Genomic DNA, 72,089 nt, shown 5'->3' on the forward strand with positions numbered 1-72,089 from the left:
TCTGCTATTATAGTCAGTGGTGGGGTTCAATTTTTTTAACAACTGGTTTTGTGGGCGTGGCTTAGTTGGGGTGTGGCTTGGTGGTCATGTGATTGGGTGGGCGTGGCTATCTGCATAGGGACTACAGAGGGCTGAAAAAAGTCATTTCTGACTTGTCCTCGCACTTTTGACCGGTCCTCGCACTTATGACCATCTTAACATTTATGCCCGTTGCGGCATTCTTAACAACCATGTCACTCATTTCACAACTGCTTCTCTTCATTATGGTGACAAGATAGGGCAAAAAGGTAAAATGTGAGGACAATCGTAAGTTCGAGTACTGGTCAAAAGTGTGAGGACCAGTCAAAAATAACTTTTTCAGCCCTCTGAGTAGTCCATATGCATAAAAGGATACAGCAATAGAGAGGGATGAAGGAAGGGAAGGGAAATTAGAGTAGGAGGGAGGGTAAGAGAGGGAGGAAGAGAGGAGGAGAAGGAAAAAGGAAGAGGAAGTAGGGAGGAGAAGAAGAAGGGGAGGAAGAGAAAGTAAGAAGGAAAGAAAAGAGAGAGGTGGTAGGTTTGAGGAGAAAGATTGCTGTACAATAAAAAAGATGAAAGGGAAGAAAGCCAACCCCAAACAAATATAAAGATATTAAGATAAAGAATGAATTGTTAAACTTTAAAGAATAAAAAAGAACAAATATGAATAAATAACAATAATTAGAAACACACATACAAACATACAATGTATTTTCTTTGAACAGAGTATTTGGCCGGTTCACAAATTTAAACAGTGTTTAGTCATTTCAATTAAATTTACAAGTTCTATATTTCCTTTTTGCCATATTTATTCCTCATCTATTTTTGTAAAAACCAATATTACCCTTCATCTTCATCTCTAATCTTAATCAAATTCAATTTTTCCCTTCTATTCTATATTATACCCCTTCCCATTGTCATCTATTTTTATATCCATCCTGACATTGGTTAATTATGTAATATTACAGTTGTTTAATATAAATTCAACATTTTAATATAAATCAATTAGTTATATAACTACTTTTTTGTATATTAATCAATATGAACATGAATATTCCAATTATTTCCATGCAATCCAATTTCTTACAAATCAATTAATTATATTTACCAATAATAATAAACCAAATAATTTCCCCCATATATTCCTCCAAACCACAACTTAACCATTTCTGCTTTCAACACAATATACAATTAATAGTATCTCAAGTATTACAATTCCCTAGTTAAATAGAGCTTTTTTTCTTTTGTGTTTTAAAATCTTGAAGTCTCCTCTTTTCCCCTAAATTTCCCATTGTTTGCACCTACCTTTTTTGGTGAGGAAAAAGAAAAGAAATCTGCCTGCCTAATTTTCCAACGTGCAAAGCCAACAGCCTGCTTTACTTTCTGTTTCGTTTTTCAGTATAGCTGGGGGGGGGAAATCAGCACTCTTTGCAAGCAAGCAGCAGAGCCGTGAGCAAAACAGCTAAGAGCAAATCAGCTGAGACTCGGGAGCCGATCTAAGCAAGGGCTAATTAGCCTATGCTGAAGCTCCGCGGGCCAATAAAATTACAAAAAAACACCGAACCCTTTGTTAAATTGCTGGCTCACCCACCCCTTGCCCACCACTATTTATTGGCAATAAATAGTGGTGCGGAGGTGCGGGGCAAGGGGCGCGGCGAGCCAGCAATTTAACAAAGGGTTCCGCCGAACCCCCTAGAACCGGCAGAATCCCACCACTGATTATAGTACTTCATAACTTCTGATCTGCCCATTTGCATTGGACTGGCAACATAGGGCTGATCAACATTGCCTAGTTGCCTTGTATGGTTCATCAACAGTTCATTGTCCTCTACTCTCCCTGACATACCTGCCCACCTGTATGTTTATGCTTGTGTGTTAAAAATAGTGTTTACTGGCTTGTGTCATCCTCAGGCTGGGCTACACTGTTTGCCGGATGCAATGTGAGCAAATTCCTGCATTTTGATTGGCCGCTGTGTGCCATGCAGGAACACCACTCCCCACTTCTCTTCCCACTTTCTGCTTTGCTGTCCAGCTAAAGAATTACAATGCACACACTGGGCATAGTAATCACATTTATACTGAGTTTCCTTCTTGTTTGACCAACTTATTTCTGTTGAAATGACTACCATAGGGATATAACAGTAGCACAGTGGTTATAATATTTATCTAATTTATAAAGAATTACTGTTTTAAAACTTGGGGTGAATGAAAAATGTCCTACTGCATGTTGTGACTCCGACCCCCGAGCCCGTCTTATCAGAGGGAGAAGACTCCGAAAGTGAAGGAGAGGAGTTGGCAAGGCCTCCCTCTCCAGGACCCTCCTCAGGTGTCCTCCGAAGGCCAAGAGATAGGCCAGGAGCCAGGCACTTCCGAGCAGCCGCAGTTAGACGGTGACGGAGATGAGTCTTGGCTGGATCCCCGACAACATCGGAAAGACAAGCGCGCACAGCAGAGAAGGAGGCATGCCAGAGATTAAGCTGAGTCACTGGACCACACCCCACAGGGGATAAAAGGGGGTGTGGTGGCCATTCAGGCCTTGTGACGGACAAAACTGAAAAGCTAGCAAGTCATACTGCATTTCTGGAACTTTGTTATATGCCCTCCTTGGATTTATTATGGACTGGACTTGATAACTCTTTGGCTTTGTGGACTTATTTTGGTTTATCAGACGGAGGAGAAAAACCTCCCTTTGTGAGTAAAGTTTTTGGCAGGCAGCTACTGGGTTGCTGCCAATTCTGTTATCTCAGAGGAATTCCTGATTGCTGGTTTTATTAACTCCTGGCTGACTGTTTGTGTGCGTGTGAGACGGGGACAGAACACTGCATCTGGGCCACCCTGTGTATATTGTGTACATGTGTGTACATAAACTCAGTTCTACAACTTTATAAACTTTAATTTAAGTTAATTTGAAATTCTACTAATCTTTAATTAAGCTTAAAGTTTTGCAAACTAATAAACTTCTGGGCAGTTTATTCCATTTCAGGACCTGCTACCTGAGCTTGTTGGACCTTCTGCCACAAATTTCATGTTTATTAAAGGTTTTGGAAGACTCTGTGGTGGCTGCTAGTCCACTACATCCAGTTTTATAACAAATGGATGGAATGAGATGAAATTGTCCCCATAGTCCTTAGCCACAATATCTAAAAAAAGTAGACATGGCATCTGAAATCTGGTTTGGTACCTAGAATGGATGTTTGTCTCTCCTGAACTGATTAAAAATAATCCTGAATTGAGGACCCCAATGTAGACAGACAAACTAAACTTTAAAATGACTGGAATCAAACAATAATTAAATATATCATTTTAAAGAAAGGTAACAGAAACCAAATTGCCAATTAGTATCCAACCACTCTGGACTCATTGTTCCTCATGTCAGGAAACATTCTGACAAAGGAATAAGCCATCTTAAGAGACAATCATTGTATAGTTATTTCATGTCTCATATTAAGACATTTAATGGAGAAATGTATCCCAAAGCCAAAATCTGCTCTAGATGTAGAATTGCTGTTTGTAAGCAATCTTTTAACCAAATCTCCAGACATAAAGTACAAAGTCAGAGCTACTACAAATAAAGGCCATTTAGCAGTAACAATTTGGCTTATATACCACTTCACAGTGCTTTACAGCCTTCTCTAAGCAGTTTATAGAATCCACATACTGCCCCCAACAATTAAGGTCATCAGTTTACCGATCTCAGAAGGGTTGAAGGCTAAATCAACCTTAAGCTGGTCAGGATCAAACTGCTGATTGTGGACAGAGTTAACCTGCAATACTTCATTCTAACCACTGTGTCACCATGGCTCTTTCTTACCTTCACTATGAGAATATCTATTATTAAGATACAACTCAGTGGGTTATCTTCATGAGTTATAACTACTACCCGGTTTCCCCCAAAATAAGACATCCCCTGATAGTAAGCCCAATCGGACTTTTGAGCGCATGGCAATAAGGCCAAGCGCTTATTTCTGGGTTCAAAAAATATATAAGACAAGGTCTTATTTTCGGGGAAATACGGTAGGATATGAATTAAACAAGAAAGTATCCTGAACCCACTTCTATTTAAGGTTATATCAACTTGATGATTGATATTATCTAAAATTGTGCATAAGCACTATTTATACAATGATAATGCAGTCATTATGTCTTAATTAAAAGTAGAGCTAATGAAGGTGCTGAGATTCCTAATTCTTTATTAGAGAGAGCAATTGATTAAGCAGCATTGATCATTTACTCTAAAAGATTATAAAGCTAACCTGGATTATTAATGAACAATACAGAGAGCAGGAGGCATGCTTTATATATGGGAGGAGATTTTTCATTAACCTAGAAGATGTGAACTCCATATTGGTCAATTAGTGAGAACATCCTGCCAAGGAAATTAGCAACATTTGCACACAGGACAAAGGGTGATGATGTTTTATTTTAAATTCCAAAATTCGGAGATAAATATAGCATAGATAACTCTTTCTTTGTCCTGCTGCATCCTCTTCTCCTGCAGCATTTTGTCACAGGTTTTATACATTATTATTATTATTATTATTATTATTATTATTATTATTATTATTATTATTATTATATATAGGTAAACTTTAAATTAACAGAACAATGCAAAGAAAAGAGTAAATCGCTGAAATAATGACAGATGGAACTTTAGCGTCAAGAGGTTAAGCTATTAGCAGCAATCAGGAACAAGGGTTTGATACAATGTTCTGCAGTGTTTACTGAGATATAAGCACTTAATGAAAGTCTTGAGGCATGTAAACAGGAAGATTTTTTTTTTAAAGTCTGCTTGTGATCAGGTAAAAATCAGTCTTAGTTGAGAGCCCTCTGCGAGACTTAATCTCTTCAGCAGTGGAAAAGATCCAGTAATGCTGGGGATTCATTGGAATAAATGTAAAAGCAGGTAAAGAAATTCAAAGGTACAGGAACAAGGATGATAACATAGAGGTAGACTTGTCCTTTTTAAAAATTCAAAATGGTTATGAGTAAAACAGGGAGAAATGAGAAGACTGTTCTTCCTTAAAGACAGAACCGGATTCAGCCGGTTCAGACCAGTTCAGGCAAACTGGGTGCTAATTTTACATCTGATTTGCCGAACTAGTAGTTGCAAGGACTGGCTGGCCCCGCCCCTCCCACCCCTCCCCTCCCAGGAGTCTCCATGCAGCCCGTTTTGGATGCCAGGTAAGTGCAGCGGCCACATGCAGGCTCTGGGAGGGCAAAAACCAGGCCTCCCGGAAGTTCCAGAAGTCCAGAAATGGGCCCATTTTCGACCTCCAGAACCCAGGGAGGCCATTTTCGCCCTCCCGGAGGCTCAAAAAAGAGTTTAGGGAGGGTCAAACCCCCCCCCATGGTGCAGGAGGCCGAGTAGGCCACGCCCACCATGGCCACACCCACCCAGCAACCGGGCAGAGAATTGGTTGCTAAAATTTTTGAATCCCACCCCCGCTTAAAGCTATGGTAGCATAACAATAATGAAACTAATAGAGAAAAGATATAAGACTATCAAATTCTCATAACAGCTCCAAAACACGTTGCAATTGGTATGTCTTTTGCAGTCGGGGAATCAGGTTTTGTTTTTGTTTTTTTAATTTACTGAACCGCTAGTCCATTTTATTAAAGGTACAGAACTTAGACTGGGCTTTTTATTGCCCATCAGCAAAACTTTTCAGCTGAGCATTTTGAGAACATTATTGCAGGTGGTTCACTATGGTTGTAATATTCATACAGGGTGAAGCCAAGGGCATGCATTAATACATTTCAGATATGGTGCGGAAGGAGGAGGAGAAGAGAGGAAGAGTAAGAAAGTTGAGAAAGTTAAAATTAGAAAAGAACTTAATACTCAAGAAGCTGAGAAGAATGGATTTTGAAATTGAGTGAATTAGCAGAGATGGTGAAATCTAATGCTTTGATTAGAGATAATGGACTGGATGGCTTTATAAGAGACTGGAAACCATTTGTGGATGTTAACAGAGGGATTTGAAGATTAGCGTAATGCTTAGTTCAGCCTAGGGGTGTCAAACTGGCAGCCTGTGGGCCAAATGCATCATGCACAGGCCACATCCACCCTAGCTCTGCAAAGGGAAAATAACATTGTGATATGTCACATGACGGCAATGTGAGGCCACGAATTTGACACCCATGGCTTAACCTGTTGACTGGAGAAGAGTTTACTGCTTTGCCTTTCCTTTCCTTTCCTTTCCTTTCCTTTCCTTTCCTTTCCTTTCCTTTCCTTTCCTTTCCTTTCCTTTCCTTTCCTTTCCTTTTTTTTCAGCACTCAAACAGGGTAGATCCTACATGTTAAATGTTAAATTTATTTCATCACTTTTTTCTCTTTTTCTGTACACTATTTTTTTTCTTCTTTCATGTTGTTAGTGTTGAATACATGCTTTTGTTTTGTTTATTTTTCTGTCTTGTATTTTACTTTTTATGATAAAACAATAAATAATATAGCAACAGCAGATAGACTTATATATCGCTTCACGCTGCTTTACAGCCCTCTCTAACTGGTTCACAGAGTCATTATATTGCCCCCAACAATCTGGGTCCTCATTTTAACCACCTCGGAAGGATGGAAGGTTGAGTCAACTTTGAGCCGGTCAGGATCAAACTTCTGAACTTGTGTCAGCCAGCAGTGCTGCATTCTAACCACTGTGCCACCATGGCTTAGTGGTGGGAAAAGCTGCACACTCAGGTGGAAGACAAACAAATATGCATGAGAATAAGTGAGCCATGGAGAGATCTCACTCTATAGGGAATGTGGGAGTTAACAATGAGAATTGGTAGAATCATGTCACAAGTTGGAAGGACGGACCAAAACTCTGGAGGATGGAAGCTGTGTTGCAGCAGTGGTGAGTGCTGAATCTGAATTCAAGGGAGTTACTAAAGTTGCTGCCTGGAACCTTCCTGATAGTTTTTCTGATAAGAAAAGGGGATAATATGAGTCTATTGTCCTAATGGGGCACTTGAATGGGAAGGAAAGGAAAGGAAAGAAAGAGTACTAGAGAAGAAATAGACAGAAGAAGAAAGACTGCATAAAGGGAAACAGTGAAGAAGTGAGGATGGACATCTAGGCACAGAGACAATGGGAAACAAATGAAAAAAACCAAATTTTGTAATGTAATGCAAACTCCTCTTCTTCTGCACTTGCAGTGAGACACCTCAAGTAGGCGAGGAGTGGAATTTGGATTCTGATGTTACAATGAATCTTTGATCACATTGACAATATCTTGGCTTTCTCCAAGGACTCCTGGAGGTGAGAACCACAATGAAGAACTTTCTGAAAGTTAAACGGGCTATATTATTAGCATAGCACACAAAATTGTCTGCTACAACGTCTTACCTCTCAGCTGACTTCTTCAGCTTCAACCTCAATAATACATGGGCAAACAATCAATACAAACCCAAGGTAAACTGCTCCAAACGCGATTGCAAAAAATACAACTTCAACAACAGAGTGGCCAATGCCTAGAATGCTCTACCTGACCCCTTTGTTAGAGCCTCAAAACCTCATAACTTCAATCTCAAACTGTCTACCATGGACCTCACCCCATTCCTAAGAGGTCCATAAAGGGGGTGTGCATAAGCGCACCAATGTGCCCACCATCCCTGAACTTACTTCCTTTGTTTATGTTTATACAGTACCTATACCTGCTATCTTGTACACGTTTGACAGATAGATAGATAGATAGATAGATAGATAGATAGATAGATAGATAGATAGACAGACAGACAGACAGACAGACAGACAGACAGACAGATAGATATTGACCAAAAGAGAGCAACCTTGATCTTGTTTCCCTAGGATTGGACTATATGGAAGCACATTTGGATGAAGGATACAGTAGAACAATCAGAGAAGAAAAGAGGAAGAGATAGAATTTTGGTCTTCTGAAAGTGAGAAAACTAAGGGAAAAGAACCTTTCCCTGTCCCTGCTTTGTCTTTCTGGGAATTAAAATATCTCCTTTAGCTGTCCCGATCAATCTGCACATAAAAAGATTGTTATCATCCAGAAATCACACCAAAATTGGGGGTTCGGTCACTAAATAATCAGCTTGACAATAAAACCCCCAACTGCATTGTAAAAGAAGCATCAACCTAATACTGCCATCTCTTGGCCAATGATAAAGGTAGCTTTACTTTTCTAAATACTTTTTTTTCTCTCTGGATGCAATTTTTATTTATAAATTTATCACAGTAGGTTGGATTGTAACAGCATAATTGCACAAATGCAGGAGCCCGTTAATAGCTGTGTGTTAGGACCTATACTGTCCAGGATAACCTGGATAAATGATGTGTGTGCAGGTGAAGAGGGAAAGGAGAAGGGAGTTTGGAGATGAAGAAAGTTGCAGCTCAGCAAAGCTGGGAAGGAATGCTAACACTACAGAAAACAGAATCAATGTCTAAAAAAATCTTGACAGACTGTAATGCTGGATCAATGCTAACAAGATAAAATTCAACATAGATAAATGCAACCTTGCATTTAAGATCCCCCCTCTTTTTTTCTTTTTCTTTTACAAAATCAAAGAGACAAATACAGGCTGGAAGAAACTTCAGCTGGCAGAAGTACAAATGTAAAGGATTTAAAGGAATTTTAGTGAATCATAAGCTTAATATAAGCCAACAGCTCAATGCAGCTCAATCAAATGTGATCTTAGCATGTTTTCAAGGAAACATCACTAAATGTTACCGTTTACTCTATAACAGTGTTTTGGGGTCATATTTGAAGTGCCAGGCAAGCTCTAGGAGTAAATTTTAAGAAAATTGATCAACAGGGATGTATCTAGAGAAAGGAGCTCAAAAGATCCAAGCCAAATTAGTTGGGAAAAAATGACATATACAGGCTGGAAAAAAAAAATTGAGCCAAAAAATGACAGAAGCCTTCACATCTTTAAAACTTATGCAGAAATAGTAAATACTGCTTACCACAGATGGAAAAAAACAGATTTTGATTAAAGAAAAACTGTAATGTTTCAAGAATAAATAATATTGCTTTGAACATAGTGGGTTTTCCTTCATGACAATTTAAGCAAATGATGGACAGCAATATAGATATACCGTATTTTTTGGAGTATAAGACACACCTTTTTCCCCCCAAAAAAGAGGGTGAAAATCTGGGTGTGTCTTATACTCTGAATGTAACCCTGCCCAGCTTCTCAAATGAGGTTGCAGAGGCTGAAAAAAGCATCAGAAATGAAGCTTCAGAAAAGAAGCCCCCAAAACTTCAGAAAAAAAGCTCCCAAACAGAGCTTCAGAAAAAAAGCCCCCAAACAGAGCTTCAGAGGCTTTTTTTCTGAAGCTCTGTTTTGGAGGCTTTCAGAGGCAGGGAAAAAAGCAAAAAAAAGCAAGGCACAATGCTCACAACCAAGGAACCTGTTGCTAAAATTCACCTCTGGGGACAGCTGATTGGGGGTATTCTGGGAGGCCGATCCACCTGCCAATTAGCTTTTTTCTTATTTTCCTCCCCAAAAACTAAGGTGCGTCTTATACTCAGGTGCGTCTTATACTCCCAAAAATATGGTAATCAAGGAATCTTTTATTGCCAATGCAATAAAAATAAATTTTCTTGCTCACTCAATACTGCCATTCTTAGGCTTGCTCCTTCTTGTAGCAAAAACCTTCATATGTGTGTGAGGCAGAGAGAGAGATATAGTTCATCATTTTGCTCATACCTTGTAACCTTAGGCTAATCTTAGGGTTCCCTTTAAGGTTCTGATGCATTCAGAGCTCTAGATTTTTCCACAATTTCAGTCTTCAATTGACGAAGTCTATCTTTCTAGAGAAAATGAATCTATTGTAAATGGCCAGTTAAGTGTGCTGACAAAAACATTCAATCGACAGTGTTTAATTGTGATAGTCCTTTCACACATGCAAGTTATCATTTGAGGGCATGCAAACACTGCAGGGCAAATACAGTAGGTGTTTAGATAGGAAGCATGTGTAGAATTTGAGAAGTAAGAAGTAAAGTACTTGAGGGACTAAGAAAGTAATATGTTTAGTACGTGAATAACTGTTTTTCTCCAAAGGAGCTATGTTCTTTTTCTTATTCCCAAACCATGTCCTTGCAAAAAAAAAAACAACTTGCAGTACCAGTTAAATTGAGAAAGCGTACATTGGAACAGAATGACTGAAATGAGTGAATAAGAAAATGAATCAATATCCTCTCAGTCATAATTCATATACTAATCATGCATCAAAGGATTTCAAAGAAGACCTGTAAGATAGCAGGCCAAACTTAGTCCATAAGCTGTTGATTGCCAATTAAGGGTCAGTTTCCCAGTTTGATATCTAATATCAGATGCTAAACCCTTGAGAAGATTTTTTATTAGGTTCCTCTTGTTTTGTTCTGTCCCCGGCTTCCAGAATCTAAGGACTTAAGTCTTCTAGTATATTCTTTCCATCTGCTTTAGGTACTATCCAGTGGTGGGTTTCAAAAAAATTTACTACCAGTTCTGTGGGTGTGGCTTTGGGTGTGGCATGGCTTGGTGGGCGTGGCTTGGTGGGCGTGGCAGGGGAAGGATACTGTAAAATCTCCATTCCCACCCCACTCCAGGGGAAGGTTACTGCAAAACCCACATTTCCTCCCAATCATCTGGGACTTGGGAAGCAGAGAATAGATGGGGACAGGGCCAGTCAGAATTTTTACCACCAGTTCTCCGAACTACTCAAAATTTCCACTACCGGTTCTCCAGAACTGGTCAGAACCTGCTGAAACCCACCTCTGGTACTATTCAGAGATCAGGTGACTGCCATATTGGGCTTTGATGATTAATACAAAGATATTTCTCTCTGCAGCACCATTCAGGAGGTCACTCAATTCAGAAGCCAAAGAAGGATTTTGGAGAAATTAAAGGAGTTTCTTTCTGCAAAATCTGGCTGGAAATGGTTTTTTATGCCAAATCAAAGTGAATTTACCCATCACAATCCAGGATCTTACCACTGTGTAAGCAGGAAAAAACCTTTAAAATTTAAAAAAAAAGTCAGTGAGAAGGAAAAATCAATTAATATAGCCTTCTGTCATTCCCCCACCCCTTCTTCTGACAGCCAGTGTGATATGCAGTGTTACATTTTTGTCTCATTGCAAGTATTGATATGGAATAAATCAAGGTGATGATCATTAATGACAAGGAAATATAGGCCATTTTAATTAATTTTTTTTCTTTTCTTTTCATGATGGTGGCAAATAGATAAAATGTGACAATGACTTGCCTGGTGCAGTACTGAACGCAGAGAGAGTATGCTGTTGAAAGGCATCGAGAAGGGTGAATGGGTCTATATGAAATCTGTCTTGGAAAACTGTCACTAGAACAGCAGATGCTTCTACTAGCAGCACAGCAGTTGGCAATGATTGCAGCCAAGAGAGTAAACAAGGTCAGAAGAGAACTAGCTAATGCAGACCTAAACAGGGCTAGGGAGAAAAAAATGCACAAAACATAACAACTGAGATTAAATAACATTCAGGTCATGACAGAAAACAGTAATTGAAGGCCAGTGCCTCTTCTTCTATGCTCCCTTTGAGTTATAACCAAACTATTTATGTGTAGCTTGCTGCCTTTAACACATTGATTGTGGTTTGTATCTTCCTGTTCTTCCCAATAACCCCTCCCATCTTTTACACACACAAACAAAAAGTGAAACTAATTTGAAATTTTACTGAATCAATGGTGCTAAGCAAATCAAGACTTTTACCCTAACTCCTGTTCTAGCCCTAAAACCATTGTGATAGTAAAAGTATCTTAGGCCAGATATAAGCAATCAACCCTGTTATCAATTATAAACACTAAGAAATTGGTACTGATAGTGTGTTGACTGGCAATTTAAAAATTTGAGAAAATGTTAGTTAAAACGTCCACCAACAGTAAGTTGTCAGGGTTCCAACTGATGCCCTAATTAAATCATGAGCCTCGAGCCAAGCTTCAAAAGAAATCCAGTTATTTATTAGTGCTTCATGTCGACAAGTTCCAAGTGAAGCCAACTCTGACCTCACTTAATTCATGCCCTGGCTCTGACCCTGTTTCCCCCTCCCCCCAAGGTGTGTCATCAGTCATATTCCCCAACAAAGCAATTCCATGGGTTGTAGAGTCCCTCTCTCCGGCCACTGTGGGTATCCGTGGAGATGGCCTTGACATAGAGATGGCTGGAATGTACTTTTGTTTTGACTGAAGTGCGATTCCCTCGCTGCAGCTGCGAGGCTTGGTTTCCCATTCCCCTGCCTATGGCAACTCGAGAGCAGGTCAGGAATGCTTTGGGAGTTGACATAAGCATTCCCAGGCCTGTAATATCAATGAAACGAAGTGGTGGAATTTCTTTAGTTCCCTGAGGTGTTTCTATTGATCAGGATTCTGATAACTCTAATGATTGATCTAAAGATTCTTATGTTGAAATAACAGAAATAAAATTCAGGCCTTAGTAGGTGTCTAGAGTTATGGAAACCTATATAAAGAAACCACAAGCCTACAGCTGAGCATGTGATCATAACTACAGGATGTGTGCACAAGTAGTTTTGGTAACTTTTATACCATATCCACTATAAGCTATTTTCCTATTATGTAAAGAAGTATAACCAAGAAACATATATATGTTTGCCTCAAAATGTATTTGGGGTTCTTCCAACCTTATGAAACCCACCTTTGTCTAGTGCTGAATAAACATGTTACCTAGAGAGAGAATTTAGACTCTGCCTGTGCCAAGCCACACCTGGTTCCCTGCTTAACATTTCCTAAGAAAATCAATTTACTTTTCTGTTGCAGTTCCTATTTTTAAAAAGATCCATGTTGTGGCTGAGAGGCATTCCATTATGATCTATAAGTTGGTGGTTTGATTTTAGCATAATATAACAAAACAAATTAAAATAATGACAAATTAAATATGGCAGGGATTTTGTTAGGTACAAAGTTAGGTGTATACCTATCAACTATTTCAAATTTCTCCGTAACATCATGTTGTTCAAAATGCAGTCCTGGCGCAAAACCCTGTTAGGAAAAACCTTGGCTATAAACAGCCAAAAATACTAAACTAAAAAACAGTAAACATCTTTATATTAAATTCCTCCCATATTCTGCTTATTTTTTATTTTCCATATTTCCCCTCTAGGGACTTCTGATTTGATGCCTCTTTTATCAACAGAAGATTTATCTTCTTTCTGATGGTGAATGCAACAAGAAAGGCAAAACATATATGAGAAAAAATGGTATGCTTAGCATACAGTTCTATGCTGAGCAAGAAGTCAAGGATACATGATGTATCTTGACTGCTTAATGTTTAAAGGGTAAATGTATGCAGAATACAGTGATGTTAGTGGTTGGTTGGTTGGGAATGTGAATATATGCATAGTGTTTTTATGCAAATGATACTGTGTTGTTAAATGGAACCCAAAAGATTGCAGCAAATGTAGACTAGGATGAAAGAAGGAGTGAAAATTAATATCTGAAAGATAGGGTAGCATATTTGACATGGAAAATTGAGTTAATGATTGCATGGCTATATATAAATGGCAAAAATAAATTTGAACAAGTAGATGAATTTGTGTACCTTGGTGAAATACTAAAGATGGGACATGGATGGATAAAAATTAAGATATGTAAATAAGATTGGTAGAAACATGATGGAAAACATGGTCTGTTGCCAGGGATGCATATTTGTTGAAATAAGTAAAAATAGTTATGCAAATGAAGAATCCTTCGGCTTTGTAAAGTGGAAATAGAGGTTAGATATATTCGGAAAAATATTAAACTAAGTTGGGTGAAGTGAGAATGCCATATTTAACAGATGTGCACAATAAACCATTTATTTGTTAGTACATTTTTATTATGTTTATAAATAATACTCTTTTCTAAGAATATGGGATAGATAAAAAACCTAGATTGTGCCTGAAAACACCTTTATGGATTTCAGTTTAAGATCCATAATATAGAAGAGAAGTGGCTTGATATTCTAGGATCTATTGGAAAATGATCAAAGGGTATTTAAAATCAAAACAAGAGAACAATTAATAGCAGAAGGATATTGTTGTCAATGGTTTCCCCATTAACAGTAATCTAAAAGATTTAAAATTAATACAAAGACTTATGGAATGGACCAAAGTAAGTCAGAATTTGAAAAACAAATGATAAATTAATGCAACAGAATAACAGAGTTGGAAGGGGCTTGGAAGGGCTTGGAAAACTTTTTTGATAGAGAAAAGACATCTATGTTTATTGCCACCCTGAAGATTGTTATAGACTTGAAAAAAATGAATTTATGACATATGGTTTTAATTAGACTGTAGAAATAAAAATATGTAATTTTAGAGAGTTTAAATATATTTGTGCTTATAAGTGCTGTGAAGAACTTCTTTGTACTTTTTTCTATTTTTCCCTTCTTTCACATTTTGCTTTTTTAAATTTCATTTTTCTTCATTAGTTTGCTTTTCTTTCTGTTTCAAAGTTTTAATAACATTATTTATGAATAGCATAATACCCCTATTTTCCTCACAACAACTACCCTGTGAGGTGGGTTGGGCTGAGAGGCCCAAAATCACCCAGCCAATTTTCGTTTATAAGGGAGGCTTAGAACTCACAATCTTCTGATTCCTAGGCCAGCATCTTAAGCAGTACACCAAATGAATTCATGCAGACCGAATACAAAATGAATGATGACAGCTAGAAAGAAATTAATGAAGTTGATTTGATCGTAAAAGAAAATGAATGAGATAAAATTGCAGAACAATCAAGGGAGTTGTAGATAGACATGAAGAGATCTTAAAAAGAGAGACAGGTGAGAATTTAAAGAACAAAAGGCAATAATGAAGTGCCAAATGGGAGCAGAAGTAACACAGAAAGTTGCAGAGGCCTACAGGACCAGGGGTGAACTAATATTGGTTACTCTCATATCCAAAATCAGGAGAAATTTGGTAGCACCTTTTCCAACTTACCAATTTTACTAAAAGACAAGCTAGGGAGAGCTGCACCTTATTTCATTAGATAAAGAGAATGAGTAAACTAATGTAGGGTTGAAATTTGGATTAGGTGGGGGGAAGGAAGAGAAAGACAGGGTAGTTACACAAATGAAATTACATGTGAGACCAAGGGTGGGCTACTGGGGGTTCACAGGGGTTCAGGAGAACCTCTAGCTAAGATTCTGTGCAGTTTGGACAATCCCCAAATCCCACTCCTAGCTGGCCCCACCCACCCCACCCTACCCCTCCCAGGAGTCCCCCATGTGGCCTGTTTTGGATGCAGGTAAGTGCAGGGTGTGCACAGAGGCTTGGGGAGGGTGAAAAACAGGCCTACCAGAAGTTTGGAAAGGCCAGAAATGGCCCCATTTCCGGCCTCCAGAGGGCCTCTGGAGCCTGGGGAGCCATTTTCGCCCTCCCAGAGGCTCAAGGAAAGCCTCCAGAGTACGGGGAGAGAAAAATGTCTCCCCCACACACCGTGGTGCAGGAGGCCGACTAGGCTATGTCCACCATGGCCACACCCACCCAGCAACCGGGCAGAAAACCCCTTGCTAAAATTTTTGAAGCTCATTCCTGTGTGAGACTGATTATAAATGCTATGTGACCAGTAATGTGTTCTAAACCCTTTGTGTTTGTTGAGATCTTTTAAGGTAGTTTGAAATCTTTTGATATATAAGAGTTCAGGAATCACTGTCTCTCTCTGTCCCCTTCTTATCGTTAAAGTCTCATTTTTCAAAAATGGTACCTTCGAGGCCTGGAGTAGAGTGCCCTGGGATGTTGAAATGATATTATTTTGTTCTTATTTTGAATATTGGTGTCAAACTTGTATTCATTTTGCCCATTTATCCTGTGTAGAATCCAGAAGAAGATTGTTGGCAGATGACGGTGTGCATCACATTCTAGAAAGAACATTTGAAGGCATCTTAAATTTTATTTGTGTAGCTGTTGGGTCCTCTGTAGTTTTATCATTGGTATAAATGTGTGTTGTGGCCTGCTAGCAGCCAGCAGAGCTGGCAGCAGAGTCAGACAGTGAGGAGGTTGGGGAGGAACTTGGGCCAGTCATGGGGGCTGGGGAAAGCTTGGACAAGAGCTCTGCGTCAGAGGCAGAGAGGGAGCTAGACAGCACCAAGGCAGAGGAACAGCTGGAGTCTGTTCCCAGTGTGTGTGTGCGCAGACATGCCAGAAGACAAGAACAACTCAGAAAGCAGGGTCAATTTGGGAGTAAAGCCACACCTTGGAGGTGATTGGCCCCTCCCAAAAGAGGAGCAAACAGGGAGTGGGCTTTTGCAGGAAACAATTCATTCCATGACTCTGTACAGACTCCGTACAGACTCTTAAGAGCTGTAGTACAGTGGACTAAAGCACTGTTATTAACAATTGCTGCTTGCAATTACTGCAAGTTCAAATCTCACCAGACTCAAGGTTGACTCAGCCTTCCATCCTTTCAAAGGTAGGTGAAATGAGGACCCAGATTGTGGGGGCAATAAGATGACTTTGTATAAATATACAAAAATATGAAGGCTATTGCTTAACGCACTGTAAGCCGCCCTGAGTCTCCGGAGAAGGGCGGCATATAAATTAAAGGAAAAAAAAAAAAAACTCTGAGAGACTCTATGCCAAGTTTTGCCTTGTACTGCGTTTGGAAACAAGTTACCTGGCAGCTTGCTAAGCGAGATAAAGTGTGTGATAAATATTCCTCTGAAAGACTGTTTGGACAGGCCTTGCTGACTGAATGAAAGTAATTCACAGTCATGTAAATAAAAGAAGTTTTGCCGAGACCAAGACTCTGCTTCCTGCTTTTTAAGGGAGTCAAGGTCAGAACAATGTGGGGACAAAGCAGATCCCTTTTTGGTGCAGGATCTGATTCCCATGTTAGCATCATTTCATCAACTTACAAAAGTTTACAGCTTTTAATAAATTTATTAATCAGAAAAGTTGTTACCTCCTGATTTTTGGGCTACCATAGGCTCTCCTATATTATCTTATTTCTGTAATGTCTTTAGCTTACCATTTCTCATTTTTTGTTTTATTTCCAATGTTCCTTAGCCCAGCCGCCCAGACGTCATCATGAATGATCTGTGCATGTGCAAAGCTTCTGCACACACACGCTCCCATTGTGAACCAGTAGCGGAGGTAAGTAGAACCCACCCCTGATACACATACACACACACATACACACACATTGTTCACACATTGTTGCTGGAGGCATGATAACTTAGCCCCTAGTTAAAGGCAACTTGATAATGGCAAATTCATTATCTAGCCAATTGTTTCCCACTTACAATTTAGGATTTGGTTGTGAAAATTTTGGTTTACTTTTCTGTAGACATGCTGTTTATTTCTGAGTACTGGTGCATGGTAAAGCTCTGTGTAACTTTATCCCCTTTGTATCTATCTGCAGTTTAAGCAAACCCTATAAAATTGGAGCTTTTCCCCAGAGCCTTTCCTTGAAATGGGCAAGAGAAGGTTTTATTTATATTTCATATTTCTAAACCACCCATCTCCTTTAGGTTCTCTTCCGCTGCTTTAAGCTCAATAAAGCACTTAGACATGCTTATTTGGATTTCTTTAAAGGAATAAAAAATCATTTGGCTGTCATGTTGACTGGATCTATAGGAAGACTAGTCCTTTAAAAATAGAGAGACAGAATACATGCCTGTAGGAAAATGGACGAGTTAGATGCATTGTGCTCTGTGAGGCATATCAGAATAGCCATGTCTATATTTCTCATTCTGAGTTGCTGACAGATATAGAGGTATGTGGATTTGGGGAAGCATACCAGGGAACTTAAGCATCAGCCGACTTATGAATTAGATTGTTATTTCACCACACATATATGAAGTTGTTTCCATGATGGGGTAAGTGTGTCAAATGCTCAAGAGCACCCAACGGTGCTCCACCTAATGATTGTAACCAGTGGTGGGTTTTAAATTTTTTTACTACCGGTTCTGTGGGTGTGGCTTGGTGGGCGTGACATGGCTTGGTGGGTGTGGCTTGGTGGGCATGGCAGGGGAAGGATACTGTAAAATCTCCATTTCCACCCCACTCCAGGGGAAGGATACTGTAAAATCTCCATTCCCTCCCCAATCCAGGGGAAGATTACTGCAAAATTACCATTTCCTCTCAATCAGCTGGGACTTGGGAGGCAGAGAATAGTTGGGGGCGGGGCCAGTCAGAATTTTTACTACTGGTTCTCCGAACTATTCAAAATTTCCGCTACCGGTTCTCCAGAACTGGTCAGAACCTGCTGAAACCCACCTCTGATTGTAACCAGATTCATAACCAGCCAATATAGCAAGTGAAAGAACAAGATCCATTATTATTAAACAATTGTTAGGAAAAAAGAAAGAGAATGTGAAGACCTATTTAAGAATTAAGTCATGATGTAAGCCAGGGCTGTCAAGCCCCTGGCCCACAGGCCAGATGTGTCAAGCGCCGGCCACGCCCATGCCCGGTTTAGCAAAGGGGGGGGGGAAGTCCCAATATGCCACATGACGCCACCTTGACGATGTGAGTTTGACACCCCTGATGTAAGCAACATTAAGAAATCTGAATGCACGGTTGAGAATGCCAAAAACTGACCATTTGTTAAATTATTTGGTTAAAACTGCTTCAAGGGCTCAATTATATAAAAGCTGTTAAGAAAAATTGATTGTATTGAATGTAGCCCAGTTAGGTTACTGGGAATATTGATAAAAACAGTATATGCTTTAGGAAGAGTTATATGAAAGCACAATGCAACTAAAATTACATATTGTATTATTAGTTACACTTTCAAAGGACCTTTTAGATATAAAATCATGGCTTTAAATTGAATAAAGGGTTTGGTTTGATAAACACAAGTGAGTTTTGGCTTGCATCTCTGCTCCCAATATCTGTCAAGAGTGAAGAATCTCCCAGGGAAAGACAGCTAAATATAGGGTCATTTATCTTGATTAACCTGATAGGACAAACAAGTGTATAAGTCAGTTAAATGCTCACACCAAACTGCTATTTCTGGTAAGAACAGAATATCAATGCTTCTTCTGTGCTAAAAAATTAAAGATTTGTCAGATGAGGATGCTGTTGTGATACTAAAGTAAAATGAGCTCCCTGTGTATCAATGGACGTAGTCACTGGGGGCCAACCAATACTTTCTGTTCTGTCATTTCCTCACTGAACTCTCCAGACTGATAATAAACTAAGAAGTTTCTGGTTTGAAGCCATATGTGTTACTGTAGAACTAGCAGAATTATTCAGGATTCGTTTTTCATGCAGCTCTTGACAGTCTTAGGTGGTACGATGGCTCAACAACCCAGGTTTGAGTGTCATGCAATGACATGACCTTTGCCTAGCTCCTGCCCACCTAGCATTTTGAAAGCATGCAAATGCAAGTAGATAAATAGGTACTGCTTTGGTGAGGAGGAAACAGTGCTCTGTGACATCATGCTGGTGATATGACCATGGAAACATCTTCGGACAGTGCTGTCTTAACATCCTTGAAATAGAGATGACCACCAGCCCTATAGGTGGCAACAACTAGTGGAGTAAAATCCACAGGGACTCCGTTCCTTTTTTCTTCCTTGACAGTCATAGAATGAGACATCAAATAAGTTCCCTTTGGCAATTCAATGGTTCCCAACCTAATTCAGGATTACTGGTGAGATAAAACATCTACCTACACTCCTTCAAGATTGGAATAAAAAGTGAGATATTTGGCACAACAAATTTGATACTGGATAGGCAGCTGCTAAGCCTGTTGATAGAGGCTTACATATGATGGAGATGTGTTATCCCAAAAGAAGGATATTTTATCATTTGCTATGATTCTGGATGGAATATTCAAATGTAAAACACATAATAAAATAATCTCCCTTTATAAATATTTATATGTCAAAAACATGTCCCATACATGTGAAATTCAGCCTCTGGCCTTCATTTTACCAGAATGGCCCCAAAGTTCTCCAGTTTTGCCGATATTTTAACTTAAGGGTTGCCAAAATTTTAAAAGCATGGAGCTTTGCATTGATTTAAGGAGAGGTCTATTTCATATGTCACTTTATTTAAATTATGTGTATATGTATGTATGTGGGGAGATTCTCATTAAAAAGTGTCTCTAAACAAAGTGTCACAAGTTATTTTTTATCAATTTGGATAAAGCAGATATTTTAAAAAAAACATATTTATCTGTTGTTATATCTTCATTCTACTTTTCCTGTAGGAATTCAATGCAATGTAGTCAGTAGTCCTCTTTTCATCCTTACTATGACCCTGTGCCATGATAATGCCTGAACTGACTTATAGAATCTATATTCTTTCTTTGTTTACACCTCTGTAATTAAAACAACTTTTGAAAAAGCCCTATGGAAACATGGAGAGGAAATGGCCTTTGCAGAAATGTTATTGAAATAAATAATAATAATAATAATAATAATAATAATTGGCATTAACAGAATTTGATAAAGATTGGTCATCAATTTTCAATGTATTTAGGATGGTTTTTTACAAGCATATTGCTAAGTACTGACTATACTGTAATAGATAATAAGAAAAATATTTTTCACTTGGGGAAGTGGAAGAAGAAGAAGCATTCTTATTTATCTATATGTGAATTTTTAATGTGGACATCCACTGAACTTTTGTGGTTGATGTGCAGATAATAGCACCATTTATATTTATGAACTACGAGAACTCCATGAATAGAGAAAAATCTGAAAATTACCACATCACTGTATGATTAAAATTCAGACCTAAACAAACAACTATTAATGATGGAATATTCTGAATCTTTACAAATGCTAATTAGAGAACTATTACTTTTATGCATATTTAGTCTTTCAGATTTATGTTCTAAATATTTCTTTGCAATATCTGCTGGTTGAAATCAATGTTCTCCATCCTTGATGGGCAATTGATCCAACTCTTTTAACAACTCTTTCAAATAATGAAAAAATAGAATAGATACTTTTCTTTGTTCCACCTTCAATGATTCTTGTTTTGAATCTTTAATTATTCTCCTAATTCTGCTTGGATTCCCTTTTCCTTATCCTGATGAAGGATGAAAATCAGCATTTGATTTAAAACGATTCAATTTGATGATGATGATGACAGCCATCATCATCATGTACACCTGGGAGCAGCATTTTAAAATACTCTGCTATTAAATGACAACAACAAGGGGGGTGGGGGGAACCTTTTACATTTTTGAAGCAGCATTTCAGTCTGTGGCTTTTCACTGGAGTAAATGAGAACCAGCTGGCATGAATGACATACCTGTATTTGAAAACAGGAAAGTGTTGCTGTATGATTAATTTTCCATATTAATCTTCATCTCACTAATATAATCAGAAAGATGCTAAATGCTTTAACATTTTATTGCTAGCTAGAAATGTGATTATGTCCATTTACCTTTAAACAGGAATGGCCCATGCAACACAGCAACAAATTATGTTTCAGCAGGCCAGAAATGAATTTGACTTTCTAACAAAGTTACAACAGTATAATTCAGGATGGTTCTCTTTCTAACCCAAAAGGGTTTATAAACATTTTGCTGCTGCAGAAATCCATTGGCTGTGGTATGAATAATAGGTACGTACCACAGTTCTTGAACTGGGATGACAACAAGTCGATAGAAATAATTCTACTGATGGATACGGAAGCTTCAGACCTTTTCTTATTTGAATATCCTACTGAATTTAGAATTTTTAATTACTTGATTGTGTGACAGAAGATAGATAGATAGATAGATAGATAGATAGATAGATTGATTATAATGATAGATAGATAGATTATAATTAGATAGATAGATAGATAGATAGATAGATAGATGATAGATAGATGATAGATAGATTATAATGATAGATTATAATGATAGATAATAATAATAATAATAATAATAATATAATAATAATAATAATAATAATAATAATAATAATAATAATAATAATAATAATAATAATAATAATAATAATAATTTTATTTCTATACCACCCTTCTCCCGAAGGACTCAGGGCGGTGTACAGCCTATTAAAAACACAAAACAACATCAGTTAAAATAGTTAAAATAGATAGATGAGAGACAAATAGATGAGAGAGGGGGGGGAGAGAGGGGGGGAGAGAGAGAGAGAGACTATATTATTGCTAAAAGGCAGTAAAGGTAAAGGTAAAGGTTCCCCCTTGCACATATGTGTTAGTTGTTCCTGACTGTAAGGGGCGGGGCTCATCTCCGTTTCAAAGCCGAAGAGCCAGCGCTGTCCGAAGATGTCTCTGTGGTCATGTGGTTGGCAAGACTAAACGCCAAAGGCACATGGAATGCTGTTACCTTCCCACCAAAGGTGATCCCTATTTTTCTACTTGCATTTTTTACATGCTTTCAAATTGCTAGGTTGGCAGAAGCTGGGACAAGTAATGGGAGCTCACCCTGTTATGCGGCACTAGGGATTCAAGCCACTGAACTGCCGACCTTTCAATCGACAAGCTCAACGTCTTAGACACTGAGCTACCACATCCCTAAAAGGCAGTAGAAGGGGTTAATTATGCCCAATTTTGCCCACAAAAATATGATGTGGAACACATCATGAACTGCTGATGTTTAAGTGTCAATTTAAGCTAAAGAAGCAGAAATCAGTCATAATATGACCTGAACATATAGTGTACCCATGACTTTCAAGGAGAACACCAAGACTCACTTTGAAGCCTTGAGCCTCATTGATAAAGAACCAGAGGAACTGGGAAAAATTAAATAAGTAAGTAAGTAAGTAAGTAAGTAAGTAAGTAAATGCTATTAAGGATAAATGTGAAATAAGACTGCCAGAAAATGAAGGAGCAGAAGAAATCAAACTGAGTGTCAGAACAAACCATAGAAATTGCCCACAAGAGAATAGAAGCTAAAGCCAAGAAAGACAAAAATCTCAGGGATTGTAATGGAATGTGTGGATAACCTTGGGGAAAGAGGGGAAGATACGTTGCCTAGGAAACAATAAAACAAGAGAGGCTGGAGCCCCAAGTGGCTTAACGGTCAGAGAAAGAAATTTAGAAAGGACTCGCTCTAATGGATCAAGCAGTTAAAAATGGAGGCAGCAAGTTTGTACTTTCAGGCTTGCAATATTCTGTTAACGTAACCTTACAATAAAATAGAATTAGTTCATCTGGTCATGTTCCCTGTCTGATTACCCAGGAAAGCTTGACATAAATTAAAAGTTTTAGAAAGTGATTAGAAAAGACAAGAAGCAGCATTATAACATCTGTAAAGCCATAGAAGATGGAAACAGACATGGGAAAACAGGGTAAACATATTTTGAAACATTGCTGAACTCAGAAGGAATTCCAACCTCAAATTGATATGCCAAAAGATGCTAATTGACAGATAGAAACCAATTCTAAGAAGCTCAAAGGAAGATGGAAAGAATATACTGAAATACTATACAGTAGAGCTATCAACATCTAAAACACCTTAGAAGATATTCCATATTTACAAGAACCATACTAGGAGATGAAGTTAGATCAGCACTTCAGTCACTACTAAGTCAAAAAGCCATAGGAGCTAACGGAATACCCATTGAAATATGGAAAGCAAAAGAAGAAAAAACCATAAAAGTTCTAACCAAGTTACACAAGCAAATCTGAAAAGCGACACAGTGACCAATCAATTAGAAGATATCAATCTACATTCCAATACTAAAAAAGGAGACATAACACCGTGGGAAAACGATCATACAATATCCTTAATCTCAAATGCTAGCAAAAAAAATGCTAAGAATCATCTAGTGTAGATTAGAGACATTCATGGAGAAAGAGATGTTAGATGTCCAAGCTAGCTTTAGAAAAAGCTGTAGAACATAAGACAGTGTTTCTGATTGTATTGGATAATTTAGAAAACCATCTTAAATGACTTAGATGAGGGAATAGAAGAGGAACTCATCAAATTTGCAGATGACACTAAACTGGCAGGAATAGCCAACACCTCTGAAAACAAGCTCAGGATCCAAAAAGATCTTGACAAATTTGAACAATGGGCCCTATCCAACAAAATGAATTTTAATGTGGACAAAAGCAGTATTCTAGTATTTGAGGGGCTGTCACAAAGAAGAGGGGATCAAATTATTTCACAAAGCACCAGAGGGCAGGACAAGAAATAATGGTTGGAAACTAATCAAAGAGAGAACAACCTGGAATTGAGAAACTTCCTAACAATGAGGACAATTAACCAGTGGAACAGCTTGCCTTCAGAAATCGTGGGTGCTTTATCACTGGAGGTTTTTGAGAGACTGGACAGTCACTTATCTGAAATAGTATAGGTTCTCCTGCTTGAGCAGAGGGCTGGACTAGAAGACCTCCAAGGTCCCTTCCAGCTCTATTCTATTCTAATTGTTCTAATTCTAAGAATGTCAAAAAGAAGTCAATATATGCTTCATTGATTATGGAAAGGTCCTTGATTGTGTTGATCATGACAAACTGTGGAATGTATTTAGAAAAATTAGAATCATTGTCCTCATGAGAAATGATTATATAAGTCAGGATGCCACAGTACAGACAGAATGTAATGAAAGAGACTGGCTCCAGGTTGGCAAAGGAGTGAGATAAGGCTATATATTTTCCCTTTATTTATTCAAACTATTTGCTTAAGGGAAACTGGATTGGAAAAATGAGCCTGTTTTTATAATTGGAGGAAGAAATATCAATAACCAGTGTTATGCTGACAACATTACCCCAAAGTCTGAAAATGCAAAGCTATTTGCATGTTTTAGTAATAAAAGGCAGGGAGTGTTGTGAAAATATGGGAGTAGGATAAAATATAAAATAAGACAAACTAATGATAACAGGTACAATAACTAGCATTAGCAATCATAATAAAAATATTAAATGACTTTTAGGATCAACCATCAACAGTAAGGAATAAGTAGTCAAGAAATGTACTGCAGACCAGTACTTGGTAGAGCAGCCATGAATGCCATGAAAGCCATGAAAGAATTGGAGGGAGGGAAGGAAGATAATGACAGAATGATAGGGTAGAAGGAAGGAAGGAAGGAAGGAAGGAAGGAAGGAAGGAAGGAAGGAAGGAAGGAGGATTTCTGATATTGCCAGTCAGCTTCCCATAAGAAAACTCAGTGGGGAAGCCAGCAGGAAGTCAGAAGTCGCTCCCACTCCCACTGTTTTTTGGGCCATCTGTGGTCATTCTCTTTCCTTTGAGATATAAGGAAATATCTCTGAAATGATGGCCGAACAGGTCACAGATTGTCTACTTATATACTCTAAGTGTCTGCATGTGTTTTGCTGCATAATGTGTAATATATATGGAAATCATTCTTGAATTTAATATTTATGTAACCAGACCCACATTTTTGTGTATCTGTACAGGAAATTAAGGAAACTTTTGTTCGGTTGCTTGTTCTCCCTGAGTAGCTGCATTCCCCTACTCACGGTGAAAGAAGCACTGAAAGAAAGTTAGAGAGTTCAGTGGAGGATCTACCAGCAACCATCTATGTGGAGAGTGGTGCACAGTAGTATCTACTCCACCACGGCACTGAGGAGGGTGCCAGTAGCCTTGCTACCTCCTGCCTGATTCTAAGCAAGGTCTAGCACAGGAATGATATGTGAACCAAAACAGAGCTGAATTCACAGCTCCATGCAAACATCTATTCCTGATGACTCCAAGCTCATAATACAATTCCCAGCAGACTCAAGATTCCACCACCTCTTACTGATATTCTTAGCAAGTGTTTGGGTGATGGCCTAATCAGTCATTGTGCTTCAAAGCAACTGGATCTTTGTCTAGAACCTTACCAAACCCTGCGAACTGCATCTGGGCATGGGTTTTAGCTATTCGTGTCTATGTTGTGTTTGCTAATATGTTTCAGGAATCGCGGGCACACTTTCGCTGTTATGCATAGGTTTATAACCGGGTGGCAAGACTTTTGTGTGCTGAAGCAGAATGCATTAAATAAAACATAGGGGGAGGACTGAGTTCATTAGCATTTAATGAATAACAAATTGGCTGGCCTCTGCTTGTAATCTGAACTTGTTTTCCTCCTGCTATTTTTTTTTTCTTTTCATTTTCATTATCGGCTTTCATGTAAATGAAGGGACTACACAAACAGAATTAGATGTGGCAGCTTTCTCTGTAACAAACTGTCAGAAGTGGGTTGGCAAAGTGAAATTGCCAAGCTTTCTCTTCCTTCCCATAGCAGTGTTCAATAGGTCCTCTAGCTTCCAACATCTTGATATGGATGGGAGATACATTATAAGATAGAGTTTTTATTTCTCATAGGTTTTTTTTTTTTTTGAAGTATGTAAATGTAGCAGTGGTGAAATCCAATATTTTTTTACTACTGGTTCTGTGGGTATGGCTTGGTGGGTGTGGTGTGGCATGGTGGGCGTGGTGTGGTGGGCATGGCAAGGGAAGGATACTGCAAAATCTCCATTCCCACCCCACTCCAGGGGAAGGATACTGCAAAATCCCCATTCCCACCCCACTCTTGGGGGAAGGATATTGCAAAATCTCCATTCCCACCCCACTCTGGGGCCAGGCAGAGGTGGTATTTGCCGGTTCTCTGAACTACTCAAAATTTCCGCTACCGGTTCTCCAGAACTTGTCAGAACCTGCTGGATTTCATCCCTGAAATGTAGGTGGAAAAACTTATCTGCCCCCTCTTGCTTAGTGTTTCTTTACTAAGAAAAGCTTGCCTTTCATCAGGCTTACTTCAGACAATGCAGTGCGGGGGGGGGTGTCTCAGCAGCTGTTTACACCTTGCTATTTGAGGCACGGATGCAGAATTTCTTTTGGACTAAAAGTTGCCCCTGGGTTCTGAGTAGTATGGGGCCATGCTGTCAAAGATGGGTGAAAATTTGAGGAAGGTTTTTAGAGGCTGCATCGAGATATAATACGTTGAAGCCTAAGGATGTGCAGCTCTGTTTAGAGTCAAGCTGTTAGGTTTCATTGTGATATACTTTAAATTCAGCTGTGATAAACCTAGAGCATAAGCATCCAACAGGAACATTTACCAAGGAACAGGTAAAAATAACCAATGGCTGTTTCTCATCTTGAAGCACTATCCAGAGAAAGTGCATATTTCACCATAATGGAGACGGCGAAGAAATTTGTTAGGTCTGCATTTCAATGCAAATTCATATTTACTCAGTTTAAAAGAAAACTGTTTCAGAGTATCAAGAACTCAAAAGGACATGCATCTGATGATGTGACCTGCAGCTCTTAAAACCATATGCCTTTTTAATAAAATATGTTAGTCATCAAGGTGCTACCAGACTCCTGTTTTTCTGCCACCATAGACTAGCACAGCTCTCCTCCTACAACTTTTACCTTGGCTTGTCAACATTGATAGAATTTATGTGATATAATCTTAGAATCCAAAATTGGTATGTCATCAGTAATACAGTTTGAAACACTAGACGTTTGTTGAAAATAGCAATAGCACTTAGACTTATATACCGCTTCACAGTGCTTTACATCCCTTTCTAAGAAGTTTACAGAGTCGGCATATTGCCCCCATCAATCTGGATCCTCATTTTACTGACTTTAGAAGGATGGAAGACTGAGTCAACCTTGAGCTGGTCAGGGTCAAACTGCTGGCAGTCAGCAGAATTAGCCTACAATATTGCATTCTAACCATTGGGCCACCAAAGCTTTTTTGAACCCAAAGTGCATATAAAACTTAGATTTGTACAAGATTCATTTTTTTCCATCAAAACAACAACAACATTATTAAAGAAAGGTCTATGTAATAGAATTGGGAAAAAGATGGAGCAGAATAATGTGCACATTATAATCAAAAAGTACCTAGAGTTCTTTTTTTTAAAAAAAAGTACAGCCATATGTTGAACTAGGTTGAAATGAATTTTAAAAGTGGAAATCTACAACACTGAGCAGAACTGGACTAAACAATTCCTTGCAAACCTGCATTGGCTGGAACCAGCAAGTATATTTTTATTTATGGAAATGGCTCGCTCTCTTGTAGCATCCATTGAACGCACAGATTGATGAAATTATCTATTGCCGAGAGATCAATGACACAGATCCTGAATAAATTTGTCAAAGGCTGAAAATTGAAGATACCATCTTTGGCATATTTTATTCATAAATAAATCTTGCTGAAATCAATGGAACTTCCTTATAAATAAAGAGGCTAAGAAAACAACAAAAATGTTGGCTTTATAGGTGTTGTGCAATTACATATGTGAAAGATAAATCTGCAAAATGTTAGTAATATATAATAGTTTGAATAAAAACTATTGATAATTGCTATATAAGTGGGTAAACTCTTACATGCATACACCTTGAGTTTTTTTTTTCCTGAAATGTATTCCTATAGACCTGAAAGATCTGTAGAATTTTAGAATTCCTTTAAATCTAATCCAGGTTCATGAATTTTTCCTCCTTCTCAGATCCAGTTTTTCTTAAAAAGGCAGGGTAAATCAGATGTAACATCTGATTTCCTGGTCTTTTTTATAAACAATTAAAACTGGCTATGGGATAGGAATCCTGACCCTAGGGGAGGGGATTACTGTAAACTATTCTCCTAATGCATTCTACTATGGGGACATGGTGGCTTAATGGGTAAAACACTGAGCTTTTCAATTGAAAGATCGGCAGTTCAGTGGTTCGAATCTCTAGTGCCATATAATGGGGTGAGCTCCCGTTACTTGTCCCAGCTTCTGCCAACCTAGCAGTTTGAAAGCACGTAAAAAATGCAAGTAGAAAAATAGGGACCATCTTTGGTGGGAAGGTAACAGTGTTCCATGTGCCTTTGGCATTTAGTCATGCCACATGACCACAGAGACTTCTTCGGACAGTGCTGGCTCTTCAGCTTTGAAACAGAAATGAGCCCCGCCCCCTGGAGTTGGGAACGAGTAGCACATATATGCTAGAGGGGAACTTTTACCTTTACCTTTAATTGCAATCTTTCTCCAATGTTGCACTATAATGTTAGTTCCTGTTCTCCTTACAATATGCCTGTGCCTGTGATCTAGCCATATATTGTGCTAGTGAGTAGAAAAAGGCCAGACCCATCTAAGTCATGAGTGAAGATAAATGATCTAGTTGGTTCAATGCTTCTTGGATTTATGTATCTTTCTCTAATATACTGTAGCTCTGTCTACTTTCTCTAAAAGCAGACAGAACTGTATTCTTATGTGGATGTATGATTTATTTATTTTTGTGCCATTGAGTCAGTCCTAATTCTGGCAACTGCCTGGAGAAATCATTGGAAATGGTTTGCAACTGTTTTCTTCCTAGGTGTAAGAGAGTATGATTGGCCCAAGGTCACTCAGCTAAAAGCCAATGCAATCCTAGGCTGCATTAACAGAGGGATAGAATCAAGATCACATGAAGTACTAGTACCGCTTTATAAAGCCTGAATAAGACCACATTTAGAATACTGCATCCAGTTTTGGTCACCAAAAAAGATGTTGAGACTCTGGAAAAAGTGCAGAAAAGAACAACAAAGATTATTAGAGGGCTGGCGACTAAAATACATGAAGAATGGTTGCAAAAATTGGATACGTCTAATCTAGTGAAAAGAAGGAGTAGGGGTAACATAATAGCACCATTCCAATATTTGAGGGGCTGCCGCAAAGAAGAGGGGGGTCAGCCTATGATCCAAAGCACCAGAAGGCAAGAAACAATGGACCAAGGATAATCAAGAAGAGAAGCAACCTTAAACTATGGAGAAATTTTCTAAGAGTGAGAACAATTAACCAGTGGAATAGCTTGCCTTCAAAAGTTGTGGGTGCTACATCATTGGAGGTTTTAAGAAAAGCCTGAACAGCCACTTGTCAGGAATGGTACAGGGTCTCCTGCTTGAGCAGGGATTTGGACTGGAAAACCTCCAAGGTCCCTTTCTGCTCTATTATTCTGTTACTCTGCTTAAGGCAAGGTTAGAACGCAGTCTCCCAGTTTCTAGCCTGATACTTTAACCATTATACCAAATTGGCTCCTAATGTAGCATAGGAAATACGGAACCTTTTAGATGCTTTCTATTTCATTTTCTTGTATCTGTACTTAACCTGTGCAATGGCAAGATATTATGCATGTTGTAGATCAGGGGTGTCAAACTGGCGGCCCATGGGCCGGATGCATCACGCACAGGCCATGCCCACCTCAGTTCCGTGAAGGGAAAAAATATCACGATACATCACGTGACAGCAACATGATGCCACAAGTTTGACACTCATGTTGTAGATCAAAAAAGATCAAAAAATTTGGTAGGCATTATGTTATGTAGCCATAGTATGTAACATAAGAGAAATATTATGCACAGGACTAACATCCTGCAGGTAGTTCAGAGCATCTTTTCCACCCTTCATCTCTTAGAATTCCAAACCACCTGGAAATTTCAGGTTAGTGAAAACTGATTAAGCATTCTAATGAAATAAGAAGGGGATTGGCAAGCAAACCAAATACTGTAGTACTAGATCCACTGAGGTCTAAAACTCCCCCAAAAGGGAGAAGTTTGGGGAAAAAATGAAAATGGTTAAACGTGGGGTAGGCTATTTCTTTTTTTACAAGATCTCATGAAATTTAGGTCATATATTTGTTTGTAAAAATGGTGTGTGTGTGTGTTTGCTTGAGTATATTATGTGTGCATTGGAGCATCCATATATTCAGCAAAACCATGCTCTACTACTCACACCTGAAAAGACAATATTAATACAATCATGCAACTATGATAATGGTCTCCTGAAATTCAAATTATACATTTATATTTATGGATTCAAGTTATGTATTCATAATATTCAGTCTGATTCACTTTTATAGGTCTTGAATTTTATTCAAACACAAGTTTGCGCTTTCCCTTTTGTATACTACTTCATATTGGTACGAAAATTTGTAATCATTTTGCATGCAGTTTTTCCAAATGCAGACTTGTTTCATATCCTGCAGAATTTGAAAAAAAAAAAAAAAAACTAAGGCAAAATTATTTGTTTTGCATATTAATCCAGAAGTTGGCAATCATTTTAATATCAAATGACCTTTAGACTTAGTCTGTTCCCAACAGGAGATCTCTCCTTTCTAGCTGATGGTTGATGTATATAAGCTGATCAACTTGATTTTATGAATATGTGTATATATTTTTACTTTCAGTATAGTAACGAAAATGAAAACCTACCTAATTAGTAGAAATAAAATATGGATATTTTCTCTATATGGGAAAAGTTTCAATAATTGCAATTCTATCTTATAGAAAACAACCTGCTTGGAATTTAACTGCCAAAAAAGAAAAGAAAACTCTTAATTAATGTAATAAAATTAAAGAAATCAAAGTTAATGCTCTGCCAAATTACCTATATTTTCTTTTCAACTGTTTTCAAAAAAGAGGCATAGCACATGTTGATACATCTCCTTTTTATAGGGTGAACCTTTAGTTTGTTCCTTGATGCAATCAAGATCTTCCAAGGCTTATTTCTGTGATCTTCTCTAGGTTGTTGTTTTTTTAAAAAAATCTTAAATCTGCAGGCTTCACCACAAGATTCCAATTATAATAGCAACAGGGAGAAACTTTCCTTTAAAAATCTTGGTTTTTAAGACATAAATTGTCAGCAAAACTAGTAAAAATGTCACCTGAGAATTAAGTTTTTTATTTTTTTTAAGTAATAATTAAATATAAACCTGGGAAAATTAAAGATAAGTGAGTGAAACACTTATGAACAAAATACACATATGCAATATTTCATGTATTATTATTGGCCTAAATCAATCCAATACAGGATGAAGGCCTTTTCATTGAAGATTAGAGACCCAAATCTACCATGCTGGTCCATTACAGGTTGGTACGTAAATGTTTCTCAACTTACAATTTAGGCGAGGAAGAGGGAGAAAGGGGAGAGAGAGAGAGAAAGAGAGAGGGGGGAGGGAGAGAGGGAGAGAGAGAGAGAGAGAGAGATCCAAAGTGTAGATAAGACTTCAAAATTTCCCAGCTTCTAGTCCTGTATTTTTAAAAATTAGACTAAACTAATTCTCATTTTACACACACACATGAAAAATGAAAGAAAAATAAGGGAGGAAACCCATAAGTGGTAAAAATACAAGATAACAATTTAATAGGATATGTGACAGGCATTATATATTTTTCTACCTACACATACCCTGTTTTTCTGAGTATAAGATGCATCTTTTCCCCCCTAAAAGTGGCTGAAAATTTGGGTGCTTCTTATACTCCAAATATAGCTTTTTTGAAGCTTTTTTTCAGCCCTAACGAGGCGCTAGTGAGTGAAGTTATATTGAACCGTGCTTTGCCTGCTTTTCGCTTTGCTTCTCTCTCCGACAATCAGATGTGCTTTAGAAGCTGTTTTTTATCCCCAACCAGGCGCGTGCACGCACTCAAAACCAGCGAACTAATGTGCTGAAGCTGCCCAGACTAAGGACGCTAGCCAGATGAATACCTGGTAGGCAGAATTTTTTTTCCCTATTCTCCTCCCAAAAAACTAAGGTGCGTCTTATACTCCGAAAAATATGGTAATTTCCTAAACCTTACCAATGGATCTAAGACAACTGTTACATAAAAATCATACAATTTGAAGTTCAGAATTTGTATCCTACATCAATCAAGCCTCAAAGCCTATTTCAGGGACACAAAGTACTAAACAAGTCATCATCTCCTACATTTAATTACCAAGTGTTATCATACCACTAGACTGAGTTGGGAGTGAATGGCTCTCAAAATGTAGCTGCAATTACAATTCCCAGCAGCCCCAGTCAACAATGGCCAGAAATGCTGAAAGTTACAGCAGACTGACTAGGTCAGGTTTACACATTAGGAGTCCCATCTGCTAAATCAACAGACTGTACTTTCTGCTTGATGCATTTTGCGTTCTAGTTTAAGCCATTGACTTCAGGAATACTGAGCTGGAAAATGTATTCTCCAATGACCTCTTTTATCAACTTTCCATTTCTCATGGCTCATACTGCTGTTCTTGAAATGCTGAAGGAACAGAAAGGCTACAGGCCTTGAGCCAGTGCTTATGATAATGCCTTATTTGATAGTGCTGCTCTTCACCATCCCCATGTCTGCCTTCGATATAACTAATATAATGCTAAAATTATTCTTTAATATCCCTAAAATCCTGTCCTGTAAGAATCTTTAGTTTTTGTACTTCATTTCCAAGGGGTAAGGGTGGGGGTTGCATTTTTTGAAATAACAGAGAATGTTGCTGCTATTTTTTCTTCTTCTTCTATTATAACTGGCATTCTTCATCCCTCTGGATATCCTCATCTGAAAAATGTCCCATGGGAATAGTTCTGTCTAAAGCCTTCCATGGGGATTTCATTGATCAGGAGGAAGCTTGGGAGCATAAGGAAAAACTATATAGCTCCGAAGTCCATGAAAAATTTATCCGCACCCCTCCAGAATTCAGAATTATAGCTATCAAAAGTTTGTCCAAGTTGCCTGTTTGGAGAAAGAGAAACAAAATCATCCTTTCCCATCAAATCAAAAGAGGGTAATTATACAAAACACAGAATAAAGGTTCAACCCCAAACTAATTGTAATTGCTTCTCAATTAGGACATACATGGAAGCCATGATCAAAGATGGTTCATCTTTTCTCTCCTTTAAGCTATAATAAATCAGAATCAAGGATCACATAAAAGTATAAAAGTCTGGTACAAGAGTTGCCATGCTATCAAAACTCCACAAGTGGATATGACAAGTGTCACATCAAATTTACATATGTAATAGCAATAGCACTCAGACTTATATACTGCTTCACAGTGCTTTACAGCCTTCCCTAAGCGGTTTACAGAGTCAGCATATTGGCTCCTCATTTTAACCACCTCGGAAGGATGGAAGTAGGGGTGGGTTCTACTTACCTTTACTACCGGTTCGCAATGGGATCGTGCGCACGCACTTGCTTTGCTCATGCACGCGCCAAGCTTCTGCTTGCACAGATCGCCTATGACAACATCCGGGGTGGTGGGCGGAGCCTCACAGGTGGAACATACAGGATCCAAACACAGAGCAAGCTGAACCCTGGAATTTGTGTCAAGGCCCATACAACAGACTCATGGGCAGTTCTTAGGGAAACAATTACCAAATATTTAAAGGCTACATCCTGGCTAGGTTCTAATTATCTATAGCTGCCTTGCTAAGTTCCAAAGACCCATCCTGCTCAGGCTATCTCTGTTTTTTTAAAAAATCTATCCCTGCTTAAAATGTGACAAATAAATTAGAACAGCAGCCATACTGTTTGACATTGTATCACTGATCAATGGCCTATGGCAGGGCTGTCAAACTCGCAGCCCAAGGGCCGGATGTGTCATGTGCTGGCCACGCCCATGCCTGGTTTAGTGAAGGGGAAAAAGTCCCGATATGTCATGTGACACTGCTGTGACAACGCGAGTTTGACACCCCTACTCTATGGAGATCTGTGAAATACAGTTTGGTAGTTCCAATAAACAGATGATCAACATACTGATCAAAAGCTAAAGCTAAAACCACTAGAGTGCAGAATGCAAAGAGATTAAAAAAAAAACCAAGGCTCTAGGTTTAATAACATAACTTTGGGTTGTCATAATCTCCTTTAGAAGAAACATTTCTCTAAAACTGAACAATTTTATTTCCCTAAAATCTAGAAAAGAATGTTACACCATTTTTTTTTTGTACAGGACTGCAATAATTCCTAGTATTAAACCTCCAAAGTAGGAAACGGGGGAAAAAGGAAGGGAGGCAGAAGAACTTTACAGAGCTACTTGATAAAGATTTATATCATTCTGTTAATCACTCGTAACATTATTATTTTCCAACAGTGAATTAAAAAGCCATCCAGGTTGTAATTGGTAGCTCTCTGGGTTTGGTGCTCTTTGTTTTGTTTTGTTTTTAATTCTGCTCCTAATTATTCCAAAATTTATTAGTCCATAAATTCCATACTGATGAAAGCCTACAGAAGTAATCAGTAAGAAAAGTGCTTTTAATTCACTCAGGGTTTTACATATAAAACAGTTGGAAAGGGAGCTAAGCAGTGAACTGTGGAAAACATACCACAGAGACATAAATGTGAAAAAGAGGATAACAACGGATGATGTGCCCATAAATATGAAATTAACAGAAAATAATGGCCTTAAAGGAGATTATTCAAAAGAGTTGACTTTAATACTAACTGCCCATCACAGCACATTCAGGAGTGTAATAGCAGAGGACATTGTGTGCAGTTTCAGCGAAGTAACTATATTAAGTTTCAATTTAGTATATACAGTTGCAAGGGATTTTTTTTTTTCTCGTGATCCAGTTATAGTTCATTTAACACAATGCCCTGGAGAGGTTTATCTTCTAATTTTTGCCATATTTGATAAATAAAGAGATCACATTGTCTTGAATTGCCTTTTATTGTATTTCCATCTGATTGGCTTCTTCCCAGTATTTCATAATGTACACTGAAAAAAACAAAATGACTCCAGATGGTATCATCATTGCTAACTTGATTTCTAAGTGAAATATGCAAGCATGTATAACGTTAACTTCTCCAGAGAAGTGCAGAAGATCCAGAACACTTTACATGCAGTCTGGAGGGAGAGCGTATCCTTTTGTAAAAATATTTTTAAATTGTTGAATATGTTGTGCAACTCCATAAGTTTCATTAGGAGAGACTTCCTTATCCAGGACATCCAAAATGGGTCTATCACAATTTGCCGTGGCCAACTCACACAACCTGGTCATGGCCAACTCACCTTGGGACAATTCGCTATTGGGACAAGAGGTACACAAGAGGTGCACTAATATAAAAGAAATGATAGAATGGAATCATTTAAAAAAGAATGCAAAACGAGGGACAGAATGAAATGTGAATGACAAAAATTAAAATAATTTTGTATTTATTTTAAATAATTAAATTGCATTGCTAAATTGTCCTACAATGAGTTGTCCTGCAGCAAGCTGCCTGCGGCAAGTTGTCCCATTTCGACCCAAATTTGTGCATGTAATATTTTAATACACTAGAACTTTCTTGTCTACAACTTTCTCTCAGTATCAGGATCCTCAAATGCTCCATAATATAACTGTGAGGCTCAGGGAAACAGGAAGAGAAGAAATCCAACCAACTGACAAAGGATAGATAGTCTGCTGATAGATACAGTTAGAATTTAACCAACATATCCTGTTCCTTGTAGGCACCATCAACATGGCTGTAGGCCATCTAAAGAAGCTTAGACAAAAATCTTGAAAACTAATGGAAAACTGGATCGTGACAGATCAGGCCTGAACCTGTCATGGGACAGTATTCCCAAATTATTTTCCCTTTTAAATTTCTACTGCAGGCAACTGTGTCCTTGAAAACCTAGTGCCAAAAACCTGAGAAACTCAGTATACAATCCTAAAACATATTTTTATTTATCCCTCAACCGCCTGTCACTTTCCTCAATGGATGTCTACATTAGGAGTAGAATAACCATCTTCTGCCTAGTGTGAAGGTTCCTTTTAAGAGAAAAGATGATAAATTAAAATTCTAATTTAATTTATCTATAAAATAGATAAATAGTAGAATACATCAGGGAAAGTACACACTATTGCTTTGAGGGAAGATTGAGTGGTAAATAAAACTAACCCTAGTTGTTTCATTTAAATGAAGCACAAAAACAACTGTGATAAAAGTTAAACAAATAATTTTAAAATGCCAGGTGGTAAAACACCAGGATTAAATGGATTCCCTATTGAGTGGTATAAAACATTCATAGATCTTTTGCTGTCAAAATTTTATCAAGTGTTATGAAGAGATAGTTGATAAAGGAATGTTATCACCAACATTTAATTAAGTGTATATTACAATTATACAAAAACAGATAAAGCTCACATTCAGTTATAATTCAATTTAACTGATTAATGTTGATACAAACATCTTTACAGCAAGTGATATCATTCATCTGTTGGATTAAAATGCATACATTAATTCAGAAGACTTTAAACACTAATAGAAAGACTAATATAGAATGAAAACCAGAGATATATCTTTTGGGCTTGATGAACAAGCAGTTGGAAATACTCATGGAACTTTTGGTTTTTTTTACGTGCACAGTAGTGGAAAAAGAAAAGATATTACCTACAATGGAGGAATGATTGTTGAAATTGATGGAACTGGCCAAGATAGTGAAACGGACAGTTTTGATTAAAGAAATTACATCGATTAATTTTAATGCTGATTAGAAGCCCCTTATGGATTTTTTTCATGACACATGAAAAAAATTAAATTATGATATGTGGATTTGATGATTAAAAAATGAAAGTGATGTTGTTAACTTAGAGTAAAAGTTTAATGTAAGTTTATACTTAAATCGGTTGTAAATCTGACATCATTTCTTTTTGTTTCTCTTTCTTTCTTCCTGCATTTTGGGCTTTGGTTGTTTTTTTTTTTTTCCTCATTATTTTTTCATCCTTCTATCTCAATTATTAGTTATTGTTAGCCTTTATATTATTAAAAGTTTAATAGTTATTTTTAAAAAAGAATGATCATGTGGTTTATAAAAACTAAGCAAGTAGCAGATAATATTGGGTTAGTTGTAGATGTAATAGATTTGAATAAAATAAAGATCAATTTGTAATCATACCATTAGATGCTGGAAAAGCCTTTGACAGAATACATACATGTTTGCTGTAAATAGATTCAGATTTCTTTTGGAATTCATAAAACAGATTATATATGCTTTTAAACAAATTTATTTACGCGGTACCATTTGGGAGAAAAAAACACATACAGGAAGGAGGGGCTTAACTCTTCTCATTTAATAGATATCATCATTTTAAATAAGATTAAAGAGTGGGCATAACTTCTATATGAAAGTAATTAAATGAAATCATCAGTTTTTAAGCTTTCCAATAAGAGAGAAATAAACATCATTTTAGAAGCAGGAATTATTGCACAGCCTTTGTTTCACTATTTTTACAAGTTCTTCTCTTTAGCTGTTCCATACTTGCTGAAATGTTTTAGTTAGTGTTAATTCTTTCCAAGAACTTGAGAGGCAATACAATGGTGATTAGCTCTTCCATTGGGGAAATCTGGCATCTCTGCTTACACACTGACCTTTCTAATGGGTTTAAAGATCAGTTTGTTGGAAGAAAAAAAAATCCAGTTCCAGTTCCAAGCTGGAAATAAAATGGAAGCTGATTGAAAAGAAAGTTGGTTTATTGATGAGCAGAACCACCAACAGCATGTGATTCTGGGGCAGCTGATAAAATTGAGTTGAGAGTAGGGTGGGTTTTTATACCTTTTTGATTTCTATGGGGTCATGTAGGGGTCATGGCTGGCTCTATAGGCAAAAGGGGAAATGCAAATCCTAAGTGTTTGTCTGAGCTAACCTTGTCTTACTTAATTGCTTATCTGGAGTTTCTCTTTGAGACAGTCTTTCTGAATGGATTACCAAATCGACATTTCTATAAACTGGCCTCCTCAGTTTCTGCTTGGGGCAGGGAGACTGGTGCTGGTGTCTGCCTCCCTTAAGATTTTTTTCCCCATTTTTTCCCTTTAGGGGAAATATTCTATCCTGCCTTTTTAATATTCCTCAAAATATTTCATTCTCGAGGAGGGTGGGTGGGTGCTGACTCTCTACAAGTTGTAATAACAAACTAATAAAGTCTTGGCTCACAACACACCAGATTTAACTGTGGTTGAACAGAAAAAACTGTGGATAATTGATGTGGCAATACCAGGGGATAGTAGAACAGAAGATGAAAATTTGGAGACAATCACAAAGTATCAAGCAATGAAAATCGAAGTTGAAAGATTATGGCATATGGTGGTCTGAGTGTTGTTTATTTGTTGGCTGAGCAACCAGGGCCAGCGGCTGCAGAACTACTGGAAGAAAAGGTGTTTACCTGTCACAAATATACAGTGGTGGAAAACAAAGAAATAATTATCTGTTTTTACAGATCAAGTCCAACAAGAAGAGGATATTTGAAACAAATACACCAGTTCTGGAAAGAACAACAACCAGAATCAGAAATAACAGAACAGAAGCTAGCAGTTCAACATCGATTTATAATGCAAACTAAAGTATTCACAGAAGCAGAATTGGAAGAACTGCAAAGATTTATCCAGGACAAAGAAATCAAATCCTTGCCAGAAGTACTGTAACTCAGAATGTAGAGGCAAACAGGGGGAGCTGGCAATAGGGAAAGCCAGCAGAGATATGCAATTGTTTCAATTTGGAAACCAGGCACCCTCTCCTCTGTCTCAGGAAGAACAAAGCCCTTTAACTAAAGAAGTAAAAGAATTGAAACAAGAATAACTGAGCATTTAGAACAGCAGAAAAACATCAGAATAAGGCTGCCTGCATTGAAGCTTGTTCCAAAGAAACAGCTAACAGTAACAGAGTTGGAAGGGACCTTAAAGGTCATCTAGTCCAACCCCCTGCTAACGCAGGAGACCTATACTAGGGATTCGAACCGCCAAACTGCCGACCTTTCTGATCGACAAGCCAGTGTCTTAGCCACTGAGCCACCTAGCTTGCACAACTGTTAAAAGATGCAAATATTGCAATATCAAGTATAAGCACCAACTCACTGCAAAAAACAAACCAATCAATGTATAACACAGCTGCAATTATAACTGAATACCTGGGATACAAAAATCAACAGAGAAGGGGGAAAAACCCAAACAATGGAACACAAAAGTGGAAGATTAGACTGGAAAATAAGATCAGCAAGTTGAGATCAGATGCAAACAAGCTAGAACAGATGAAAGAAAAGAACCTGAAGAACAATAAGACCAATGGATACTTAATCAAGAAATACCAGGGGTGAAATTCTCCCGGTTCGGACTGGATTGCCTGATCCAGTAGCGATGGCAGCGGGTGGTTCAGAGAACCGGTAGCAAAAATCCCTGCGCCCCCACCCTCCCACCCCCTTGCCCAGCTGAGCTGCGCGATCATCAGAGGCTTTTTTTTTACTTTTAAAAGCATTTTTTCTACAACCTCTTCGGCCGAAGAAGTTGCAGAAAAAAAGGCTTTTAAAAGCCTCTGACGATCCCAGCTGAGTTGCCTGATTGTCAGAGGTTTTTAAAAGCATTTTTTTTCCTGCAACCTCTTGGGCTGAAGAGGTTGCAGAAAAAATGCTTTTAAACGAAAAAAAAGCCTCTGACGATCAGGCAACTCAGCTGGGATCGTCAGAGCCTTTTAAAAGCATTTTTTTACAACCTCTTCAGTGGAAGAGGTTGTAGAAAAAATGCTTTTAAAAGTAAAAAAAAAAAAGTTGGCCATGCCCACCCAGTCACATTAAACCCCCCCAACAAGCCAGTAGTAACAAATTTTACATTTCACCACTGAGAAATACCACTTAGAAACAAGGAAGATCAAGGAAGCACTGGAAATAATAAAGTAGCAAATAACAGCTAGACCCAAGAAGATCAGCAGATATGAAGTTCGAATTGCAAATTATAGGCCAAACCTCCAATTTCAATCCAATCAGAAATATTTCTACCAATCCATCAGTGGAGAAACTGCACTGAATCAGACAGTACCTGACAAAGAAGAAACAGTGCAGTTTTGGGCACAGATATGGGATAACCCAAAGAAGTACAACAAGGATGTAGCTTGGTTAAAAGAGGTGAATAAGAATAAAAAACACCATCCAAAAAAAACCCATCCAGATCTGCCTATCCCAGCTCGTCGGTAAGGACTTGATAGGTAGACAAAAATGCCAAACCCAATCTGAATATCTGACTGACTGTGCGATGATAGTAGTAGTAGTAGTAGTAGTAGTAGTAGTAGTAGTAGTAGTAGTAGTAATCATAGTAGGACTAGTAGTTTTTGGGAAGGTCTCTTCCCAAAAGTACTAGAAGTTTTTGGGAAGATAAAATATCAAATCCAGAGTAAACATCTGTGGCCAACCATAATAATATATTAAGCTTGTATGCCAACTCCCAAGGATCACACCAATCAAAGGGAGAACTTTCAATAAAAGATGGCAGATGTGACAGATGAGATATATATATAGAGAAAAAACTTATTGAAAAAAACCTCCCAGTTTAGCTTTAGAAATAAATCCTTCACCTATCTTGATCATTCTGGTTAAATATGTAATCATTTAACATCTTTGTAACACAGCCAGTTCACTTAAAATGGATTATATGTATAGTCATTTAGGAGACAAATTAGGAAACTTAAAAAAAAAAAACCTTTCAAGAATACTTAATGAGCTTTTCAGCAGTGTGTTTAATCTCCTTTACTAACATAAATGCAAAACAACTGTAGAAAAATTAGCCATTTGGTTGCATATTGGGCTTCAACTAATGATGATTATTTGGTGATGTAAAATTAATGCATTTTTAATCAACATATTATTAGGACATCCATTTACATGCAATTATTTTCATAAAGAATTAAGTGTAAACAACTAAAAGGACTTTGTCTGAGAAGCAAAAGACTGGGAACAGCAACTATCTGTATTAAGAAAAGATAACTTTTTCTTAGCCTCATTAGTGTGACACTTTAATCTCATTCTCTTTGATAACGAGAGAAGGGAAGAAGTTACATTAAGGCAGCTGTCTCAGGTATTTTCTTCCTTTCCACCCTGGAAGTCTTTGAATTCCCCAAATCAGTTGTTGAAGAGGAAGACACAACTTCCTGAGATGATCACCAGAGAGAAGTGGCTTTCACACATTCAAGAAACTTCTGATCCATGATTCTTTCTTCTGCTCCATGCTGCCCCAAAAATACAACCCCAAAATATTCTATGGCATAGATATCCCCAGAAACAAAGTCTGTGGTGTATCCAAGCTTCTATTTAATTCAATTTACTTAATTTTGCATTGCTCATTCTTATGTGCATGAGTGTCAAACTGCTTATAGAATATAGGTAATCACAAGATAGCTCAGTTGAGTCAAAGGATAAAAAAATGAGCTTTTAACATTCTCCAGGGGTAAAAAAAAACAAACAAAAAAAACTAGTTGATGGATTCAGAAGTGATGGAATGATAGAATTTGGGCTCAAGAGCTATCTATCTATCTATCTATCTATCTATCCATCTATCATCTATCTATCTATCTATCTGTCTGTCTGTCTGTCTGTCTGTCTGTCTGTCTGTCTGTCTGTCTGTCTGTCTATTTGTCTGTGTTTTTAACTGCCTTCCTGCCTATGTACATAGACAATTTGTATATATGTGAATGTGTGAGAAACAGAAAAGAGAGCCAGAGATTATGCATGAGAAGGGAAATTGAAACTTTACATCTGAGGAGTAAAGTAGCTGATTTTTGTTACATATTTGGGTAGCCCAGCACATTTGAAGGGCTCTGGGTTAGGCAAAACTGCACTTCTTCAACTTTGTCATGGAAGTTCATATAGCTTAACTATGACAGAAACTATGAAGAATGACTCCCTGGCAGTAATTGTGTGCCATTCATTCTCTCAGAAATACATCTAAATGTACAAAGCCTGTTGTAATTTGTAAAATTAATATCTCTCCACCATGTAATGCAACACCTTCAGGAAATAGTTTCATATCCTTCCATTTTAAATTTCCACATTCATTAAATGGATTATATTTTCCATCCCTGGAGGTCGTCATGAGGAATATGTTTATACAGTTCTGTGTTAATGTAAAATGCTACATTCACGCTACATAAGATTTTTTTTCTCCTCTCTGTGTATCTTTACATCCTTCTTTTGTTTATGGCATAGTCTCTCAGGGACAGCAGTAAATAAACATTTTGAGGTGTCACTAATGCATGCATGATATTCTATTTCTTTGAACTATTGAGGGATTAAATGTGAATGTGAAAATACTTAGATCAGTCAGAAAGCTTGCTCCGTTTTTATGTACCTTCTTGCTGTTTATTTGGACATTCACTTTACAAAACTGGTGGTTCCACAATTGTAAATCAACACCTTCAGATTGCCTTCATTCTCACAAATAAAAATAGCTTGCAGTTGCATTGATTCCTTATCTCTGATATGTCAAATCCACTGTTTCAAGGAGTGTGGTACAGGTGATACATTTCAAAATAAACCTAACTATACTTGTTACGAGATGATACTTATTTAGTGCATTTTTTAAAAAAATGCATTCAGAAGAAGAAATTAAGCCTGATATAACAGAACCTTAGACATAAGGAGTTGACATTAAATGAATTATTTGTTTTAAATATTAGATGGCAATAAAATGTAGAGAGTGATGAAAAGTGAGTTCACAACTAACCCTAAATTTAATTTTCACAGCTTCATGGGTGAAGGCTTTCAATCTCTACAAGTCATCAAATTTCCATTAGAACCATCTGGTCAAAGTTCATAGATGGAACTTTTGGATGGAATATGTGAAGGATTCGTGCTGTTAATTTTTGAGTTGAAGCTTTTTGACATTGCTTTTTGTCATGAAGAAAAAAGCAGAGGATGTGCAGTGAGGTTCTTATTTCCATTTCTTGATTAATTCTATATCATGGGCATCAATCAACTCTGACAATACTACTTCGTAGTGATGGGCTTAAAGTGATTTAAGTTCTCTACTGGAGAAATGACTAGCTTATATATACTTAAAGTCAAAAGTGTGATAACGGGTGAAATCCTATCGGTTTGGACCGGTTCGGGCAAACCGCTAGGGATTATGGGCATCAGTTCACCAAACCAGTAGTAATTACCACTCCTTGGCCCCACCCACACCCAGCTGGTCGCTGCTCACCTCTTCCAGCCACTCAATATTCCACAGAGTTCAATGTTAAATGCAGCAGAGAGAATGCTAACTTTTCTCCTTCCATTCAGAATGGAGCTGCTGCAGCCTGTTCCTTTAAGGTAGTTCCCAGGAGGGAGGGGTCAGGAGGGAACCATAAAGGGAGCAGCAGCTCTGTTCTAATGGAGGGAGAAAAGTTAGCATTCTCTCTGCCACAGAATTCAATGTTAAATGCAGCAGAGAGAATGCTGATTTTTTCTCCCTCCATTCACAATGGAGCTGCTGCAGCCTGTCCCTTTTAAGGTAGTCCCCAGGAGGGAGGGCTTCAGGGGGAGCAGCTGGAATGGAGCCGTTTTTGTGAAAGGCAGGAAAATGGGGAAGGGGATTTTCCTGCCTGTCATCCATTCCTCAATCTCAGCACAGACTGAGGGAAGGATGGTAGGCAGGAATATTCCCCTCCCCATTTTCCTGCCATTTGTGACAAGGAGTGGCTGGGAAGGGAGGGGCTGGTGAGGAACCCCTCGATGTGAGTGATGTCGAGTTGGCTATGCCCACCCAGTCACAACAAGCCCCAACAAGCCACGCCCACAGAATCAGTAGGGGATTTTTTTTAATTTCACCCCTATGTTATATTTATATTTGGAAAATATTATATTTATATTTGGAAACCTTTATAATTATCAGACATTAAGTACCCGTGGTTGGTGTATCTGACTTAGAAAATAATGAAGAAAAACAGATTAGTAGGGGGTTCATAGAAGGCATATCACATCTAAGAAATAAACATTAAAATTAATATACTGTATTGCAAAGCTCAGTCAGGCTAATAAATGCTTCATTTGAGCTAAGAACACCATCTGCCTTTGAAAGAATGCTCCCTTGTTTACTTGTTTTCATATTCTACAACATTTCATTGTCTGGGATGACACTGAGTAATGCAGTGATTATGTTACCTAACATAATTTCTGCTTTGATAAGCTGAATGGTGTTAGGTGGACAAATGTCTTCAAATAAGCATGGGCATTTCTATAGATCTAAGTTATGCATCCCTTTCAAAATACAGAAAAAAAGGTACCCTTCTTCTGGCTGCCTGAATTGCTTTTAAGGTCTTAATAAAGATTAAAATCAAGAAAGATGTAACCATATGTAACCATACATGGATGAGACAAGAGAACCTGGGTTATATAGCATGATTTCTTTAATTGTCTTGTTAAAAAATGCTCCAGCCCAAGTTATGTTTCTATATGAATATAGCCAAATCTCTTTCTCTCTTGTGCCTTCAAGTCAGTATTGACTCGTGGTGACTATGTGGACTGATTCCTGAAATTTTCTTAGGAAGATTTTCAAAAGTGGTTTGCCCTTGCCTTCTTCCAAATATCACATTAGGAAATGAAAAAAAAATCATCAAAAAGTGTATAAATAGATGATGCCGCATGATAGAAAAACATCAGCATAAACAACTGCAGTAATTAGATGAAAAGAACATTCCCACTCCTTCTTTCCCACCCATTTCCTCACAAGTTTGAAGCAGAGAAAGGATTTACCACAAAGAATGCAAATTTATGCAGAACCTTTCAACCTAGCATGCAAATTAATTTGTACAAAGACTAATTTTCTGACACGGAAGTTCATCCAATTTATTTACTTAAATTACATTAATTTACCGTCCTGACCTTTGAATGGCTCATATTGTCTCTCCTGACAACTATGTTATGGTGCTCTGTTGTTTCTTAATCAGGAACACCGTTTACTTCACTTGGAAAGCAAATACAAAAGTGCACTATTTATGCATCCTAATCATCCCTTCAATTGCTCAAGTCCCATTACTATGTTTTCTTTCTATAGGGTTCAGACAGATTACCATTTCAAGTCATATCAAAATGGCTAGTAAAAATGAGATTAACTACAATGGGATGCTAACTTCTCACACCCAGGTAAAAGTTCAACCAATTGTCATAAAACTTCCCAAGTATCACCCTTTACAACATCTCCATCCCACATGTTTCCAAGCCATCAAAGCCATATTTCCTTCTAAATGACTCTACTATTCCAAGTACGAGAGGTACCTTGGAGAGCTAAAGAGCAAGGCAAGATAACAGTTTATGTTTGAGAAACCTGTAACATCTAACCCATCTTGTTCTCTATCCCATCTTTTCCTCCACTTGGAAAATCATATAGGAAGTGAGTTCAGCCTACTACATCTAGAAAGTACCTGTTGGGGAGTAGGAAGACTGCTCCACTTTACTAGAGCTACAAGTGCTCCACTTTACTAGAGCTACAAGTGGGCTAGCAACTCCTAATTCCATTCATTCATTGTTTATGCTACATTAGAACAATTTTCTTGGTATTATAATTCTCTGGGTTCCATTTCCCAATTATGAGCCACCATGGTGCAATGATTAGAGAGCAGTACTGCAGGCTACTTCTGCTGACTGCCGGCTGCCTGCAATTTGGTAGTACAAATCTCATCAGGCTCAAGGTAGACTCAGTCTTCCATCTTTCCGAGGTGGGTAAAATGAGGACCCAAATTGTTGGGGGCAATATGCTGACTCTTTAAACTGCTTAGAGAGGGCTGCAAAGCACTGTAAAGCGATATATAAGTCTAGGTGCTATTGCTACTGCTATGTGGGTGAAATCAGACTATCTTCCAAACACATAATTTTAAAAATCAATTTTAAAGCTGGTTCTCCTCTGCCCTGTGCTCCTAGTCTTAGATGATGTTGTGTGATTGTCTTAGCTTTTTTAAAAAAGAAAAAAAGCTTTGAAAGTGTTTTTAATGCTAATTAACAGATGGGGAAAACACAACAAAGAGAAAACACAGTGCTAAAATGATGCCCGTCAGAAAGGTAGCATGTTTTTTAATCAATGATTTAATTTGCACTGAAACACATTTTCATTTAAGTGAGATTGCATGAATATTCTAATAATCTATTTTAAAACCTAAGGCAAACAGTCATGCTGGTGTAAATTAAAAGTTCATTTAAGAAAAAAAAATGCTGATAGCACTGACAGAAAAGATAAGACAATGGTTTAAAAGAAAACCCTCTTTTTAAGGGTGACAATTTAAAACGCTTGCAATTTTCACTCATTTCTTTAAAAAAATTAAATTGCACTTTAAGATAGCCAGTTCAAATGTGATACTATTTAAGATTTTAGGTAAATACTGGATTACGATGCTGCAATTTCCAATCGGATGTTTCTGATTCAAACGGAAATACTCGAGGCATACTATTTTCATAAATTCTGGGCATTACAGGAAATGGTCAGCAGAAATTCAGTAGGACTATGATTCTTCTATAATTTGGGTAATCCACAGCCACAGAACGAGAAAATAAGGAGAACAAATAGGACCTTTTTTTAGTGGACTGTATTTTCTGGTTACTCTGAAGAAGAGAAGAATAATCAGAGAAGATATGTGTTCTATGAGATTATGTGATCAGCTGCAAAAAATTGATCTACTGAATAGCCGCTGATTGCAAGAGGTGTATCCTTAGAACTTTTTAAGGTTTATTGGAGGTGGTTGAGTGACGGGTTCCTGCTGAGTAAAGAGAAATATAAAGCTTCCAGGTTTCAGGGGACAAATTCAGTGAGCAAGTGAAAACAGAGAGCACATAAGAGTGTTCAAAGTCCTAATAAACTTTCTTTCTAAATCCAGAGTTAAGCCTTTAAGTTTGAGAAGGAAGAAGGAATATAAACCTGCTAGTGGTCCTTTATAACATGAAAGGAAAGAGGAATGTACAGGAGTTTGCTGTTGTGAGCTGCAATGCTTGTGACAAGCTTGTGTATCCGCCTGAGAACAATTTTCACAGAGCTTGGCTATCTAAGGGATTTGCTTTTCTCCTATTGTTTCTACCCGACTGGTCAGATTTGACAGATTGGGTATGATCCAGGTCCAACTTTTAAAGCCATGTAATATGAAGTGATTCAGGCAGCATTTTGTCATGGTGTCTACTCACTAGAATATTACCCCTCAAGAAGTTTGAGTTACCCATATTCTACAAACCTTGAAACAGGCCCTGCAGACCCAGCTGTTTCCACAGATGCTGGATTAGGAAGTATGTTGACTTGATGGGAATTTTGTTAATGAGCTAAATGTACTCACCAAAATATTATTCCCTTCCTCCATTTCTCTTGTACTGGATCAGTTTTTCTTTCTTTTTAACTTTCATGCTGCTCAGACGAGTTATGAGTTTGGTGTCCTATGAATTTAATTTATAAAGAACTATACTTCAGTAAGTATAAGATTGAGACAGTCCTTGGAGAAAAGGTCAAAGAGATATATCAGTAATTGGCCAATTGACTTAGATGATAATGCCAGATCAAAAGTAGGGCTACGAAGGGAATTGAGAGAGGAAGTAACATTCTATAAGGAAGATGATAAGACAAAGGAGGGAACCCAGCCATAAGTGGTGTAGAAGATATTCTGCATACCAAAACTCAGATGCAGATTTGAGGCTCCCAAAGGAGAAACAGATTTTAAGCCTTCAGGAGAAGAAAAAGCAGATAGATCCCCTGGGTGGATGAGAGTATGCTCCTGTGTCCTGTGACAAGATGAAGAGAAGGAAAACTAAAAAATTAATGTAGTAATTAACAGACGTCAGCATGAATTTTTCAAAAAAGCTTAGTAGTATCTTATTTTTGATCAGATAATTTATTTAACAGATTGTGGAATGCTATGGGCTTAATATATTTTGACCAGCAGAGTATTTGACAAATTCTCCCATGACATGCTGATGAGCAAACTATTTTAGTATGGGCTGGATAGCATAACAATCAATGGTTCTACATCATTGGAGACGTTGGAGAAAAATATCAAGGGGGATTTTTCATGGCATCTTGAGTATTTGGCATGGGACTCTTTGAAAAAAACAAAAAACAATGTCAAGTGTTACAGAAACAATTTTAAGACAGGTTTCATTTGAAATTAGCTTCATGTCCTTGGTTTTCTTTGCCACTGACCCATTATAATAATCAGGTTCGTGGAGTTTAAATTTAAGATCAATATAGTTTCATTTATTGTTTGTGGTTGGTAAAGACAAGAGAACCTACCAATCCTCTAACTCTGTTATAACTTAATAGGCAACAAACACAACCCAGGCATCAAAAAGTAAATTTTGAAATAGTTTCATCACAGCTTCTGAGGACATTGTAACTAACACATCATGGTATGCAATATCTTCATCACATATTGATGTACAAGTCAATGTTTCCTAATAGCATGAAATTAATCCCAGTTGTGTTGTTTGTAGTGAATGACAAGACAAAGAAGAAGAACTTTAAAACAATGAACTTGCAACCAATTATTTCAATGTGGAATGCTTCTGTATCCTTGTGTGATACCATTCACAGCTAATGGTGTGTTTTCCCCCACCAAACGGTAGACAGCATTTTGTAACCATTAGGAATAACTGCATAAATTCTGAGATTTTTTTGAATCATAGTAACAGAGTATCGCTTTCATTATGTGTTCTCCTTGACCTCCCCTTTATTCACTTGTGGCTTCATCTATCAATACCTTGTAACAATCGTCATTCTGTCTGGTGCTCTCTTTAACACAGATATCTTACAAGTACAGGAAATGGCTTACCTGATTTTTGCTGAATGCTAACTCTACCCCTTTATTTGGTACTGCTGTTATTACGTACCTTTCTGGAGGATCTTTTTAAAAGTGTGTTTGTGTGTGTGTATATTGGAAGGGTGATATTGTCTACCAAACAGCCAAAACTCCTTCCTGATGCATGTTGTCCCAGCTATAAAAATCTTCAAATAATAACTAATGAAACCTTTGTTGAAAGATCTTCAATCCTTCAAATAACTGGCCTTACTATCAGAAATATATCCTAATTTCAACCAAAACCTACCCTACTGCAATTTAAAGTCATTTTAAATTTAACATTGCCCTCTGCAGCAGCAGGCAACAAATCTCTGTCTGCATATATTGGACTTTTAGTCATAATTTTAGATCTCATCCTATGGTTTCACATAGCCCTGTGAAACTTGACTCATTTTTTAACAAAACCTAGGTCAGTGACCTTAACTTTGATATCTGTACCGATAACTATCAATTTAAATCCAAACATTCCAAGAACTAAGAGTGCAGAACAGTAATTATATATAAAGGATTGGTCCTTGTCTATGGAAGTTGCCCAAGGTCTCACATAAAGGTCTAAGTCAGAGAACAGCTTAAAAGAGGAAGGAAGGGAGGGGCAGAAAATCAGACTGCTTAGTTAAATGTCAACTGCCAAACTAACTCATCACTGTTCTATTTCAGTCTTTGCTGGGTGGAACATACAGGCAAAGCTGTCAGAATAATTGCCTTGGCCTATATATTTATTTCGGTTTAAATGTTTTACAGCAAAAGAAGACTCCAGTTCTCCTATTGGCTATCAGCAGAGCAAAACCAGTGTTTACAAACAGTTACAAGGGTCTTGATAAATTTGATCCAAGTGAATTAAAACAGGAAGATGGAGATGGAGCACAACTAGACAGAGATGGGTTGGAGATGTAGAAAACAGTGGCCATTAAAAAAGTATCAAGGAGAACAACTGAATGGTGAAAAGCTGGTGAAAATGATGGAAAATGTTTAAAAGAATGGAGGGAGTTGGAACAATGCTCCACGAGTACGTTCTAATAAGTTTGATCATCCTGTTGTTGCAGTGCAGTAACTTTGATAGGGAGTGCTCAAATTTCAACCTGGCTAGTATAAAAATGCTGGGACATGGTGGCTCAGTGGCTAAGATGCTGAGCTTGTTGATTGAAAGGTTGGCAGTTCAGCAATTCGAATCCCTAGTGCCGCGTAACGGGGTGAGCTCCCGTTACTTGTCCCAGCTTCTGCCAACCTAGCAGTTCGAAAGCATGTAAAAAATGCAAGTAGAAAAATAGGGACCACCTTTGGTGAGAAGGTAACAGTGTTCCGTGTGCCTTTGGCATTTAGTCATGCTGGCCACGTGACCATGGAGACATCTTTGGACAGTGCTGGCTCTTCGGCTTTGAAATAGCAAATATTATTTGAATATTATTAATATTAATCTGAAATGAACACATTCCTAATTCACCTTCCCCCATGTCCCCAATTCTAGTTCCAGTTGAAATAGTTTTACCTTACTCTGAATATCCAACATGTGAGTACCACGAATTTATTTCAGGTGCTAGATGGTTAAATTAATTAATTAAAGGCTCTATTTTCAATTCCAAAATTCCAAAACCCTTCCACTGTTGCCAAGGCTGCCTACCAACTAGAAGTCAATGGCCAGGAACCTTGCAGGCGCCCAAAACAGAGATGGCAAGATGCCATCAACAAAGATATGCAAGCCACGGGCCTGCACCCTGGAGATGCAGCTGACCATGCAAAGTGGCGTTCAATGATCCGAAAAGTGGGCCTTGCACTTGCAGGAATACGCTAGGAAGAAGAACATGTCCCAAAATTTCACTGGATTTTGGAGAGAAAAAAAAATTATTTAATAACACCCCCCCCACCTGCACACTGCATTCCAGTTCATATAGAAAAAATGGATGGCAGCCTGCAGACTGCAAACTTTTCTATCACCTTTTATTTAGTTCTCAGTTGTAGAGCAGACCTTATTTTCACAGGCGTTAAAAAATGGGTATGCTATGCATTGAATTAGATTTCCCTACCATGAGCTGTGACCTTCACTATTTGTTACAGTAAATCTGTTTCCTTTAAAACCTATTTTAATTTTCCCAGAAGATAAACTGAGCATAAATTTGGAACTGAGATTTTTTGAGGATCAAATGAGTCTTCTTAAGGTGGTACATAAGGAATTGAAAAAAAGGTTGTAGAGTTGATGTTGGAAAGTAGCTAATGTGTTAGCAGAAGATAATAGCATGATCTTTTCTATCATCTGTCTAACTATCTGCCTCACATATAATTTCATATAAAGCCATTTTCTTAATTAATACTCAGCCAGCGACAATCTTAAATCAAGTATGTACACCTTTATTATTTAAGTTGTAATACCAAGTAAACAAAAAGTACCTGAGGAAAAGTAGCATTATCTCACAACTGATACACACTGATTTATATTATATTAATAATAAAAACTATTCATTTAACAGGGGATTGGAGGAATGCTTTAAAACTATTGATTATTGCCAATCTGGAAATAGAATTAAAATCATTTTTCTATTTCAATTATAATGTGCATTGTTTTGCTTGATTGAACTATACCATCAAGTCATTTTCGACTCCTAGCAACCCCACAGATACTATTCATTGTTGGGAAGAGGGGGATATGGTTTTCACTCTTTTCCTTGTATTTTCTTTTTAATATTAACATTCTTTATGATAATTTCCTTTTTAACATGGAATCTGGTCTTCTCGGAATAGGAACTATGAATTATTTTTTCTTTCCTTGTCAGGGGATGTTGATGAAAAAAGTCTCAGTTCATTTTGGAGACTGGAGATCTGATTTTGCTGTTACCAAAATCTCTACAAAAATTAATAAGATAATAATAAACATTCATTTAAAGTGAATGAATCAAAGCACTAAAATATAACTTTAAGAACATAAAGAAAAGATGCCTCCACCCTGATTGGGAATGTGGATGTCAGCATGTCGTGTAAAGCTCATTACTGTTTTCAAGTCAACAGAAGTGCCATATGCTATATTACAGAGCCTATAAATCCAAATCCATAGTTCTGTCCTAAGCTATTAATCACAGAAAAAATGGCTTGGAAGTTTTCAAAAGACCACTTGAATAGCTGCTGTTACAATCAAAATGCACCAGCAACTGTATTTCATTCCAGCAGGATAAGCCTACTTTCTTTCATCTTAAAACATGAAGGATTCCTGGGGGCAGATTGAGTTGGATCAAAATAATACATCCAGATAATCACAGCATCAATTTTATTTATTTATTTGTTTGTTTAAAACTTTTCTATAGCAGCCCATCTAATAAGCAACCCCGGCAGCCCTCAATCAAAAGTTAAAATAGCATAAAAGCCACATATAAACTATAAAACCAAACATATTCAAAATGTTAATGGATATAAAGGACATATATCTAGGACTTCCCATTCCTTATAATGTTCAGCCTTGACTAAGTCAAAAGTAGATCAAACAACTCATAGCCAGCTACTGCTCATGTTCAGGATATACAAAACTGCAATTATTCTTGCTCATTGAGTTACTTTCAGCATGATTTCTGGAAAAATCCCATCTGTAGAATAAATAGGTACACATTTCTTTTGGAACAAAATAACATTCTAAAACAAAACTAATATGAAACCCATTGTAGCATGCATGGCAGTAATCCATTGGGCTTCTAATACCTGTCATTCTCAGATGAATAATTTTGTACAAAAACAAATCTACATACCATACAAACAAAAGAATTGTGTATGATCAAAATCATCATGCAAAGTGCATACTCTAGCAGAAGTTTTGTTTAAAATAGTCTATATTAAAGAGAGATGGATACAAAATTGGGCTGGTAGGAAAAGTTTGGTATAAAAGATTGATATAAAATTCAGGTGTCCAAGCAATGTATAAAACCAGAGCTGGGATTTCTTGATTTTTTTTTAAAAAAAATAATTCACTGTAAAGTTTGATAGAACAAATTCATATGATAATGTACAAGGTAATACTGACACGGATTGGAATTAGACTCTTCTGCACTCCTTAAACTAGACACTATATGATAGCTATTCTGCATACATTTTTTGCATGTGTGTGCATGTCAGAGAGGAGTTTTCAAAAGATCATCCTATTCAAAGAGGAAAAAGAAAGAAAGAATTCTCACTGGCCATATTCAAATGCCTAGGCACAAGTGAGACGAAACAATAGCAGAGAATATTTATGGAATTTAAATAATGGTTGCACCTTAAATCAGAATATTAATAAAATGTGGAGCAGGGGAAGGTTCAGGATAGATTATAAATCTTACAATAGAAGAAGACGTCAAGTCCATATTGATAAGTGCATTCATATAATCCAGCTCTCCGTGCCCATCAATTTTTATTTGATCCTGTCACCAGAACTAAACTTGAATGCTTACAATCAATTAATTCCAGCCCAAAGTCCACAATCTTGATGTTTTTAAACAAATTCTGCAGTAATTTAGGTTGAAATGATTACAATACTCAGACCTCACTTCCTAAATGCAGTTTAATTTCTTCAGAACGAATGATTTCAGGATTAAAACCTTCCCACAGATCACAGATGAAGTCTGGCATTCTATACATAATCTGCTTTCTTCTTCTTTAAAAATTGTCAAATGTAGTTAGGAAACAGCTAGGTTTTCATAAAAACATTGGAAGGTAGGAGTGTTAACATATCTTGAGGCTGTCAATTGTATAGAATTCAACACAGCAATAATTCTGTGAATTCTAAGTTCTTTCCTGCATTTTCCCCCAAAGCAACCATTTTCCTGATATCAAATACAGCTTCAAGTAGTCCTCCACTTATGACTAGAATTGGGACTAGAATTTTGATCACTAAGTAATGCAGTTGTTAAGCAGACATCACATATCTGGACCCACTTTTACCATGGCCATTAAATGAATTGTGAGGGATCTCACGAAGAACAATGGTTCGTTGAGGGCGCTTCCAAAAAAAGGTTAGCACGCAAGGATACAATCAAATTAAGTCTTTATTTAGAAGTAAAAGTGGAGTAAAATAAGTTCCCAGGCATGGAGGCATCCATGCCTGGATTGAGCCCATGGGTCAGTCCCATAGGAGACTAGAACAAGAGCAGGGAAAAGGGGAAAGGGTAAAAAGCAAAAAGAGGAGGAGCAGCTCCTGTGCAGGGGTTCTTATAGGAGCCTCTGGCCCCTCCCTTACCAATGTGTGAGGGGGCCGGAGGACCATTAACTCTCACCAATGGGGCTGCAGTGGCCGGAGCCCCTTGACCCACCAGTGGAATCAAAGGTGCCTCTTTGCCCCCATCTGGTGGCCTTTGAAGAGACTGCCATGGCTGGCACAAAACACCTAACAATTCCCCTTCTTGCCAGCCAATGACAGGTGACAGTGAATATGTCTGAGAGGGCGAGCAGGTGTCCTGCCACCTCTCCTGTTCTTTAATGGACAGCTCCTGGGTTGCAGAGAAAGTCTTTTGACGGATGCAATGTGTCCAATGTCAATTCTTTTAGGTGGGACCCCCTTGTTGGACCGCTTTGACCTTCTGACCTCCTGCCACTCACCACCCTTTTCCTCTGGGTGTAGTTGGCGTAGTGTACCGCCTCCGTCCAGTACGATTCCACAACCCCAGCATCCGCAATTAGGCTGTGCACCATGGTCTGCAGAATGCCGTTACGTTTTTCTGACACCGTTCTGCGCAGGAGAAAAAGGTGCTGTACGAAAATGGTGTATGCCCTTGTGCCTTATCTAGTCCTGGAACTTTCGGGACATGAACTCAGCCCCCCGGTCACTCTGCAGCTGTGCAATCTTGGTCTTGTACTGAGTTTCCACGTAGTTGTACAGTGACTTTATGGCATCAAAGGCTTCAGACTTTTCCGTGGGGGTATACACATGGCCGTACCTCAAGAAATCATCAACGGCAGTGAGGAAATACTGCCGCTTTCCTAGGGATGGTGTAAATGGCCCAACCGAATCAACATGTATTAATTGATATGGATATTGAGTTTTACACAGTGACACCTTAGGTATTGGGGCGGCCTTCCTCTTTGCCCTCTTACAGATGGCACAGTCCAGAAATACCTCACAATCCTGGAGATGAATCCCCTCAGCGAATTCCCCCATCTTTTTAACCACTGGGAAGCTCGCATGGCCTAACCTCCGATGTAAGAGGTGGGCACATTTAGTATGAAGCTTTGCAGTGGCTTTCCCACTGACACCCCCTTGGCTCTGGTTGCCTTGGGCGGTACTGGCACCTTAAGCCCTTCTTTGGGCTTACCTGCCTTAGGTGCCTGCTGAGGCTCGGTTTCTTGCCTGCATTGGCCTTGGAAGGCCGTGGTGCTGGTTGAGGCGGCGTGGGCGCAACTGCCTTAGTCTTGTGCATCTTTGACAGCCAGGGAGCTGGCTGTGGAGCCTTTCTCTCTCTCTGCGCAGGCCCCTTCTGGGGTGGCCCCCTGTGAGCTGTCTCCTGTGGCTGGGTACTCAGGGGAGAAATATGGCAAACCATTTATAATGGTAACATTCCCAATGACCCTTTTGTCTTGAGTGACATGACCTCCCACTTTGTGAAAGAATACCTCCATCCTGCCATCATCACATAGCTTGGTTATGCTTAACAGGTTATTGGCTATAGAGGGAGCATGCAATATATCTTCGACATTGCCCAGCCCTGGTACAGAGACAGTGCCCTCCCCAATAACCAAAGCATTGTTACCATTTGCAACCTTAACGGAGGAGTTAATTCTCCTTAACCTCTTAAAGCCTTGCCTCAAGTTAGCAATGTGAGATGAAGCCCCAGAGTCCAGTAACCAGAGGCCAGTAGGGCCATCAGCCTTTGTGGCGGGGGTGAAATAGCTAATATACACAAAATTGCCCTTAGCACCACCTTTGCCCCTGCCAGACCCCCTTCTCTTCCCCCTGCCCTTTCCTTGATTGGAGCCATGCTTAGGTCCTTGCTGGTAATGGGGGCAGTCCTTCTTCAGATGCTCCTCAGAGCCACAGATGAAACACTTGGGTAGAGCATTAACCTGCTCTGAACTCTGGTGCCTTCTGTTAATGCGATGAGTTGTGGCCCTGGTGTACTCTCCCGCATCTCTACGCCTCCTGTCTTCCTCATTGAGCCTCCCTGTGAGGTAGGACAGAATCATGGCTTCCTTTCTGGTTCCCTCTAGTGAGACAATAAAATTGCCCCAACTTTTGTCCAGGGATGCCAGAATGACAGCGATCATGTTGGCCTCAGTCACAGGGTAGTCCCTGAGCACCAGTTCTGCCCTGAGGGCCTTCAACTTTCCCAGGTGCTCAGCCATGCTAGCCCCAAATTTTAGCTTGGTGTTATAAAACTCCGTTGTGAGTCTTGTGATGGAGCCCAAGCTATCACTATTAAATAAGCTATATAACAACCCCCAAATTTCACCAGCTATGAGCCCATCTGGAATGCTAGGGTACAATTTAGTATCCAGTGAGCTCAGTAGAGTGGTATAGGCTCTCCTGTGGTACCACTCTTCTTGAGGTCCCCAAGGGAAAGGTGGGGGGTCTAAAACCATTTCTAGGGTCCCCTCTTTTAAGAGACATACCTGAATCTCTTTATTCCATATATTAAAATTTTCCCCTGCCAGATGTAATTTTTCAAAATTATTTGGGAGAACAGACACAGCTGGGGCAGAAAATGCTGATCCCACTTGCTGTCCTTGGTATCTCTGCTTTGGTTCCATTGAAGTAAATGGGAGAGGGATCCCTCTGCTGGCCGGTGTAGGTATTTTTCTCTGATTATTCTTTTCTTTTTCGGGTGGAGCGAACTGAGCATGTGCGAACTGCTGAGCATGCTCAGAACTCATTCCAGCCCAGGAGCCGATTGGGGCGGACCTCTCTTTCTGTGCTTCAGAGCCAGGCCTGGGCCCAGGCCTGTGGAGCTCTGAAGAGTCTTCTGGAAGCCCCCCTGGTACTGGAACACTTATCAGGCGGCGAAGGCTGCAGGATGGGGCCGGAAAAGCCTGAAAATGCTGAGGATCGCCTGGAGGGGCCCACAGCTGGCCCTGAAGACTCTGGAGGAGGCATCCATCTTGGGAGGTGGGAGGCTCGGCTGGAGGACCCCTGAAGTCATCCAGGGGAGTCCTCCGTTGCCTCGGTGGGGGTGTTGGGAAGGCTGGAGCCCACAGGGTTCTTCTGGAGCTCTCTGGAGGCCTGGGTCCTGGCTGGGGGGCTCCGGACTGGACGCCCCCCCCCTCGCTGGTCCCCTGGGGGTGTTGAGGGAGGCTGGCTGCCCCCAAGGTTGAGGCCACGGTCATTGTGGCCTCCAGGGCTGCGACCAGGACTTGGATTGCAGCCCTGATGCCTGCTGCAGCAGGAGCGGCTGGGCAGACTTTGAGGCTTGCCTGTGGGGAGGGACCGAGCAGTTTGCATGCTGCTTCGGCTGGCTGCCATTAGTTGCTGGGCCTTGTGGCCTAGCTGAGGCCTACCAAGCCTCCCTGGAGAAGGTGGCCTGGGGGCCGCCATGTTGGGGAGCCTCCTGGGCGCTGGGGAAGGACTTACCCGGTGTCCAGAGGCCCCCTGCACTGGTGTCCCACATGGCTTGGCTCCTGGCATCCCTCGGGCTGCTAGGAGCATTCTTAGCAGCTCTCTGCATTCCTCACCAGTGAGCTGGTCCACGCTGGGGGTGTCCTGGTCCCTGGCCACATCCCCAGTGTCCTGGCAGTCCTGGGTGGACTGCTGGCCTTCCATGCCTTCCTCTGTGGCTTGCAGCTGCAAGGAAATGTGCGAAGGGGTCCCTTGCGTTACGCTGGGTCCTCTGGGGGCATAGAGATCATCTGTACCCTCCTCTGGATTGAACCTCGCATCAGGGACTGGATGCAGGGCTGCCAACCTTGCTTGGAGACTCCTGGTCATGACCAGGGAAGTCCTGCCATCCATCTCTTGGGGGTTCTTTTTTTTTTTTTTTTTTATTGAAAAAGTTTTCAAATACAAATTTTTCCCCCTTTTTCCCCCCCCTGCCCCCCCTCCCTAACCCCCCCTCCCCACCCTTCCCCCCCTGTGACTTCTTCGTAACAAAAAAAAAACCCTAATTCATAACAGATTACTTACTCCCTCCTCAAAATACTGACCTTTACTTACTAAAAGTATTATAAATCCCCCTTTATCCATACATTTCAGAGAAGAAGAAGAGAAAAAAACAAAAAAAAACAAACACATTATACTATAACTATTATAAAATAACTTCTAATTTAGCATAATAGTGTTTTATATCTATACATTATTGCAACAATTCAAAACCACCTTCCACTTTAAAACTATACGATAAGTCCTACTTTAATAACATTTCAAAGCGGGCTCCCCATAAAATCTAATTTAACATTTATTCCACTCTATCCATTTCCTCCACTCCCCTAAATGTATCACTTAAAAATCCCTTTTCTTAAACTAATCAGTCTGTAGCTAGCTTATTCACCCACTGTCTTACAAATTTACCATACACAACAATTCTTGATATCTTTAATTCACTGCCCACACTACTTAAAAAAATATATATATATATATTCCATTATATCTAAATAAAAAAAGAAAAGACAATAACTTTAAATTTATAGTCCATATAATATCTTCTTGAAGTCTTTCCACTGGATTGTTAAAACCAACATCCATAATAGGGTAACATAGCTTGCTGATGCAACAGTTTATTCAAGATCTCCAATCATATCTGCCCCCATCAGTAGTAAACATCTTCTTATATATATAAAAGTAAAAACAACCACCCGAGTGACATTATAATTATATTCCATATAATAATAATTGTGGGTTTCATCAGGATTATTAATTTCCATCATCGTATTGGGTAACAACCCGATCTTCTGCATGTCCCAATGTGATTCTCTTGCCTTATAATTCAAAATAATTATAATATATTTATCAACACAAAAAGAAGTTTCAAAGTAGATAATTCAAAACCATCAATTTGAGGCTCTTTCCATGTCCCAAAATTACGGCAATGCAGAGATCTGCCACTATCCTCAGGATGATATTGACCAATATGTCGCCTCCTCTATGTTTTCACATAATCATTCATATTTTAAAATCACTGGCTTCACTGTTGCTTGGGTTAGAAATTTCTATTTTTGTACAACCTATTTCTTTTTTTGTTTTCTTTTTGTGGGTTTGACTTCCATCCTAATTTTTGTGTCTCGCTTTTCTTTTTTATCCCTTGTATATCCTCTAATTGGTTTCCATGCTTGTCCTTGCCTTGATAAATCATCACATTAAAATCAGATGGCACTTCTCTCAAATTTGTAGATAATCCAGCTGGGGTATCCGATAAATCCAAAGGCAATTTATCTGGTACAGTCTCTGTCTTTAGTTCCAGCTCCTTCTGCTTATCCTGTATTATATCTGAAGACGTTAAATTCATTTTCAACCTATTTTGATAAAATTCTTCCGCTCTTTCAACAGTATTTAACTGGTATCTTTCTCCTTGATATCTCAATATAATACCAACTGGGACGTCCCACCGGAATTGAATATTTCTCCTTTTTAACTCAGACACCAGAAAGCCAAATTTCTTCCTTTCCATTAATATCTTAGGTGGGAGTTCCTTGTAAATCCAAATCTTTCTTCCATACAATTGCAAATTAGAATTGAAGGAATTTTGCACAATTTTATTCCTAATTTCTTTATCTGAAAAATAGATTACCACATCTCTAGGCAATTGCCTTTGCTTGGCAGTCCAGGAGTTTATTCGATAAGCTCTGTCAATCCTACAAAACACTTCCTCAGGTTGAATCTTTAAAATCCCAGCTAGAAATTCAGAAGATATTTTCCTTAAGTCATCTCTGTTATTTTCCTGCAAACCTCTAAGTCTTATTGCATATTCTGTGAAATTATATTGTATCTTTAGAACCTCTTTTTCAATCCTCTGTTGCAGATTTTCTACATTACCAGACTTTTGGTCAGCATCCATTTTAAATTTTTCTTCTGAGCTATAATCCTGAATATTTAACAAATCATTTTCAATTTTTTGAATTCTATTGTCCAATTTGTCTTGAATTTCATCCATTTTTGACTCTAGTAAATTAGTATTTGTATCCAACCGAATCATGAATTCTGACACTTTTAAAATTTTTTGCTGCAAAAAGTCAAACTTGGATTTCACCAATTCCTTAGTTTCCTGCTTAAATTTTTCAAGTTGCTGATTCACAATCTCATCCCTTCTTTCAATCTCCTCTAAGAGAAATTCTATTATATTAAAATCAGGTTTCTGGGACTGAAGAGTTAAAACTTGTTCCTTTAAATTCTTAGTGGGGGAATCCCCCCCACCTATTTGTTTGTCTGACTTCACAAGCCTCAGTGCCATGTTTCCGCCTAAGCAGGCTTTGTTAGAAGAAAAAAAAAAACAAGACAAAAGACTTCCAGCCAGCAACAATCAGAGAAAAACAAAAACAGGAGCGGAGTTTTGTCTACAAATGTAGCCAGTGGTATTTATTCCGCTACATTGTAATAATAAAAAACGGAAGAACTTTCCCTCTCAAACTCTTCTCCAGCCGCGGCAGACGCCATTTTAAAAAAAAACTTTTTTCCTCTTTCTCTTCCTCTATTCTCTTAAGTAATTTTTAAAAGATAAGTAAAATACTTGCGCTTCAGTATTACAGGTCCAGCTCACATTTTCTTTGAGTAATCTGTCAAATTTGCAGGCTTGCTTTTGACGCCTGGCTCTGCATTAGCAGAGGTCTCCCAAAGCCCGGAGCAGCGGCTGGGGATATGGGGCATCTCATCCGCTCCATCCCAAAAGTAAAAGAAAAACTTTTGGGACTCTGCAGAGAGTTCTACCCACCCCTGCCGGCTCTATCTCCGTTTCCTCATGGGAACGGAGTTTTTTCGAGCCGCCGTTCCGTTGTGAAGGCGGCTCTGACAGGCTGTGGAAGCTGACGATCCCAAAGGAACGTCTGGCGGCGGCCAGCAGCAAACAGGAAGTCCATCTCTTGGGGGTTCTTGTTGGAACCTCCTGGCATCTTGCTTCTGCTGGCTTGGAAGCATTGCCTCAAACCATTCTCTGCTACCACTTTGTGAGGGATCTCACAAAGAACGATGGTTCATTGAGGGCGCTTCCAAGAAAAGGTCAGCATGCAAGGATGCAATCAAATTAAGTCTTTATTTAGAAGTAAAAGTGGAGTAAAATAAGTTCCCAGGCATGGAGGCATCCATGCCTGGATAGAGCCCATGGGTCAGTCCCATAGGAGACTAGAACAAGAGCAGGGGAAAGGGGAAAGGGTAAAAAGCAAAAAGGGGAGGAGCAGCCCCTGTGCAGGGGTTCTTATAGGAGCCCCTGGCCCCTCCCTTACCAATGTGTGAGGGGGCCGGAGGACCATTAACTCTCCCCAATGGGGCTGTAGTGGCCGGAGCCCCTTGACCCACCAGTGGAAACAAAGGTGCCTCTTTGCCCCCATCTGGTGGCCTTTGAAGAGACTGCCATGGCTGGCACAAAACACCTAACATGAATCACTGCAATCATTAAGCAAATCCAACCTGAATCAAAATAGCTTCTGGGGGAAGGTGTTTGCAGTCAAATCTTGGAATCTATTTCCAATAATCTTTGATCTTACCAAATACACTCACCTGCATCAAGTCAAGGTGCATAGAATCTAAAACTAATCAAATTGTTTAATGCCTGAGTCAGGGATTCCCATAAATGCTTTTATAGTAAAACTACAACATTAAGAAAACAAATAAAAATTTCAGCAGCATTCAGATTTCCAGAGAAGAACGGTGGAGTGAAGATGGCTCCGCCAAAAGCAGAACTTATATTTGTGGTTTAAAATGGGAAGCTGATATGTAAATTAACTCTTTCAGCTCTCTCTGGACAAAGAGAGATTGTCCAAGCTGTACTATATATGGTTGCTTCTCATGAGGAGATTGCAAAGCAGCAGTCTCAAAAGGTGGGAGAATGGGGAGCTGGCAAAATTTGCCATATGTGCTCCAGTGACAGTCAGAGCCTTTCAAAGGACACTAAGTTCACATTTCCCTTACAAATTACTTTTGGAAATTGGTCCACCATCACGGCACTAAGGGCTCAGAAAACATTGCAATATTGGATTTTGAATATGAAGACTTTGACATTAATGTTAAAGAATAAATGCATTTTTGTGGGAAAGAAAAACTGTTTTCAGTATTGGAGACATAAGACAAGTAGCTTATTAAGGTATTCAATGTCGTTTTTGAGGAGCTGCACCAGGACTTTGATTCAATAAGGTTAACTGTTTTGTGACTTCTTAAGGAGCAGTCTCTGCCCAGAAAAAATATGTTACAGAAAGACACACAACTGTCTTGTCCCAAACCATGTATTCACAAAGAAGCAGAGAGATTTGCAAACTTCAAATTTTTCCAGCCAATAACAAGCAGCAAGGAAAGGTGCATGCAAACACAAACACAGTCTCTCATAAGAGAAATCAAGCCCCCACAAGTCCAGCAGAGAGAGAGAGAGAGGAAGGGAGGGAAGAGAGAGAGAGAGAGAGAGAGAGAGAGAGAGAGAGTGAGAGAGAGACGGAGCACAAATACCAAATAAGAAGCATAGGTGTGGCCCTGTAAAGTCCAAGGATCCAAACATCATAGCAGGTTCATCAGACAGTCCAGATCATGGTCACAAGAATTCAAAATAAGAGGCAAAGCACATGGAGGCTAGGATAACCAATGGTTTGTTGCCAATGGAAAGCTTCAAGTGTTGCTTATTTGGAAGATTGAGTTCTTCTCTTCTGAGAAGAACATCTTCGTTATGCTCTCCTGTTCTCCACAGCATGCCCTTGCACTGGGAAGGGTTAGTGGATCAGATTCCTTATCTTCTGAGACTGACAGCAACTAGTTCTTGATATGAAACAGCCATTGCTGCCTACAGATGCTCAGGCAGAAATTCATCAGTAATTTTGAGTGCCTCGTTGTCACTTTCCTTATCAAAGTCTGAGCTGGTCATGATACCAACAGAGTCTATCCAAGAACATCATGAACAAGAATTTGACCAAAAATTTGTCATTAGACACTAAAAAAAATTGGATGTGGCTTTAAAAATTAAGAAAGAAATGAAAATGACAAACAAAGCTGGGCTTCCCATGAAGGCTGTTTTGAAGACATTCAAAACAAGTATCAACAATCATGTGACTGGATTAAAGAATAAGATAGTTTTATGTAAAAAAGGGACACAAAGTTGGTTTATTTATCAGAGTTAAAATGGGTCATATTATTTTGTATATATATATATATTATTTGCTAACACCTGGCCTGGAAAAATGTGAATTGGATTTGTTTACAGTTGACATGGTGTTTAAGCCTTTTTCTCAACAGTTACTTTAATTTGACAGCATTGACTTAGTATCTAAATATTCTTTCACTTAAAGTAAGAAATTTTTGTGAGCTTGTTCATTATAAAGGACAGATTAGCCCTCTTTATCATATTAAATTTTGTCTTGTGTTCATACTAGGGTACTGGAATGTTTTTATGCCTTCTAATTTAGATTTGGTTATAATTTGCTTATAATTATGATATGGAATGTTTATTTGAATGAGATATTTATTTGAGGTAATTATTTGAGGACCCGGATTGTGGGGGCAATAAGCTGACTTTGTATAAAAAAGAACACCGCTTGGGGGGCGGGGGGGGCGAAAGCCCTACTAAGCAGGTATATACAAAAGTATGAAAGCTATTGCTTAACACATTGTAAGCCACCCTGAGTCTCCGGAGAAGGGCGGCATATAAATCGAACCAATGAATGAATGAATGAATGAATGAATGAATGAATGAATGAATGAATGAATAAATAAATAAATAAATAAATAAATAAATAAATAAATAAATAAATAAATAAATAAATAAATAAATAAATTTGGACTTTCTAGAATAGAAAAAATGTTATGAATTAGATTGGCTTATAGTTAACATGACTTTTTTTCCCCTATAGTTACTTTAAGAATTCTAATCTATGTTTGTTTTAAAGTGGCTTTGTATCTAATTGTTTTTCCACTTAAAACAAGGTATATTTATGAGCTTGTTTACTTTAAAGGAGAATTTATCCTTTCTCATGTTAAATTTTAGTTTTTTGTTCACACCAGGATACTGAGATCACTGTATGCTTTCTAATTGTGGATTTGCTTACAGTTAAGAGTTGAAATGTGGAATGCTGAGTTTTATATCTGTTAATTAAAGTTATGTTTGGATTTTTTGCTACCATTGGGATTGGAAACGATATTACTGACTGGAATTACTTATAGTTAAGAGAGGAGTTATTGGATGAAGAATTATATGTTTGTTAATTTAGCATAAAGATATAATGAAATTGTTTATTCATGTCATAACGAGAATGAGAAATCGCTTTCTTATGGTTTTTCTCCTCTTTTTTTATCCCTGCACTTTTTTTCCTTTTCTTGTCCAGTTTGTATTACCTTTTACTAATATAATTAATTTTTTAAATAAAATTTAAAATCATGTTACCATGAAATTAGCTGCTTGAGGTGTCAATTTGTTGTACTCGATGATACCTCTCTTCCAAATTTGCAGTATTTCAGAAAAGTAGTCAGGTCCAACATGGAGATTTACAATAACAGAATACTTGGCAAAAGAAAAAAGAACGAGCCAATGTACCATTATTATACTGCATTTAACCAACAACTAACATAGAAACTCATACTTTTACAGAAATTCTATATTTGGAATAATAGTACAAATGTTTATTGCTTTATTAACTCTAAAAAGTAGATAATAAGGATTTTGTTAAATAATGAAAATGGATATTGCTAAGGAGAAATTTTCTTCCTCTGTCTTCTTGTAGGCAGTCTGTAGCTTTCACAAGGTTATCCCAAAGTCAGATTACAATACCATTGTTGGAAGCAAGGCACTATCATGGAATGTATGTCATTTCTAAAATGACAAACTAATTTAAAAATATATAGCAACTTTCAAAGGCATTTTATTTTAATGACAAAAACAATTAGCATGCAACTCTGTCCAAAACCTGCATAAAATTTCTCTTCTCTTATAGATAAAAGGACTTGACATCCTCTCCCCAGATATTCACATTTCCCATTTATCAAAAATCTAGCTATTTGAAATTATAATAATCCTATAATTCATATAATGACTATTACATATCACTCAGTCCTCAGAGCCCAAATAGCTACTTTGCCTGCAATGCCAATTCCCCACAGCTTCATTTTTTACTTCCTTTGCCACCTTGCTGAAGCAAGCATTGATGGATGTACCATGACCATGATTTGAATGTTGATCAAGGCAGTTTTGAAGATGACCAAAGAACAGGGGCAGGCAGTCTTGCTATTATATTATCATTATTATCTCTTTTATTCATTAAACATGAAACTCAGTCAACTGAACATTTAAAAATGTATCACAAATACCATTAACTGGCGATAATGGTTGATACAGGTTGCTGCCAGAATCCTAGTATCTTCTTAAGATGTATGATGTTCCAAGTAGTGCAGTTTTTTGCAGTTCTGCTGGTGTTATTGCAGGAAGCTGCAATTTGTTGATGTTATAAAATTCTTGGACATGGTACTAAAGTGCCCCGATGACAATGGGCATCACTGTTACATGTTTCATCCATAGCTGTGTAGTTATGATGGCCAGGTCACGATATTTCATGATTTTTTCCAGTTCTTTTTCTTCAACTTTGGCAACTCCTGGTACAGCGATGTCAATAAATTGTATGCTTTGGCCCTCGACAACCATGATATCTGGCGTGTTGTGTTCCAAATGATGAAATAATAATAATAATAATAATAATAATAATAATAATAATAATAATAATAATAATAATAAAAATAAAAATAAAAATATTTATATTAATATTTACCAGTCTGGGACTGGTAAAAACTTAACAGTTGAAGTCCTAACCAAGGACCTAAGGGCTGTTAAGGTAACATGTGAGTATATAGGCAGTTCCAAGTAAGGTGGTTTTTTGCAAAGTCAGAATATTCAGGTCTGATAAGTTCAGAATTTCCATGTATCTAGGCAACCCTTTGGGTATTGCTCCAAGGGCTCCTATTACTATTGGTACAACCATTGATTTCTTTCTTCACAATCGCACGATCAAGCAGGGAGTTAGCCTTGAATTGTTGTGCAACTACAAGACACCTAGGACTGACACACACCCTCTAGGTTCCATGGACTTTACCTATTTGTTCCCAAGGGAAGGTAAGAAGCCTGGGGAGATTCTTGTACTATAGATAGAACACAATAAAGTAGTTGCCTTTTACATGTGGATCAGATTGCTTGCACCCGACAAGAGAGATTGTCAATCTATGTTGATCTATAACAATAATAAAATTTGATTTGATTTGATTAAAGTTGCCCATCACAATTGATGAATATCATGACTTTATGATGTATGAGCACTGAAATGCTAGTTGTTGGGGTATTTAGACATATTTACTGCACAAGGGCTACACCAAAGCACCAACCAGATCCCTATTCCAAGTTCTGAAAAATGCTTACTGAGATTCACAGAATCATAGCTTTCTAGCAAAGTCTCCATAGGAATAATCATTTAGAAATACCCTGTTTCCCCCAAAATAAGACATCCCCTGATAATAAGCCCAATCAGGTTTTTGAGTGCATGGCAATAAGGCCAAGCGCTTATTTCAGGGTTCAAAAAAATATAAGACAGGGTCTTATTTTCGGGAAAACACGTTATTAAGTAAGGGACAAGAATGTAATATTCACTTTAAAAAAAATACAATCCCTGAGAAAAGTCAAAAAACAAAAAGTATGGAACTCTGTTTGTTGAGAACATCAGGCACATGACAGTCCCTTCTTAACTTTGAAAGGCATTTTTGGTTTCAATACAAAAACCTTCTCAAGCAATTTAGCCTTTACAAGCCATTGCAAAATATATTAAATTGTCCTAAGGATATAAAATGCAACAAAATAAAATGCCAATGCATAATGTCAAAATATTAATTAAATCAGCAAAGCTAAAAACTTAGCCTATCAAATACAAGCTGGTTCAGTGGAGACTGGACTCTTCTATAACTTCCTCTTTTTAGAAAAACAAGCAGTGATGATGATACCATAAGAACTTCACTGGGGTGAGTGTCTTCCAAAAGACAACACCCTCCTGGTATTATAATAAGATGTGGGAAATGTGAAGCGATGATCCTTAGGGAACAGTCAGATAAGAGTCAGAATAACCCACAGGTATACAGATGGGACACAATGGCTGAGTGGCTAAGACACTGAGCTTGTCAATTGAAAGGTTGGCTGTTCAGCGGTTTGAATCCCTAGTGCCGCATAACGGGGTGAGCTCCCGTTACTTGTCCCAGCTTCTACCAACCTAGCAGTTCGAAAGCACATAAAAAATGCAAGTAGAAAAATAGGGACCACCTTTGGTGGGAAGGTAACAGCGTTCCATGCACCTTTGGCGTTTAGTAATGCCGGCGACATGACCACGGAGACATCTTCGGATAGTACTGGCTCTTCGGCTTTGAAACGGAGATGAGCACCTCCCCCTAGAGTTGGGAATGACTAGCACATATGTGCGAGGGGAACCTTTACCTTTACCATTATATAGATGGCAGAGAAATAGACTCAAAAGGAACCCTCTCTAGTATCTCAGGTTGAAAAGGAGAAGATGCAAAAACTCTACATACAGACTTACAAAGGTTTGTTAATGTAGCTTTATGATAAAGTAGAATTTGGTTATGTTTCCTGTCTGGTCTATCAGGTAAGGCTGATAGGCACCAAGTATTCTAACAGCTCTTACTGGTAACCAATTATCAGGATCCTCGATTGTTGATTTATGGACACAGTTTGTTCTTCTGATAACTGTTCCAAATGGCGTCCTGGTTTTTGCAATAGATCAACTTGCCTCAAGGCAGGCAGTAAATGCATACCTTTGACTTTATATTCACTATGGATTTAAGAAAGAACAAGAAGTCCGTCCACCATCTTTGTACAACTGGCAACTTATACAAAATCAGCAGGGAGTTGATCTGGCATATATTGTGCTTTGATCTTTTGTCCTGGGTTCTTTGTCTTTTTATACTTTGTTGGGAGCACTAAAAGACAATAAATTCATTAACAAATTCATTAACCCCAGCCTATTGCTAGGCAGAAAGTTTCAGACCTGTACTAAATAGTCTAAGCTTTGGGAAAGGTGGGGGGGGAGGGAGTTACAAAATCAGCACAATGATTCACTCAATGAAAGGGTCTGCTGATGTCGCCTTGACTCTTAGAAATTATTTATGTTCCCAGAGGAAAACTGCCAGAAGTCTTCCTCCCACTTTTTATGAGATAATTATTTATTTGGTTCCTTAATTGGCTAATTAAGCCTGCATTGTGGCATCTTGTAGCAAACTATTCAATATAATTGTTAATGAGTAGTTTGTATTCTCTTGAAGAGAATACAAAAGTAGGCTGTGCCTTGTGTTAAGAGGTTTGTGAGAGGTTTAGTTTGCTAATTATTAGCTATTTTGATGTAGTGTGAACATTCTAAGAATACAGGAAGCTTGACTTCTGGAAACTGGAAATTAACGGGATGCCAAAAATATTTCAAGATTCCTATCAAGCTATGCTGAGATCGGATCTAGATGGGTTATTTATGATTTACTCTAAAGTAAAGTAAACATTCATAGGAGCTTAACAACAGTAACTGGTGCTGCCCCACTCTCTCTCTCTCTCTCTCTCCCTCTCTCTCTCTCTCTCTCTCTCTCTCTCTCTCTCTCTCTCACACACACACACACACACACACACACACACACACACACGTGTGGTTTAAAAAGTTATTGATGCTCCCCAGTAATTCCCTTCACCCAATCTCAGAACAAATAACTCCAACCACAAGCAGGCCAAAATTAGTCCACAAGGCAATGGCCAATAGTCCATAAAACAATGGAAAGTCACTCCAACAAATAAGTCCACTAAACAAATTTAAATCCACCAGGCCAAACTGAAATACACCCACTCACTTGGCAAGAGAAGTTCAGAGTCACCAAAGCACAGTCAAGCAGAGGAATAAACACACAGCCATAATCCAAACGTTGTTCCCAGCAACGCCTTCTTCTGCCTGCTGTGATAAATAGTTTTCCCAAGTAATAAATAGCTTCTCCCAAATAATCTGGCCGATCTCCACTGCTCTTGTATTTTCTCTGCCCTGCATGCTCTCAGATCCACCATGGAAGGCAGCTCCTCCTCTTCTTCACTGACCACCCCTATAAGCTGTCCCCAGCCGAAGCATCCTGTAAATCTCTGTTAGCCGGCCATTCAGAGTCATTAATTAACCCAGTTCCTGATGTGCCAAGAATGAGCTCATCTTTCCTCAAGATGGCCTCTGAGGAATAATCAGAGGAGTCGTCCAAGGGAGACAACCTATTGGATCACAATAATGTAGGTTTGCCTTTGAAGACCATCCAAAACCTTTGTTTCATTAAGCAGAAATTGACCCACTTGGAGAAAGATGGAAATTCCCATACTAGGGGCCTCAACTGAAAGTGCTGGTTCTGATCTAAAAAGATGCATAAGACTTGAATACTTTTAGAACCATCCAGGTGGACTAAAACCTATTCAGGACATACCTCCTGGTGTAAATTATTGATGGTTCCCCGTTTGGGGGAAGTTCAAGGGTCATAATTACTTTTCAGTTATGATCCATTTTATGAACTTAAAAGTGTTCAGCATCTACCCTGAAGATTTTCAGGAAGTTGTTAAAAATCAAACTCTTTTGGGAGAATGATGGGCTGGTGCCATCGGGGTCATAGTAGCATGGCATTAGGGATTTTATATTTTGTTTTTGTTGGTGTTAAATCATGGAGAATCCCTGTTGACTAAAATAGTAAACAGTACAAATCAACAAGCAAATATTGTATCCTTATTTCTGCTATTCCATGATATGTACTAATGTCTATGATGAAGAACATCTATGCAGACAAGTAAAGATGTCTGCTCAGGAGGTGAACAGATTGTGACCTTATTGAACCTGGCTTCCATATGTCTGCATAATGACACAGCTGCATAGAGCATAATTGTGTAAAGCCTGTGATCATTCAAGTGTGGCTGAAGTGTGACCAGTCTCAGCAACTCAGGTCATGAGGAAGAACTTGGGAGATGTTTGTTCCTTAGCATCTAAAAGGGCACACGTCAGAGGTGGTATTCAGCCGGTTTGCACTGGTTTGCACAAACCGTTGGTGGAAATTTGGCCAAGGTTGTCGAACCGGTCATGATGGCCGGCTGGCCACGCCCCTGAACTGGTCCCCCAGTTGCCGTCGCTCACCCTGCCTGCAATGTTCATCACTGCCATGTTCTTCATGCACGTGCAACCCATTGCCTTGCAAGTCCAATGGGATGTGCATGCATGAAGAACATTGCAGCAACGGCAGCAGCTTTTTCCGTGACCTCCAGTACTTTTCGGCAGCGTGCAGCTTCTTTGCCAGCTGCTTTCCAGCAGTGGTGGCTGGTTGGGGCCCGCCAAAAACTCCAGTCAACTTGTCTTCTGGACTCTGGACCAGCTGCCATGGAAGGTAAGCAGCCCAAACAACGAGGCAGTGGTGGGGGAGGAAGTGGGGCTAGGGCAGGGACTGCTAAAGGAGGGGAAACAGGGGTGACTGGCGAAGGGAGGACGGGTGTAAATAGGTGGAAATTCCCAAAAATTTACTACATTTTCCAGTGGGCATGGCTAGGTGGGGATCATGCGACTGAGTGGGCATGGGCATGAGTGATGTCAAGTTGGCCATGTCCACCTGCCCCCCACCTAGCCATGCCTACCAAACTGGTAGCGAAAATTTTTGAAACCCAGCACTGGCCACACATGTGCCACTTTGGTATAGACAGTGCACTGTAATTTTGTCGAATTATGCACCTGAAAACTTGATGCCACTTACCATTTAGTTGGAGCTCTAGCCATATTCCAGTGTTGTTTGCACTTCTCCCGGTTGGAAGGATGAGAGTTATCAGCATAGATTATAGATTTCCAAAAAACAGTGTTAGTTTTCATATACTCTTCTAACCTCGTACCTTTTCATCATGTATTGATGTGCCAGCTACTTTCTCAAAGAAAAAACTTGTTTATTACCACAGGCCTTATAATCATAATAGATTTATCTTTAGCTGTGTTCATTTACCTGTTCAAAGAAACATCAGTTGGCAATTATAATCTGTATTTCTTGAGTTTTTATTGTCTCCCTTTTAACCCGATTTTGATAACTAGAATGGAAAAAGTCACAGAGAATATACTCAGAGTGAAAGGATACAGGGAAACTAGAGGCTCATATATAGAAAAAATAAGGTAAAGCTATCATAGAAAAATACAAGTCTATACTTTATGTCGAAGTAAAAAAGAATCAGCCTGTAATGGACTAAGTATTTAGATGTTTTTCATTCTGCTTTTTTTTTAAAAAAAAAAGGGAAGCCACAGGCAACACACTCTCTGGTTGCTACTTCAGAACTATGTCAGTATAATCTGTGTTCTTGTCCAACTTCACACCTTAGCCAAAAATCCATTCATTCATTTGATTGTTTTGTAACTCAATGAGTTACAAAAGTCACAATCATAAAGTATCCACAAAACAATTTAAAGTACATAAGAAGAAACAGTAAGCACTGCCAACATTTAAACCAAATTATAAAATTACCAGCCCAAAAGCAATGAAAAATAGGAGGCAATGTCTATAAGTCAAAATAGCGACATCCATAAATCAGCAACTCTATTTTTAATAATTCCCTGAAGCCTAAAAGATAGGAGCTAATTGGATTTCAGAGGTAGGACGTTCCATCACATCAGCACCATTAAAGAGAAATGACATTTGCAGGCCTGCATCCCCTTAATTGCTTGCAGATAAACATATATTTTGGAGATAGTGTTAGCATTCCCCAATGGTTTTATCACTTCATTGCCATGCCAGACCACTCAGACCTGCCTCAGAAGAATCCTGCTCCTCCACAAACCACCATAATGTCTGAATTTAGTACAAAAACATATTTAAAAAAAAAACTCAGAAGAATGTGACGG

The sequence above is a fragment of the Pantherophis guttatus genome, chromosome 1 (genome assembly GCF_059756535.1).
Source record: "Pantherophis guttatus breed Tessera chromosome 1, ASM5975653v1, whole genome shotgun sequence".
NCBI classification, from domain to species: Eukaryota; Metazoa; Chordata; class Lepidosauria; order Squamata; family Colubridae; genus Pantherophis; species Pantherophis guttatus.